General features: G+C 39.2%; 1 protein-coding gene across 2 annotated transcripts; it reads left to right on the top strand.

The window, feature by feature from the left end:
• The first annotated feature begins 20,971 nt into the window (after positions 1-20,971).
• ZC4H2 (zinc finger C4H2-type containing) lies at positions 20,972-56,982 on the top strand. Of its 2 annotated transcripts, XM_030306127.1 has the most exons (5): positions 20,972-21,104; positions 48,862-49,033; positions 50,610-50,782; positions 51,652-51,814; positions 55,535-56,982. In XM_030306127.1, exons 1-5 carry the CDS (start codon positions 21,052-21,054, stop codon positions 55,646-55,648), a joined length of 675 nt encoding a protein of 224 aa, XP_030161987.1. In that variant the 5' UTR covers positions 20,972-21,051; the 3' UTR covers positions 55,649-56,982. The 2 variants fall into 2 exon arrangements, with proteins under 2 accessions (XP_030161987.1, XP_030161989.1); XM_030306129.1 differs by lacking the exon at positions 51,652-51,814 and having other exon boundaries at positions 55,535-55,667.
• Positions 56,983-72,089: the final 15,107 nt, after the last annotated feature.

The following is a 72,089-nucleotide window of genomic DNA, read 5'->3' as shown; positions in this document are numbered from 1 at the left end:
TTGTTTTGTCTTGCTGCTTTTAAGACTTTTTTTTCTTTATCACTATATTTTGCACTAAATTTAATTACAATATGTCATGGTGTTGGCTTGCTTTTGTTGAGTTTGATGGGATTCCTCTGTGCCTCCTTGATGTTGATGTCTATTGCCTTCCCCAGATTAGGGATGTTTTCAGCTATTATTTCTTCAAATAAATTTTCTGCCTTTTTTTCTCTCTTCTTCTGTGACTCCTAATTCATTCCTCTGCTTTTTCCTTCCTGCTGTTCATTGCATTAATCTTATTTCCAATCTCGTTTATTGTATTCTTCATCTCTGATTGATTCATTTTTAACTCTTTTATTTCTGTAGTAAGGTCCTCAGTGATTTCTTCCCCTTCTTTATTCTAGCCCAGTAAGTATCTTTATAACTGTTGCTTTAAATTCTCCATCAGACATGTTATATCTGTTTCACTTAAATCTCTGGCTGTAGCCTTATCTTGTTCTTTTATTTTGGATAAATTTCTCCATCTTGGCATTTTGTCTGCCCTTGCTTTCTTGGGTTAGAAAATCCAATTATGCTCCTGAAAATAATCTTTATGAAGAAGAGACCATGTAGTTCCCAGGGCCTGGTGCTTCATGGAGTGTCTCTGGCGTGTGCTACGTGCACTCTACTGTTGTGGTTTGGCTGCTCTATCCTTTGGGCCAGTCATCTGCAGAGGTTCTCCTTGACTTCTGTGTGCACTGTTTGGTCCCTGGCCTGAATATGGCAAGTTTTTACTAGGTGTGCTCTCATCTGCTTGTGAAATGAGACCTGTCATCACCTCCACCAAAACTAAGGTCTTACAGACATCTCTGGCTTTTTATAATTTCTATCTCTATATTCTCATAGTATTCATATATCACATTCCTTATCAGTGCCTTTTAGTTCTTTATCCATTGTTCTGTTGAGTTATTTTGGCATATTTAAGGCAGTTGTCTTTTTAAAAATTTTTAAATCTTTTTTTAATATGAAATTTATTGTCAAATTGGTTTCCATACAACACCCAGTGCTCATCCCAACAGGTGACCTCCTCAATGCCCATCACGCACCCTCTCCTCCCTCCCACCCCCTTCAACCTTCAGTTTATTCTCAGCTTTTAAGAGTCTCTTATGGTTTGCCTACCTCCCTCTAACTTTTTTTTTCCTTCCCCTCCCCCATGGTCTTCTGTTAAGTTTCTCAGGATCTACATAAGAGTGAAAACATATGGTACCTGTCTTTCTCTGTATGACTTGTTTCACTTAGCATAACACTCTCCAGTTCCATCCATGTTGCTATAAAAGGCCATATTTCATTCTTTCTCATTTAAGGCAGTTGTCTTAATGTCTTTTTTTGGTTAATTCAGTGTCTGGGCATGCTCTGAGATGGTTTATGTGAATTTATTTTTTTATGAAGAGGCACTTCTTCATGTGTTTTTTTTTTTTTGTATGCCTTGTGATTGTTGTAAACAACATTTGAATATTATAATGCGATAACTCTGGAAATATGGTTATCATTCTTCCCCCAGATTTAATGTTACATTTTTTTTAAAGCTGTAATAGTCTGTCTAGTGACTGTGATTAACTTGCAGAAACTGTATTTCTTATTGTGTGTGGTTCTTGAAGTTTTTGTTTCTTTTTTTTTTAATTTTTTTAACGTTTATTTATTTTTTGAGACAGAGAGAGACAGATCATGAAAGGGGGAGGGTCAGAGAGAGGGAGACACAGAATCTGAAACAGGCTCCAGGCTCTGAGCTGTCAGCACAGAGCCCGACGCGGGGCTCGAACTCACAGACAGTGAGATCATGACCTGAGCTGAAGTCGGCCACTTAACCAACTGAGCCACCCAGGCGCCCTGAAGTTTTTGTTTCTTAGCTGGTGCCCCCCTTGTGTGAACATGTCTCTACAAATGTCAGGGCCTAAGGAAACAAACAAAACCCCACCTCTCCCTGTCTTTGCATATTGGTTGTGTGATGGGCCTTTCTTTGACACTTAGCTTGAACCTTACCTTTAAGCATCAAGCCTAAGAATCAGTCCAAAGTGAAAGCTTAAGGTCTTCATGGACTTTTGTGAGGATTCATCTTGCCCTGTGTACATACAAGGCTTCCTAAATTCCTTCATATACACAGGTACTTTTGAATGCCCTAATTTCCCAAGGAAACTTTCCTCCAGCTTTTTCTCCCAGGCCTCAGGAGGAATACTGCATATGTAAACAGTAGTCTTTTGCCCCAGTAGTGTGTGGTTTGTCTGCTTTGCCTTACAATGTTTTCAAGCAACACCCACTAGTTTAATGGCCTGAGTATACTACAAGTTAGGAAAAACAGACATGAATGCCTTGCATCAGTCCTTAAGTTATCCCACAGATAGGTTAGAATAGACCTATGTAATAATTTGTGAGGTCTATTGTGCTTCTTATGGAAGCTGGTACCAAAGTCTCACTCTACAAATGCAATTGCCTTTTTCAAGACTGTCACCAACCTGAGTAGAGGGTGGGACAATGACAAATAAAAACACCACAAACTTTTGTACAATAATTTTCCACAAGAATTTATTGATTAAAATTGTCTTGATTGCTGTAAATATTTGCTTTCCACAATTCTAACAAAGTTGGTTCTAACAATATTTTTGCCCATTTTTCATTGTTTTGTTATTAGGATGGGAATTGAGCTGCCTGCTCCACCATTTTCCTGTTGTCACCTAGAATCTGTCTTTTACAGAAAAGGGAGTCCTGAGAAACTAATTTGCTTTTTTTCTCCAGTGAATCCTCTGGAAAGCATGATTAATTTTGTAATTTCATTCTGACCTTGGCTGCTAAGAAACTCAGAGATAGATTGTGGCTACCACTAGCAATTATGCAAGACTTTCTTTCTTGTCTTTACCTCTACCTTTATCTTATTTTATGCATTTATTTCCCATTTGTTCCTGTTTTCTTTTTCACTATATTTTTTTCTAATGTGTGTATCTCTGTAAACTTCATGAAATTCTTTTGATGGAAGGAGGTGAGATATAAAGAAAAGAATATGATTAAATTCCAATATTTTCACTTACTACCTGGCCACCTTATAACTGGGAAAGAATTCTTCGTAAATATGTGTTGAAATCTTGTTGCTTTAACACTATATCATTGATTCAGTGGGGGGAAAAAGCCAAGAATATCACAAAAAGCATATCACAGCTAATAATTTATAATGGTGAAATGAGTTCCTGAAACTGCTTTTCAACTATGAAGTCTATAAACTGAAAAAGATGAAGGCTTCTGCAACAACTCAGCAATACAAAATAGTACAAAGTTTCTAGACATTGACTAATATAAAGAAAATTTTGTTTTGGATCCCTAAGAACACTCTGATTTAATTAACACAGACATAATAAATCAAAATTTTCTTTATCTTATTCATATAGAGTATTGCATAGTGTTAAATACATGAGCTCTTCAGCCAGTTTCCCTAGGTTTTACCCTAGGCATGTCACTTATTAACGAAGTGACCTTGGGGTAGTTATATTACCTCTCTCTGACTCTGTTTCTGCAGCTTTAACACGAGAATAATGGCAATGCCTAATTCATAAAGTGCTTTTAAGAATAAATTAATTTATCCATGTAATGGCTTAACATAGTACCTAAAATATAGTTAAGTACTCAGTAAATGTTATTATTCAATGATGAAACATCATGGAAAATGTGAAGTTGTGTTTCTATAACTGGCAAATGAAAAACTTGACTTAATTTTAAAATTAAAACAAAATTTAAACAATTCTTATATAAATGCTTTTTAATGGGAAATAATTATCTTAGAATCATGAAAATAAATATGAATAAGATCCTGGCTTTGCCATTTAGTAAGTGGCTTTTGGTAAATTTATTTCACTTATTTGCACCTGAGATTCCTCATCTATAAAATGGGTGTTGACCCACTCTCACCGTTGTTGTTTAACATAGTGCTGGAAGTTCTAGCATCAGCAATCAGACAACAAAAGGAAATCAAAGGCATCAAAATTGGCAAAGATGAAGTCAAGCTTTCGCTTTTTGCAGATGACATGATATTATACATGGAAAATCCGATAGACTCCACCAAAAGTCTGCTAGAACTGATACATGAATTCAGCAAAGTTGCAGGATACAAAATCAATGTCCAGAAATCAGTTGCATTCTTATACACTAACAATGAAGCAACAGAAAGACAAATAAAGAAAATGATCCCATTTACAATTGCACCAAGAAGCATAAAATACCTAGGAATAAATCTAACCAAAGATGTAAAGGATCTGTATGCTGAAAACTATAGAAAGCTTATGAAGGCAATTGAAGAAGATTTAAAGAAATGGAAAGACATTCCCTGCTCATGGATTGGAAAAATAAATATTGTCAAAATGTCAATACTACCCAAAGCTATCTACACATTCAATGCAATCCCAATCAAAATTGCACCAGCATTCTTCTCGAAACTAGAACAAGCAATCCTAAAATTCATATGGAACCACAAAAGGCCCCGAATAGCCAAAGGAATTTTGAAGAAGAAGACCAAAGCAGGAGGCATCACAATCCCAGACTTCAGCCTCTACTACAAAGCTGTCATCATCAAGACAGCATGGTATTGGCACAAAAACAGACACACAGACCAATGGAATAGAATAGAAACCCCAGAACTAGACCCACAAACATATGGCCAACTCATCTTTGACAAAGCAGGAAAGAACATCCAATGGAAAAAAGACAGCCTCTTTAACAAATGGTGCTGGGAGAACTGGACAGCAACATGCAGAAGGTTGAAACTAGACCACTTTCTCACACCATTTACAAAAATAAACTCAAAATGGATAAAGGACCTAAATGTGAGACAGGAAACCATCAGAACCTTAGAGGAGAAAGCAGGAAAAGACCTCTCTGACCTCAGCCGTAGCAATCTCTTACTTGACACATCCCCAAAGGCAAGGGAATTAAAAGCAAAAGTGAATTACTGGGACCTTATGAAGATAAAAAGCTTCTGCACAGCAAAGGAAACAACCAACAAAACTAAAAGGCAACCAACGGAATGGGAAAAGATATTTGCAAATGACATATCGGACAAAGGGCTAGTATCTAAAATCTATAAAGAGCTCACCAAACTCCACACCCGAAAAACAAATAACCCAGTGAAGAAATGGGCAGAAAACATGAATAGACACTTCTCTAAAGAAGACATCCAGATGGCCAACAGGCACATGAAAAGATGTTCAGCGTCGCTCCTTATCAGGGAAATACAAATCAAAACCACACTCAGGTATCACCTCACGCCAGTCAGAGTGGCCAAAATGAACAAATCAGGAGACTATAGATGCTGGAGAGGATGTGGAGAAACGGGAACCCTCTTGCACTGTTGGTGGGAATGCAAATTGGTGCAGCCGCTCTGGAAAGCAGTGTGGAGGTTCCTCAGAAAATTAAAAATAGACCTACCCTATGACCCAGCAATAGCACTGCTAGGAATCTACCCAAGGGATACAGGAGTACTGATGCATAGGGGCACTTGTACCCCAATGTTCATAGCAGCACTCTCAACAATAGCCAAATTATGGAAAGAGCCTAAATGTCCATCAACTGATGAATGGATAAAGAAATTGTGGTTTATATACACAATGGAATACTACGTGGCAATGAGAAAAAATGAAATATGGCCTTTTGTAGCAACGTGGATGGAACTGGAGAGTGTGATGCTAAGTGAAATAAGCCATACAGAGAAAGACAGATACCATATGGTTTCACTCTTATGTGGATCCTGAGAAACTTAACAGGAACCCATGGGGGAGGGGAAGGAAAAAAAAAAAAAAAAAAAAAAGGACGTTAGAGTGGGAGAGAGCCAAAGCATAAGAGACTGTTAAAAACTGAGAACAAACTGAGGGTTGATAGGGGGTGGGAGGGAGGGGAGGGTGGGTGATGGGTATTGAGGAGGGCACCTTTTGGGATGAGCACTGGGTGTTGTATGGAAACCAATTTGTCAATAAACTTCATATAAAAAAAAAATAAAATAAAATAAAATAAAATGGGTGTTGAAATAATAACTGCTTTGAGGATGAAATGAAAGTACCCAGCACAATACTTGACACATAAGCAATCAAGTGGCTCTTATTATTCTGGATAAAGAATGGGCATATTTAAAATAGAGTTGAGGGACACCTGGATGGCTCAGTCAATTGAATGTCTGACTCTTGATTTTGTCTCAGGTCATGATCTCAGGGTCATGGGATTGAGCACTGTATCAGGGTCCTTGGTGAACATGGAGCCTGCTTAAGATTCTCTCTCTCACTCTGTCCCTCTCGCCCGCTCACACTCTCTCAAAAAAAATATAAATAGGGGCGCCTGGGTGGCTCGGTCGGTTGAGCATCCGACTTCGGCTCAGGTCATGATCTCGCGGTCCGTGAGTTCGAGCCCCGCATCAGGCTCTGTGCTGACAGCTCAGAGCCTGGAGCCTGCTTCACATTCTGTGTCTCCCTCTCTCTCTGACCCTCCCCCATTCATGCTGTCTCTCCCTGTCTCAAAAATAAATAAACGTTAAAAAAAAAAATTTAAAAAAAAAAAAAAAAAAAAATAAAAAAAAATATATATAAATATAAATAAAAATATAAAAATAAATAAATAAATAAATAAATAAATAAATAAATAAAATAGAGAAGAGAGGAGGCTTTAGGAGAGTGGTGAAGAAAAGAACCCATAACAATAACAAGGGCTGAGATTAAGAACTAAATAAATCAATCAGGCAGTACATGAATGGAGGAGGATGACACTAAGATAAGGAGCTTAAAGGGATGGGGTGACTAAGTTGATGCCAACTCCCATGGTGACAGAGTTGCCAAATAAAATGCAAGATGATCAGCTAAATTTGAATCTCAGTTAAACCACAAAAGTTAGTATGGCTGAGATATTGCATGAGACATACTAAAGAAATATTGTTTATCTGAAATTTAAATCTGACTGGGTATCCTGTACTTTATTTGCTAAATCTAGTAATCCTATCTGGAGGGTGGGATACAATGGCCCCATTTGCAGAGGTTAGCTAAGGACTGCACAGTTACATGGTCTAGAACCAACACCCAATTCTTGAAGTGGCAGCACTAAGTTAAGCCTTGTGGTGGGTGCATTAGACAGCCATGTATCCAGACTCTTGCAAAATACTCAGGAATCAGCAGGGAGATAGAATCTGGGGTTCTAGAATAGTATATAGAACATAATCAGTGACTAGGAAGTGTGGGGGCCAGATCTGTCCCAAGTAAAGGTACTGGCAAGCAATAAAAGCAAGGTGGAGAATGATAAACCATTGTAGTATTTTGTATCTGTGGGAAGAAAAGAGGGAGTGAAACTTGGCAATATCAACCACAGTAACCATCAACACCAAAATGGGAAAGTAGCAGAAACCTAGCTCTGCAGACTTGAGCACAAGTGGGGCAGAGCAGGCAAGTTTGAGAGTTAGGGAATGAAATCACTGACATGACCAGGCCTGGTCTCTGAGACCACTGAATCCTGAGTATGCCTGGGAGGAGGAAGGCTTGGGGAGTTCAGCTATTGTGAAGGGACACCCAACCTCAAACTTGAGAATGCAAGTAAATTCTAAACCCCACAAATCAGTGTGCAGAGTTATTATATGTCTTGCCAAGTGTTCAGACATGGGCAGATCTGAGCCTGAATAGTGGCATTAGTGGATTCAGCTACATTTTTAACACACATGTGGATGGTAATCGCAGCCTATCAAAAGGATGAGGTCAGGGAGTATGAGGGATGAGGAGACACATTTGGCCTGAAAGTCACATTCATGTTAGGTCTTAATTTGAAGCCTTGACATTACAGATGAGTTTAAATACTGTCACTGATATAAGACATTATTTAATATTTTCAGAGATATAGCCCATATAGCATAAATTTCACTCGTTTTAAAATGTACAGTTACTTTTTTAAATGTACAATTTGGTGGCTTTTATTACATTCAGAATGTTGTGGCAACCATTTCCACTGCCTAATTCTGAAATATTTTCATAACCACCAAAATAAAACCAATACCCATTAAGAAGTCACTCTATATAACTCACTGCCCCCCCCACACACACACACACTGACCCAGCCCCTGGCAACAACAAAGCTACTTTCTATGGATTTCCCTATTCTGAATATTACATATAAATGGAATCATACAATATGTGGCCCTTCTATATGGTCTAATATTTTTAAGGTTCATCCATGTTTTAGCAGGTGATCAGCATTTCATTCTTTTATGGATAATATTTCATTGTAAGGATAAATTATATTTTGATTATCCATTTGTCAGTTGATGGACTTTGGGTGCTTATTTCTACCTTTTTGGGTTTTATTAATAATGCTGCTATGACTATTCATGTACAAGTTTTTGTGTGGACATAGGTTTTCGTATCTCTTGGGTATATACCTCGTTGTGGAATTAATGGGTCACATGGTAACTTAACTTATTGAGGACCTATCAACTTTAGTTTGTAATATTCCCAAGAACCTTCAAAATTGGAAATAATCTGAGATTCCTCACCACTGAGAAATCCTATCCTTAACCAGTATTGACTACTGGGATGATCTTCAAGGTCCAATGGAAAGAACTATCCCAATATAGTGCCACCCCCAAATGATGCCTTATGCAATAAGTATTAAATGTGCCCTTCCCTTCTCCCCACCCTTTCTTCTTATTTCTCTTCAGTTTATGAAGATAGGGAGGTGAAAAATGTATCTTTATACGTCTTTCAGATACACTGTATTTTCCAGGTTACAAATCTTTTTTGACAGGAAAGCATTACTATTCCCATTTGGTACATGAGGAAACTGAGGCTCCAAGCGGTAATGTGACTTGTCAAATGTCCTGAAGTCAATGAGTTGCTGATCTTGCATTAGATGCTAAGGCTTTAGACACCTGGTCTAGGCTCCTTTTCACTGAAGTCTGTGCCCTATAACACCTCTGGAAAAAGTGGAAGATCGCTGGTATGTTTGGGCTCATAAACTAAATCCAGATTGCCTCAACAATGTTGAAAGTTGATCTTTATGCCAAAGGGAAAAGAAATAAACATGGACAGAAGGTTACAAGGAATGCTGTTTTTTTTTGTCCTGTGAAGGTAGCATGATTGGGAATGACTTATCTGAAGGGAGATATCCATCACTCCTCATCTGTAGAGTGTGAATCCTTTGAAGGCCTGGTCTATGCTAGGCCCTGAGATACAGAAGAGAAGGAGAAAGTCTGGCACTAAGGTAAGATGAGTGAGGTATTTGCCTTGGGAAGAATTTTAAGGGGATCCAAAAAAAAAAAAAAACAGTAATCAAGATAAACAAAAGTTTTATTGATTTTTGTTTTCAGAAAATTGTAGATTCATATGCCGTTGCCAAAATAATACAGATAGATCCTGTGCACCCTTTACTGTGTTTCCCCAATGGTAATTCTTGCAAAAAATATAGTAAGATATCCCAAAGAGAATATTGACAATGATACAGTCAAGATACAGAACATTTTCACCACTGCAAGGCTCCCTCACATTGCTCTTTTATAGCTACACCTACTTCCCTCTTACCACCATCCTCTTTCTAAACCTTGACAGCCATTAATTTGTTCTCTACTTACACAGTTTTATAATTTCAAGAATGTTACATAATCATATAGTGACTTTTGGAGATTGGCTTTCATTCAGCATAATTATGTTTTCATTGCTGAGTGGTACTCCATGATATGAATGTGCCACAGCTTGTTCAAACATTCATGTATTGAAAACATCTGGTTTATTTCCAGTTCTTGGCTATTAAAAATAAAATGGCTATAAATATATGGATTTGGTATAAACATAAGTTTTATTTTTTGTAAGATTAATGCCTAAGAGTGCATTTACTGGGTTGTATGATAGTTACATGTTTCCTTTTTTAAAAAGAAACTTACAAACTGTTTGCCAGAGTGGCCATACCATTTTACATGCTTACCAACATGATCCAGTTTCTCTGAATCCTTGCCAGCATTTGGTGTTATCACAATTTTTTTTTATGTTAGACTTTATGATCAGTATGTAGCAATATCTTATTGTGGTCTTAATTTGTACTTCCCAAGTGGCTAATGATGTTGAATATCTTTTTGTGTACTTAATCGCCATCTGTATATCCTCTTCTATAACATGTTCCTTCATATCTTTTGCCCATTTTCTAATCAGATTGGGTGTTTTTTTTTTTTCCTGTTAAATTTTGAGGGTTCTTTATATATTCTAGATGCTAGTTCTTTGTTGACTATGCGGCTTTCAAATATTTTCTTACAGTTTATAGCTTGTTTTTTAATCTTCATTCAACAGAAGTTTTAAATCCTGATAAAGTCCAATTTATCAATTTCTCCTTTTATGGATTATGCTTTTGTTGTAAATCTAAGAATTATTTGCCTGGCCCTAGATTCCAAGGATTTTCTCCTGTTTTCCTTTCGTAAAATTTTCTAGTTTTACATTTTACATTTAAGTCCATCATCAATTTTGAGTTAATTTTTGCATAAGATGTGAGGTTTAGGTCAAGATTATTTTTTTTTCCAACAGATATCCACTTAGTCCAGCATCATTTATGGAAAAGACCATTCTTCTTCCACTGAAATGCTTTTGTACTTTTGCCAAAAATAAGTTTGGTATATTTGTTTGTGTCTATTTCTAGGCTTTCTATTCTATTCTATTCTATTCTATTCTATTCTATTCTATTGATTTCTGTGTTTATCCCTCCACCAATCAGTGTTAATTACTGTAGCTATCTAATAAGTATTGAAAGAGGTTAAAGTGATTTATTTCACTTTAGTATTCTCTTTCAAAATTACTTTTAGCTATTCCTGTTCCTTTGCTTTCCCATTCCAATTTTAGAATTATCTTGTCTCCACCCAATTTTTTTTCTGTAGTTTGGTATCAACTACATTAAACTTATGAATCAATTTGGAAAGAATCAGCATTTTGTCCCAGTGTTGATCATTAGGCTCTTGTCTTGTTCTTTATGCTTAATTTGCTGTCCAGGTCACCAATCCCTCTACAACAGAGACTTGCTTTTATCTCACAGAAATGTCTGTATCTACCTTCCTCCATTGCTTCCATATCAGAGCTAACTGAAATCTGGTGGCTGGAGCTCTTGTCTCTATGGACACACCATCCTGGAGGTAGCTGTCTTCTGGGATCTTCCAAATATGCACTCTGTTGGAGACTTCTTGCTCTGCATCTCCTGCCTTTTGGGATACTCCTGTTAATTCATGTCACATTCCAATGAGCTCTCTGGTCTGTGGCTTGTCAGTTAATGTTACAAGTCCAGCTTTTTATGTAGGGCCTGAGTCTTCCCCAAACACCCATCTAACACCTTTGTGAATATGTGGTACCAGGTGAATGGGGAGAATTCTTGGTCCTGGTTTCTGGGCCTTTTCAGCCTTACCTGACCCTCCACTCCTAACAGGGCCACACTAGGCAGGGCTTGTAGCTTGGGACTGAGGATTTATAGTCTAAAAAGGCCCTTTGGCAAAGCTGTTTTTGGCAAGTTAAAGATAAGCATGTTTATCTTAATAGCACTTTTTACTTGTTGCATTTCTTTGGTCTTCAGCCAGGTCCTGCTTACTCTGATCCTCAGTTTCCCTATATTTAAAATAAGGATAGGGGCGCCTGGGTGGCGCAGTCGGTTAAGCATCCGACTTCAGCCAGGTCACGATCTCGCGGTCCGTGAGTTCGAGCCCCGCGTCAGGCTCTGGGCTGATGGCTCAGGGCCTGGAGCCTGTTTCCCATTCTGTGTCTCCCTCTCTCTCTGCCCCTCCCCCGTTCATGCTCTGTCTCTCTCTGTCCCAAAAATAAATAAACGTTGAAAAAAAATTTAAAAAAAAATAATAAATAAAATAAGGACAAATAGGACTAAATTACTGTTTTTCAAAATCCAGTAATTTTTAAGCAACAGAGCACTATGTTGAAAAATCTCTTTCATGAAACACCCAAAATGAAAACAATACCAGCTGAGCTCTAGTTTAACCAGGAGTGAAGTGGCTCCCCTTTACTCTAAATTTTAGGGCTCTCTCAAACCCAATTTGAAAACCATTGATCTAGCTGATTTCTGAGAGGCTTTTGGAGAACTGATATTCACTAGCCTTTGTGTATTTTTCTTTAATATGAAATTTATTGTCAAATTGGATTATTTGTTTTTTTGGGTGTGGAGTATGGTGAGTTCTTTGTAGATTTTAGATACTAGCCCTTTATCTGATATGCCATTTGCAAATATCTTTTCCCATTCTGTCAGTTGCCTTTTAGTTTTGTTGATTTTTTCCTTTGAAGTTCAGAAGCTTTTTATCTTCATGAGATCCCAATAGTTCATTTTTGCTTTTAATTCCCTTGCCTTTGGAGATGTGTCAAGTAAGAAATTACTGCAGCTGAGGTCAGAGAGGTTTTTTCCTGCTTTTTCCTATAGGGTTTTGATGGCTTCCTGTCTCACATTCAGGTCCTACATCTATTTTGAGTTTATTTTGGGGTATAGTGTAAGAAAGCGGTCTAGTTTCATTTGTCTGCATGTTGCTGTCCAGTTTTCTGAGCACCATTGGTTAAAGAGAGTGTCTTTGTTCCACTGGATACTCTTTCCTCCTTTGTCGAAGATTAGTTGGCCATACATTTGTGGGTCCAATTCTGGAGTCTATTCTATTCCATTGGTCTATGTGTCTGTTTTTGTGCCAATACCATGCTGTCTTGATGATTAAAGAAGCCTTTGTGTGTTAAACAAACCAAGGGAATACGAGGATCAAGAGGGGTAGAAATGTTGAGTCATTCTTTATTCAAGATGTGCTGGTTTAGAGGGGTATAGGTTCCAGGAACATGCATGTCTTTGCCTGCCAGAAGGATATTGATTCAAGCTTTCTACTGGTGCCTGAAAAAGACCCAGCTCTGATAATACTTGTCTGGGAAAACCCTCGTGATTCTCCCATTTGGAGTTCCTTAATCCTTTCTATATGAACCCAGAGCATACTATCAAGTTCTCCCTTATAACACAAATAACAATGTATTACCATTGTTTGTTTACCAGCCCATCTCAAATTAGGCTATGAACTTCCTGAAAGTAGGAACTGCCTTATTTCTCTAGACCTCCAGCCCTTAGAATAACACCCAAAATGGAGAGGTTATTCAATAAACATTTGTTGAAGTGAAATGTTGGATCAAGAAAAAAAGTGTTTCTTGAATTCTTTTGTTCCATCCTTGAACACCTTTCCCCCCCACGAAACCCAAATCATCCAAATCATTCTCCAGAAATTTTGTCTAAATTTAAAGAAAGCAAACTATATTAATTATTTAGTCTTCCAAAGAGTTAGAATATTGATTTTTAATCTGATTTATGATAAAGTTGAGATGCATTTTTGTGTGCCAATGTGCTATATGTAGGGTTTATCTAACATTACTTGGTTAATACCAAATAATAGATCAATACCAAATAGTAGATCATATAATCAATGTGTATAGTATATTAATGGCCATTTTATAAGACCAGGAACAAAATTGCCCTACTTTTTTTAAAAGTTTATTTTTGAGAGAAAAAGAGAGGGAGAGAGGGAGAGGCGGGGAGAGGGAGAGGGAGAGGGAGAGAGAAAATCCCAAGCAGGCTCCATACTGTCAGCACAGAGCCCATTGCAGGGCTCAATTTCACAAATTGTGAGGTCATGACCTGAGCCAAAATCCAGAGTCAGATGGTTAACTGACTGAGCCACCCAGGTACCCCTATAATTTCCATATTTTAAAATAATCTCAGAAATTTAAATATTTTGTGTCTTCAATTTTATGACAGATTGGTGACCACATCATTAATGTACTTATTTGGCATTTTCATTCCTAAGCAGATAGGCAAAATCCTTCCTTTCAATACTTAGTATTTGGAGGATAATGGGAACCTGACTGGTGGGGGAGCTAGGTTGTCAATGGTGGTAAATAAAAAGGTGAAAAGTTCATTGAAAAATATCCATCTTAATATAATAGCAAATATTTCTGTATTGCTTACTGGTTTTAAGCCAGTTCCAAATATTAACTCAAGTTAATTCTCATTGCAACTCTGAAAGGTAGTTATAATGACCATCATACCAGATGAGAAGAACAAAATTCAGATAAACTAAGTGATTTGTCCATAAGTCAAACAGCTAAACATACTGGAGCACAGACATGCAGCCTAACTGCAGAGTCTGGGTGACTCACCACCGTGCATACTACTACTGGGCTAAGAAAGGAAAGGATATATGGGGCAGTCAGGTTGGGCAATTATATGGGGTCTATGCAGGGGGATTTTGAAAACTCAGGAAAAGATATTTGTCTTTTCACTTATCTCCCAAACTATTCACTTAAAGATGCCTGAGGTTTCATTTATTGAGATTCATTCCTTTCACTTAAGATTTGGTCTGCTGTTCATAATGTAACCAACCCCTGGGTGAGGTAACACTAAGAATTAGGAGTTATTTTTATTTTCCTAGTCTGTTTTTATTTGTATTTTATGCATATCACTTTGCATTATATAGCTTCAATCTTTATGTAGTTAAATCTGTCCATATTTTCCTTTGGGGTTGTTTTTCTTGTCATGGTGGCTTTACAAGTTATCATCCTTCTGAGGCTCTACTATAATTAAAGGTGGTGTTTTTTTTTTTGCCCTATATTAAGGGGGAGAAAATGACTCTAACCTTCACATCATATGCTGCCCTGTCCATTTTGAGATCTCTAAATAAGTCTCTATCATTGTTTTCTTATGCATAAATTAAGAAAAACTATTTACCATTTTTTATGCTCTGCTCCTATTTCTGTTCACTAAATTCTCTCCAAATTTGGGGAAACAAAGCAACTCTGAGAATTTGGAGAAGTGGAGAGGACAGTAAAAGGTATTAACAGGTACTGAATGCCTACTATATTTCAGTCATTGTACAGGGTGCTTTTTCATACCTTATCTTTTTTCATTTAATCCTTAAACATCTGTATGAGGAGGAGGAGGAGCCTATGGGTGCTTGCAAGGTGCCCCAAACTGGGAAAAATGTGATTCAGCCCTTCTACAAGCCCAGCTCGATACTTGGTCCTTGAGATATAAAGCAGACACTTAGTAATGAGAGCCTGAAGGTCATTTGAGCTAGACATACAGTTTGGTCTTCCTCAAAGAGGTAAGAATTGAAGGAAGTGGGAGGGGTGTTATCAGTTCTCTGATGGAGAAAGCAGAAGAAAAAAAAAGAAATTTGATGTCAATACCTTGGGGATAGCTTCTATTTTGAAGTAAGGAGGAAGAAAAGAAGCAAAGGAGGAGAAATGCACTCAAAGAAAAAAGCAGTAAAAGCAGTGCTGTGGCTTGAAAGCCAAGGCAAGGAAGGCCATTGCAGTATATCACTCTGAGAACATGGCTCTGACCATCTCTCTGGGAAGCAACAACAGATAGAGCCCAGCAACAAGCCTTCTGTTCTGCTACCATAGGAGCTAAATGAACACTGGAACAGGTTCCAGCAAAAATGAAACATACAGATGAAAGCATTTAGTAGAATAGCAAATATATTAACACACAGGTGAACACACATCTTGGAAAGTCCTGACCATTATCAGTTTATGTGTTCAGGGGGATATCTAAGGAGTCAGAAAAGTTACAAATATAGTTATCCAGTTCTTTTTGTCTACCTATTAATCCTTAAAGATACTCAATTATAACATTGTAGAATCCCAGAGTAACTGACCTAGAATACCAGACACAAAGTCTAACCCAGATGAAACATGGCCTGAAAATACCTAGCATAATCCATGTAGGCAGATGCAAATTATATGCTAATCACCCACAGTTCCCATCTCCTAAGGGAATCTTGAATAAGTCTTCAATTTCTAACCCCACACACATTATAAGAATTATTAGGCCAGATTAATTGAAGAGATGAAGAATATAAAAATTTCTGGAAGACTGTGAAAATGGGACTGCTTATCTCTGCTCCCAAGTTACTGGTTGACCACAGGCAGGTGAATTACCATTTCTGATCTTCAGATTTTCCATATGCCACATGTAGGAGCCCTTCTAACTAACACCCTATAGTTCTCTTCCGTTCTTGGCACTACCCTATCATCCAGTCTAAAACTCCAGGAGTCATTTTAGATGCCCTATCTTTTCCTCCATACTTCTTTATCCAACCAGTGAGCAAATAATACCAGTTCTGGATCCAATAATATGTTTCCAGTCAGTCTGTTTTTCTTCATATCCACTGTTACTAACCCAATCCAAGCCACCATCATCTATTTCCTGGATAACCGCAATAGCCCTTCACTAGCTTCCTGCTTCTACTCTTGACCCAGTACAATCTGTTATTCTCATAGCAGTCAGAGTGATCTTTAAAAATTAGATCATGGTGCCAGGGTGGCTAGGTCAGTTAAGAGTCCAACTGGCTCAGGTCATGATCTCATGGTTCATGGGCTCAAGCCCTGTATCAGGCTTTGTGCTGACAGCTCAGAACCTGGAACCTGCTTCAGATTATGTCTCCCTCTCTCTGTGCCCCTCCCCTGCTCGCACTTTGTCTCTCTCTCTCTCTCTCAAAAATAAATAAACATTAAAATTTTTATTTAAAAAAACTAGATCATGTTACTCCATTACTTTAAACCCTCAATGGATGCCATTGTAATTAGAATAAAACCCAAATTTCTCACTAGGGTTTACAAGATATTGTCTCTGCCCATCTCCTCAATCTACTACTGTTCCCCTCAATCAGCCAGAATCCTACCTACTTTCTTTCATAGATCAAGCATGTTTCTGCCTCAGGACCATTACACTGGCTGTTCCCTCTTCCTGGAATACTCTTTCTCCAGATCATTGCATGACTGATTCCTTTTCAGGTCTCTATTCCAATGTAGAGACTTCCCTGGCCACCCTATCTAAAATATCCTCCCTTCTACCACTACTGTAATTCTATTACCCTCTTTTAGTTTGTTTATTGGCTTTATCTTCACCTAAAATTATCATATTTATTTGTTTTTTCTTTTCCGTGATTATTGTCTGGCTCCTCTTACTATAACACAAATTTCATGGGGCCAGGAATCTTAGGAAAGTAACAGAACATAGTGGTTAGGGGCATGGCCTCCAGAGACAGACAATCTAAATTTGGATCTCAGTTCTGCCACTTATTAGTTGAGTGACTCTGGTAAAATTATCTAACTTCTCTATGCCTTCTAGCTTCCTTTTCTATAAAATGGGGATAATAACAGAAATACTTCTTTGAGTTGTTGCAAAAATTAATCTGAATTAATACATTCAAAGCACTATATCCCCAGTACCTAGAAGAGTGTCTGGCATATAGTAGGTGCCCAAGAAATATTTGAAGGCTGATTACATGAATTAATCCTTGATGCCTCCTGTTCCTTCCCTCCTTTTCTGCTTAGTTTCCTTTGGGAAGGTTTTCTTAGACTATAACCTTGCCCTCTGCCCAGGACTAAGTTTATTTTCCTGTTATGTGTACTCACAGAACCCAGACTTCTTCCAATCCTTAATTGCTGGGTATAGCTATATATTTGTGTATGATCTTTGTAATATAACTGGTCAAATAAACTGCAAGCTTGCTGAGGGCAGAGCTTATTTTATCTACTATGGGATCTCTGCTGCAGAACATAGTGCCTGACATAATAGGTACACAATGAATAGTTTTTAGCTGAGTGACCCAAGAACTTTGGCTAATTTTTCTCTTCGGAATGCTAATTAAGAAACATGGTTTGAGAAATTTAATAAGTACTTTGCAGCACGTTTTTTTTTTTTTATGAAATTTATTGACAAATTGGTTTCCATACAACACCCAGTGCTCATCCCAAAAGGTGCCCTCCTCAATACCCATCACCCACCCTCCCCTCCCTCCCACCCCCCATCAACCCTCAGTTTGTTCTCAGTTTTTAACAGTCTCTTATGCTTTGGCTCTCTCCCACTCTAACCTCTTTTTTTTTTTTTCCTTCCCCTCCCCCATGGGTTCCTGTTAAGTTTCTCAGGATCCACATAAGAGTGAAACCATATGGTATCTGTCTTTCTCTGTATGGCTTATTTCACTTAGCATTACACTCTCCAGTTCCATCCACGTTGCTACAAAGGGCCATATTTCATTTTTTTCATTGCCACATAGTACTCCATTGTGTATATATACCACAATTTCTTTATCCATTCCTCAGTGGATGGACATTTAGGCTCTTTCCATAATTTGGCTATTGTTGAGAGTGCTGCTATGAACATTGGGGTACAAGTGCCCCTATGCATCAGTACTCCTGTATCCCTTGGATAAATTCCTAGCAGTGCTATTGCTGGGTCATAGGGTAGGTCTATTTTTAATTTTCTGAGGAACCTCCACACTGCTTTCCAGAGCGGCTGCACCAATTTGCATTCCCACCAACAGTGCAAGAGGGTTCCCGTTTCTCCACATCCTCTCCAGCATCTATAGTCTCCTGATTTGTTCATTTTGGCCACTCTGACTGGCGTGAGGTGATACCTGAGTGTGGTTTTGATTTGTATTTCCCTGATAAGGAGCGACGCTGAACATCTTTTCATGTGCCTGTTGGCCATCTGGATGTCTTCTTTAGAGAAGTGTCTATTCATGTTTTCTGCCCATTTCTTCACTGGGTTATTTGTTTTTCGGGTGTGGAGTTTGGTGAGCTCTTTATAGATTTTAGATACTAGCCCTTTGTCCGATATGTCATTTGCAAATATCTTTTCCCATTCCGTTGGTTGCCTTTTAGTTTTGTTGGTTGTTTCCTTTTGCAGCACGTTTTGAAAGGCAATTGCATCTCTGCCTCCTCTCTTAGTGTTCAGTTCACTATTGAAATACAGGAAAAGATACACAAATTCAAACAGTTTGGCCTCTACTCTTTAAATCTTGATCTATTTCATGAAAGTATCATGCCCACAAGCAACTGGCTGGCTTCTTCTTTACTAATTCCTTGTGTTTTAATGGTATTCATCCCAACATTCCTTGCCCTCCTTACCTGTTTCATAGCAATGAGGACAATGCTGGTCCTGATAGGACTAAGATTTTTTCCCACCGCTTCAAAGCAATCAGTTTTTCTAATAAAATAATGCATTAGAACTCACTAATACCTATTATTGAAGAGGTCAAGAAGCCAAGATAAACTCATAGAAGCTAAGAGTTGCTGGCCTTGGGCCACTGGGCCAAGCCACTTTCCCTATATGAGTCCGTTCTTTTCCTGGTAAAAGGAGATGAACCTACTTACCACCTTCATAGTGGTTGTGAGGATGAAATGAGGGACTGTACATGCAGCTCTCAGCACAGTAGCTGATATGTGCCAGGCACTTACACAGACTTGTACCCTTTGCCCTCCTCTTACAGGACACAGCTTGGCCCAATTCTTGCCTCTGGACTCTATGGTAGGGTAGCTCAGACCCATAGTCTTTGTGACAAGTTAATTCAATAGTCTTCAAATGCTTACTAGTGGAACTATATGACAGGGATCTTAAAGACCATCAAGAAAGTATTGGGCTAGACACCATGGAGAATTTCCTGGTTGTGAAAGGTATTTCTGGGATCCAAAGAAGAGAGGGGCCTTCGTTTTTCCTTAGAGAACCTCTAAAAAATCAATGTGGACATCCACAATGTCCTGAGATATATATTCTACTAACTTTTCTCTAGCACCTAAAAATTACCAAGCCCTGTATTCAGTACCATTGGGATGATCTCATTGAATACTTATAACAAGCCTTTGAAGTGGGGCTAAATAAGTTCATTTTTCAAATAAGGAAACTGAGGCCCAGAAAAAGAAAGGGAAAGCTCATTCAGAGAGACACTGATTCACCTTTAGTTGGGAGAGAGCCAAAGTCTTCTTTTTGTAAAGTCCAGCTCTCTGGCCCAGTCTGTGCTTTGGAAGTAACTATTTCTTACAAGCTCTCATCTCCTCCAAATCATTTTCCACTTGGCCTCTAGAGTTACCTCCCTAAGACATCCCTCCAATCTTATCACTCCCATGCTTTGAAACATAAAATAATTTGGTATTATTTGGCACATAGTAAGCACTTAATACATGTAAATTGAATAAATGTGTGCCTATATGATTAAGTCTAAACTTTTTAGTGTGACATTCAAGGTCTTTCACATTCTGGCTCCAACCCAGCTTTCTACATACTTTTCCCACTTCTCTTTCCCACCTCCACAGCCCATATATGAACTTTATACTTCAGACACCGTGGTCCACTTGTCCTTTCCTTTATATATGTGTTGTGCCTTCTCCTGGAAAGTCTATCTTCCCCAATGGTCTGGCAAATTCTCCGTCACCTTTTGAGACCTATTTACATCTTTTCTGCTCAGGTTACACCTTATCCATTCCTGTATTATGATAGAACACTGCACTGTAATTAATGGGTCACCTTACAGGCTCTCCTGCTCCTCAAAGCCAAGGACCTATTTTTATTCATTTTTGCCTCCTTCATTGACTGGCACAATCTGAGCTCAGAATGGATTGAAGGCTGGAAGGAACTAGGTCACTCCCCCAGCTTTAGCAGCTACTCCCTCCTCCCCTGCCTCTTCTCCAACCCCGCCCTCCTGCATCTCCATCTGAATGCCAAAACCACTAATTCCCCTAGCTGCCACCCGAACACTCAACATCCCCAAAGAGAATTCTGCAGGGTTTCTCTCCAGCCCCAAAGCGCCCACTAATTAGCGACTGACTCCTGGTTACCTTTTGGGGATGAGTGGGCGTAAGGGCCCCTGGAGGGGTGTGAGTGAGTACGTCTTTTATCTCTCCAGTTGCCTTCCGGTGTATTTTTTTCCCATTTTTTCCGCAGGGGCTAGAGGAACATCCCCGTTCACTAGAATACCTCATAACCTTTGACATAATTATCTGTGACAAATTGATTTAAAATGTGGCTGCAGGAAGCGAAATAGGCATGTCTCGCTAGACCTTCTGGGAGTTGTAGTCTCGCTGGTCCTTGCGCTGCCTGGCTTCTCTTGGAGCTAAGAACTACAGCTCCCAGGCCTGCTCAGAATCCCTACCGCACAGGCTCAGATCCCCTGCCCGGAGGAGGTGGTTACGTTGTGTCTATTGTATCGCTGGACTTGTGTGTTTGTACATTTCTCAGGACGAGAAATTGAGAGTGAAAAGCATGGCAGATGAACAAGAAATCATGTGCAAATTGGAAAGCATTAAAGAGATCAGGTAAGTGGAACGTTGCAGCGCCTCCCAGACCCCCTCGAAGCCCCCAAAATCCCCCGCTGCGGGACTGAGCTGAGTTACCTAGGGAAAGTATCTATTGTTAAGCTACTTGTGGAGAGGGGCTGGAAAGGAACCCACGCACGGAATTCAAGGATGGAAGGGAGGCTGGAAAGTGTCGGAACTGAGACTAGCAGAGAAAATGACCAACAGAGACGTCTCTCTTGCCAGTGTCATAGAAAAGCCAGATGGAGACACAGGGGGGTTGGGGGGTTTTTGGTTCCAAGACAGCCTTTTGCATCTTGGGATGGGAGTTGGGGGACAGCATTCTTAAATCCATTATTTTTTTACTGTTTGTTGGCTCCAGGGTGTATTTGGCTCCTTGCTTTTTAAGAGTCAAGATGTTGTTTGTTTGTTTGTTTGGTTGGTTTTGTTTTGTTTTGAGTCTCCTGATCAACTTCAGGACCTGGAACTCAGGCTAGCCTTTCGAGAACAAAGTCCAGTGCATTGGGGCTGGTGGTGGCTGCCAGGGACTGAGAGTTGGGGGTGCAGCGGTATCCAGCAGGCTGGGACTGGGAGGATGGCAAGCACTCAAGCACTCCAGAGTGTGTCATTTTTGCATTCACACACTCACCATCTTCTTCCTCTCCTACCCGGTGCTCCATAAGGAGGATGGGATCAATGGAGACTGGGGAAGTGGTGGCTGTGCCAGAAAGTGGGAGCTCAACTGCAGTTCTAAGACTCCAGAGGTGTAAGGTAGGCAAGCAAAGTTGGAGTTGCCTGTGTCCTGACCCTTTCCCTCCAGGAGCAGCATTAGCAAGGCAATGATGTTGTCCTTGCTCAGAACACAGTATCATCTGGCAAGTGGACTTCTTGGGCTTTCCTGCACCTACTATGCTTTGCCAGAACCACACCCCTTCGCCCACTCCAGCTTGGCCTGGGTTGGGCAGTCTCCCTTGAGTGTTTTCACAGAACCTGGGGAAAAGCAGGAGTGGGGGAGAGTGGATAGCAAGTATGTCTCTTTAAGAAATAAGACTTTGGACCAAAAGATTTAATCCTTGGAGTGAATGCCTTAGGTGAGACTCACACATATAGGCAGTGTAGGGAAGCACTTGAGCTTTTTTTCTCCTTTGGATGGTCTGCATCTCTTCCACAGGGGTTTAAAGGGAAGGGAATTATTATTTATTGAGCACCTGGTGTGCCAAGCTCACTGACCCACTATTGCTTATTTCAGCAAGAGTCCGGAGAGCTTCCTACATCTCTTTTACAACTGGGAAAATGGAAGCTCGGAACATTTAAGTAGCTTTCCCAGAGCCAAACAGCTTGAAAATGCCAGATTTTGATAGGAACCCAGTCAATTTGTATGCAGAGGCTCTGGTTTTCCCACTGTATCCCATGGAGGGTCCACGGGAAAGGCTGGAGAGGGGCGTTATGTTGCAATATTTTTCTGAAAAATTATAAGAAGATAGGGAGTGAGATACTTTGGTGTGTCAGAAGGCCAGCTATCATAATAACAATAAGCTAATAAGCTAATAACAGGTAATAAGAAGCTTAGGCCTAAAAGTGGGAGACCTAGACTTTTACTCTTAATGGACTTTAAAGAAACCTCTGCCCAACCCCAAAAGAAGGTACAATTGAGAGCAAGGGAAGTAACTCCTACCAGTGGAGAATACATGGGGAACCTCTACCCTTACCAGTATAAACCAGGCATTCCTACCACTAGCTGGGATGGGTACATCAGAGGCCTACAGAAAGGGCTGAAGTCTCACCAGCAACCAGCAGTAGCAAGGAGCCCCTTGCAAACCTGGCAGTCAACCAGGGGCCCAGTGGAGAACCTGGACTTATACTGATCACTTCCAACAAAACAAAACAAAACAAAACAAAACACATGTCAGGCCTGCAAAAACCAAAAGATTTAAAAGAGATCTATTGTCCAAATTTAATTTTTAGATAAATCACTTGCCATACCAAGATTATCAACTTCAATGACAAGAGAAAGTAAACACATGCCAACATTGAGATGACACAGATGTTAGAATTATCTTGCAAGGATTTTTTAAATATAATTTGTTGTCAAATTGGCTTCCATACAATACCCAGTGCTCATCCCAACAAGGATTTTAAAGCAGCTATCATAAAAATGATACACTAAGCGATTGCACCACACTTAAATGATGAAATTGAATATCTCAGCATATAGATAGAAAGTCTCAGCAAGGATATATAAAACATAAAGGAGAACTAAACAGAAATTTATGAACTGAAAATTATTATGTATGTGTACACACACACACACACATATATATACACACACACACATGCACACATACCACATACATACATACATATTGGGGGCATACATGTCTAGAATTGTTATATTTTCTTGGTGGCCTCACCTCTCTTATTATGTAATATCCTACTCTGTTCCTTTGCTCTGAAATCTGCTTTATCTGATATTAACGTAGTCACTCCTGGATTCTTTTAATTCAAGTTTCCATGTTATCATTTCTTTTTACTCTCGTCCTACCTATATCATTATATTTGAAGTACATTTTTAATACACAGCACATGGTTTGATCATTTTTTAAAATCCACTTTAAATTGTATACATATATACAAATACACACACACACACACACACACACACACACACACACACACTGAGTGGATGGGCTCCACAGCAAGATGGGGAAGACAGAGGAACAAATCAGACAATTTATTTTTTTTTTATTTTTTTTTTTAAATTTTTTTTAACGTTTATTTATTTTTGAGACAGAGAGAGACAGAGCATGAAGGGGGGAGGGGCAGAGAGAGAAGGAGACACAGAATCAGAAGCAGTCTCCAGGCTCTGAGCCATCAGCCCAGAGCCTGACGCGGGGCTCGAACTCACTGACCGCAAGATCGTGACCTGAGCTGAAGTCGGATGCTTAACTGACTGCGCCACCCAGGCGCCCCAAATCAGACAATTTAAACATCAAACTATAGGAATCAAAATCCAAACAAAGGAAAATTAGATTCCAAAAAAATAAGATAAAAGAAAGACTTAAGCACAGCCTCCAGACCTGTGGGACTATAAAAAAGATCTAACATCTATGTCAACAGAATTTCAGGAATTGAGGAGAAATGAGGACTATGAAAGTACTTGAAGAAATACTGGCTAAAACTTCCCAAATTGAGCAAAGGACTTGAACCTCCAGAATCATCAAGCTAAGCAAACACCATCAGGATAAATGTGAAGAAATTCACACCAAGATACATTATAATCAACCTTCTGAAAGCAAAAGGCAAAGAAAAGATCTAGGAAGCAACCAAAGACAAACAACACCTTACCTATACATTCAGGGGGAAAAATTAGAAGACAACAGATTTCTCATCAGACATTGACCAGACCCTAGCAGGAACTGGCACAACATTTTCCAAGTGCTGAAGGAAGAGAATCATGAACCCTGAAAGAAATCCTGAATGAAACCCAAAATCTTATGTCCAGTGACAATATCCTACATGAATAAAAGGATTAATTAAGACATTCTAAAATGAATTGAAGCAGGGAATTTATCAGTAGGAAGTCTACCTTATAAGAATGACTAATGACTAAAGTAGGTTCTTTGAACACAAAATAAACAGTAAAAGGACTCTTGCAAGGAAGAACACAGTGAGCTAAAACATGAGTAAATACAAGAAAAGTTTTTTTTTCTCTTGAGTTGTCTGAATTATGTTTGATGATTGGATCAAAATTTATCTCCCGGTCTCATGTAGTTCTCCGTGTACATAGAGGAAATGTTTAAGACATTCATGTCACAAATAGGGGAGTGTAAAGGGATGTAAAAGTGGGATGATGTTTGTATATTTCACTTCAGCTGATAACAATGATGACATCAGATGACTGAGATAAATTATGCATACATACTGTAATAATGAGAGGAAACACTAAAAAAGCTATACAAAGAGATGCACTCAAAAACATTATAGATAAATCAAAGTGGAATTTTAAAAAAATGTTCAAGGGGCTCCTGGGTGAATCAGTTGGTTAAGCATCTGACTTCAGCTCAGGTCATGGTCTCACGGTTCATGGGTTCAAGCCCTGCATTGTCGACTTCAGCTCAGGTCATGGTCTTGCAGTTTGTGGGTTTAAGTCCCATGTTGTTCTGTGTGGTGACAGTTCAGAGCCTGGAGCCTGCTTCAGATTCTCTATCTCCCTCTCTCTGCCCCTACCCTGCTCGCACTCTCTCTCTCTCGCTCTCAAAAATAAACATTAAAAAAATGTGCAAGTCACCCATAGGAAAGCAGGACAAAGAAGAAAAAACAAAAACTAAAACCAGAGAGAACAAACAGATAGCACAAAATAAAATGGCAGGCTGTGGCTTAACATACCAATAATCATGTGCATATAAGTGGTCTAAACACACCAATTAAAAATGGATTTAAAAAACGATGCAAGCATATGCTATCTATAAAAAATGCACTTCAGATATAATAATATACATATGCTGACAGTAAAAGGAGGGGAAAAGATACCATGGAAACTTGAATTAAAAGAAACCAGGCATGGCTGTGTTAATGTCAGATAAAGCAGATTTCAGAGCAAAGACAAATCCCAGGAACAGAGTGGGATATTACATAATAAAAAAGGGCCAAGCCACCAAGAAGATATAATAATTCTAGGTGTGTCTGTCCCCCAAATCATTTAAATTAGCTTGCTTTTGACAACTTTACAGTAATATACAAAGGTTACATCACTTGGTTTAAGAATTTAAAGTGGGGAGAGTACTACAAATATTTGATGTTCACACATAGACAGGTAAACATGTATGGGAGATGAAGAGAAGGAGGGAACAAAGGAAAGGGTAGAAAGAACTGGAGAAAGGAGGTAGCATATCTGTTGATCACCTAATTTCAAAGCTCTTGGGTCATTTAATATTCAATCTTCCTAGTGGAAATCTGGTAGGAATTATTTTCCCCATTTTACAGTAAGGATATTGAGGCTCGGAGAGGTTAGGTAACGTATCTATGGTCATACAGCTAACAAAGGGAGAGAATATATCCTATTCACATGGCATATGCATTTCAAAAAATGCTGATAATCTGATTAACCATTATGCAGTTCTTCAACTATTCTATTCTCAAATCCCTTGAAGGTATGAGCAGAGCAGCCTATTTTGATTAAAAACTAACAATAATGTTGTTTCTAAGCTGAAGTAGCAGTGATGATGGCAAGCAACATCAACAAAAGACCTGATTAAGACAAGCTGGAAGCTAGACAGACTCCCCAGGTGGAGGCCCAGAAAGAAGTACATTCATACTCAGCGCTCATGTATACCAACAGCAGAATTTGAAATAGGAAATGCCTCAGGAATAGATTCTTCCACCACAGACCATTTCTCACTCGTGACTCTGACCATGTGTCCAGCCTTGTCTTTCCTCACAATCCTAACCACACAGCAACACTGTGCTCCAGATCACAGGCCCCAAATCTCACACTGGTCTATTTTGCTCACCCATTCATTAGGCTTTCAAGTGGTGGTGAAAGAGCACACAGATATGTAGAAAGGGGAAGAGGAGAATAGAACAAAAAAGGGAGATGGAAAAGGGAATAAAAGAAGTTATGAGGCAGAGAAAGTGAATGCAGCCACCACTAGATGAACCAGAGCATACTAGTACCTCTTTGACATGCCCATTCCATTCATGCACACACATTATACTCACCCATGCACACATATCTATACACAATGAGCTTTCCCCACTTAAAAAGGGAAAACACATTTTGAGCTTTCCCCACTTAAAAAGGGAAAACACATTTTGGAAGTATATACACGTATACCTCATTTTATTGTGCTTTGCAGATAGTGCATTTTTTTACAAATTGAAGGTGTGTATCACCTCTGCATCAAGCAAGATTTTGGGTGCCATTATTCCCACATCATTTGCTCACTTCATGTTCCCATGTCATATTTTGGTAATTCTTGTAAAATTTCAAAATTTTCACTATTATTATATGTCTTATGGTGATCTGTGGTCAGTGATCTGTGATGTATTATTGTAATTGTTTCAGGGTGCCATGAACTGCAGCCATATAAAATGGTGGACTTAATGAGTAAATGGTGTCCATTCTGACTTCTCCACCGCCCAGATGTTTTGCCATCTCTCCCCATATCCTTGAGCCTCCCTATACAATGAGATACATCAATATTGACATTAGACCAATTAATAAACCTACAATGATCTCTAAGTGTTCAATTGAAAGAAACACATTTCTCACTTTAAATCAAAAGCTAGAAATTATTAAGCTTACTGAGGAAGGAAAGTCAAAAGATGAGACAGGCCAAAAGCTAGGCTTGTTGTGCCAGTTAGCTAAGTTGTGAACGCAAAGGAAAAATTCCTGATGGAAGTTGAAAGTGTTGTTCCAATAAACATGTGAGCAATAAGAAAGGAAAACAGCTTTGTTGCTGATATTGGGAAAGTTTTAGTGGTCTGGATAGAAGATAAAACAAGCCACAACATTCCCTTAAGCCAAAGCCTAATCCAAAGCAAGACCCAAAAACTTTTAATTATTTGAAGACTGAGAGAAGTGAGTAAGCTGCAGAAGAAAAGTTTGAAACTAGCAGAAGTTGGTTCATGAGGTTTAAGGAAAGAAGCATTCTCCATAACACAGAAGTACAAGGTGAAGCAATAAGTGCTGATGTAAAAGCTGCAGCAAGTTATCCAGAAATGTCGCTAAGATCATTAATGAGGGTGGCTACACTAAACAGTAGATTTGCAATGTTGATGTAACAGCCTTATATTGGAAATAGATGCCATCTAGAACTTTCATAGCTAGAGAGGAGAAGTCAATTCCTAGTTTCAAAGCTTCAAAGGACAGGCTGACTCTCTTGTTAGGGGCTAATGTAGGTTGAAGCCAGGGCTCATTTACCATTCTGAAAATCCTAGTGCCCTTAAGAATTATCCTAAAGCCACTCTGCCTATGCTCTATAAACAGAACAACAAAGCCTGGATGAAACCACATCTGTTTACAGTATGGTTTACTGAATATTTTAAGCCTACCATTGAGGCTACTGTTGAGAAAAAAAAGTCCTTTCAAAATATTACTGCTCACTGACAATGCACCTGGTCACCCAAGAGATCTGATAGAAATGAACAACTAGATTAATGTTGTTTCTGTACTTGCTAACACAGCATCCATCTGTAGCCCATGGATCAAGGAGTAATTTCACCCTTAAGAAACACATTTTGTGGGGCACCTGAGTGGCTCAGTCAGTTAAGCATCCAATTTCAGCTCAGGTCATGATCTCACAGTTTGCGAGTTCAAGCCCCACGTTGGGCTCTGTGCTGATAGAGCCTGGAGCCTGCTTCAGATTCTGTGTCTCCCTCTCTCTCTCTGCCCCTCCCCCGTTCATGCTCTGTCTCTGTCTCTCAAAAATAATACATAAATGTCAAAAAAATTTTTTTAAGAGAAATACATTTTGTAAGGCTATAGCTGTCATAGTGATTCCTCTGATGTATCTGGGTAAAGCAAATTGAAAACCTTCTGGAAAAGGTTAACCACTCTAGATGTCATTAAGAACACTCATGGTTCATGGGAAGTGATCAAAATATCAAAAGTGACAGGAGTTTAGAAGAAATAATTGCACCCTTATGGATGACTTTAAAGGATTTAAAACTTCATTGGAGGAACTAACTGCAGATGTGGTGCAAATAGCAAGAAAACTGGAATTAGAAGTGGAACCTGAAGATGTGACTGGATTGCTGCAATCTCATGATAAAACTTTAACAGATGAGGAGTTGCTTCCTATGGATGAGCAAAGAAAGTGGTTTCTTGGGATGGAATATACTCCTGGTGAAGAGGCCATGAAGATTGTTGAAATGAAGAGGCCATGAAGATTGAAGAGGCCATGAAGATTGTTGAAATATTTAGGATATTACATAAATATTAGTTGATAAAGCAGCAATGTTTGAGAGGATTAACTGCAATTTTAAAAGAACTTCTGGGATAAAATGTCACCAAACAGCATCACATGCTACAGAGATACCGTTCATGTAAAGAGTCAATTAATATGGCAGACTTCATTGTCTTGTTTTAAGAAATTGCCACAGCAACCCCACACTTCACCAACCATCACCCTGATCAGTCAGCAGACATCAACATCAAGGCAAGACCCTCCACTAGCAAAAAGATTATCATTCATTGAAATGTCACATGATGTTTAGCTGTTTTTAGCAATAAAATATTTTTAACTTATGTACATCTTTTTTAGACATAATGTTATTGCATACTTAATAGACTATAGTACAGTGTAAACATAGCTTTTTATGTACTAGGAAACAAAAAATATTTGGCTTTTATTATTGTAATATTCATTGTATTGCAGTGGTCTGAATCAGAACCCATAATATGTCAGAATCATGCCTGTTTTGTGGTGTGAAGGAGATTCTCTTAAGTATAAGTTTCTGCTCTGGGTCCTCTTTTTTTCTTTCTTTCATCCAGCTATACTCCTATGGCTTCAAATATTACTTTCAAATCCCCAGTCTCTACCCCCTAGCATCCTTCCAAGCTTCAGCCCAATACATCCCACAGCCTCCTGGACTTGTCCACCTGGTTGTTCCACTATGATGCTTACATTGGCCAAATCTTATGACTTTGTTTCCCCCTACCCCAGTCCAGGTACTTCCCCTAAACTTCTGGTTTAGTGCCATTATTCTCTGAATAGTTACCTCAGATTGAAACCTAAATGTCAGTGTTGCTTACATTTTTTTATAACTCACCTCTGATGTCTTAGTAAGTCCTATTGTTTCTACATTTGCCACATGGCTCAAATTCCTGCCCCATTCTCCATTTCCACACTTACTGCCCCATTATGCCTTCAGCATGAGTGCCCTGCGTTTTTGTAATGTTTTATCCATTTGTACCTACAGAATTACTTTCCTGTCTTCATTCTCCTTCCCTGTCTTCAGTGCCATCCACATTGCTATAAGAAGTGCCTTCCTAAAACGCTGGTGTTACTATGTTATCCTTCAAACACATTTACTGACTTCCCATTGCCTATAGCAATTTTTTTTTTTCAAAACACGGGTCATGAGCCATATGTTTCATGAAATAAATTAGTCAGTTTCCAGTAACATTTATAAAACCTTTTTTAAAATAAAATAAAGGGGGGCCTGGTTGGCTCAGTAGGTTAAGCGTCTGTCTTCATCTCAGGTCATCATCTCGCGCTTGTGAGTTCAAGCCCCGCGTCGGGCTCTGTGCTGGCAGCTCAGAGCCTGGAGCCTGCTTTGGATTCTGTGTCTCCCTCTCTCTGCCCCCTCCCCAGCTCACACTCTGTCTCTCTCAAAACTAAATAAACTTTAAAAAATTAAAAAAATAATAAAATAAGATAGAAAATATAAGCATACATTGCATAAGAAATGGTAGGTGTTCTTCTCACAAACTTTTGTTTTCAAGTTTTTATCTATGTGTGTATTGAGTCACAATATGAAAATCATTTCTTGCTGTAGGTCATTTCTTACTGTATGTCTACTGGACCGCTATTTGCCTACAATTGTTATATTCATGCCCCCCCCTTAAGGCTGGCCCAGGCCCACCTTTCCAATCTTATCTGCTACTACTCCTTTTCATTCAACCTATCCTTTATCTACCTGAATGTTCCTTGCTCTCTCACAAATTTTCATTCCTGTAGGCCTTTGCCAGTGTCAGTCCCTCATTCTTGAATTCCCTTCCCTCATTCTAAGCCTGTAAGTCCTACTCTTTTTTTTTCAGGGAAAACCCAGAACAAACCCTGCCTCTTATTCAAAACCTTCCACATTCCCCAGTCCAAATGGATCACTAACTTTTTGGGCTCCCACAAGGAAACTTACAGAAATTTATTATTCCACTCAAGTTATTCTGCCTTTTGATAAAGTTTTGAATTGACATCTCCTTTCCTTACTTCATTCAGTCATTGCTGTGGCAGCTTCAGCAGGTTCTTCTGTCACCTGGCTTGAGAACTGACACATCCCCAGTGCTCACTCAACAGTTCATCACAGGAGATCTGGTACCTCTGTGATTTAGGAATGGGCAAGTCAAGCCAAACAATGCCAATCACAGGAGAGAGAATGGAGAGGAGTTGACATTTGATAGCTGTAATGAAGTCTTCAAACTGAACTGTTCCAAGATACCTGCTTTTCTGACAGTAGCTGTTTTCCCAGATTAGCAAATAAATATAAAATGGAAGAACACTCAGTATTTACAGAGTGTTCTAGCTAGACTAGAGTAGGCCAGAAAAGCTGGCTTCTTTTTCTTCATTAAGTGACATTTACCAACCGCCTGATCTGTGCTATACACCAGGCTGGGATATTCTGTGGGAACCATTAAGATAAATTAGACCTTCTCTCAACGATCTTAGAATCAAGATGAATAGCTCTGATCTGTCTCCTGAGTTCCAGACTCACATATCCAACTTCCCACTTAACCAACCCCACTGAATGTGCCACTGGCATCTCAAACAGGCCCCAACAGAACTTTCAATTCCACCCCCATCCCAAATATTCCCCTTTCCTAGTCTGCCCCATCAGTAAATGTCACCCCAACCCAAAATCTGGAATCATTCTTTATTCCTCCCTCTCCAACTCCCTACATCTGAAGCATTAGTTCAGTGACTATTAAACATTAGCATACTGGTTATGCATCAGGCTCTACCTGCTGGACCCTTGAAACAGATTGCTGGGTCCTGTCTCCAGAGTCTGATTAAGTAGATCTGGGGTGGAGCCTGAGCATTTGCATTTCTAACAAGTTCCCGGCAATATTGTTACTGCTGGTCCAGGGATCACACTTTAAAAATCACTGCATTAGTAAGACCTGGTGGGCTATACATATATAATATATTCTGGATCTGTCTATTTTTCACCATTTCCTTATCAACAAATCTGTGCAGTTTTTTTTTTTATCCATCTTCACTAGCCAATATCTTTACTTGATCTGCCCATCCTCAAGTCCTACAGGTCCCAGATGTCCTACCCTGCTTGTTGTATGAGTGTTGAGGCTAAGCAACCTCTGAAGTTGGATGAGCCTGTCACATCTGGTCCAAGAATGGATGTTCCATTGCCTTAGAACCTCTCGTTCTTTCTACCCTTCTTCTTCCACATTAGCCAGCAAAAAGCCATTGGAAAGAAGTCAGCCAGCTGAATGTTTTTATTTTGACTTGGGATTCTGTCTGGATAGGCTATGGCCTATGGAGGTCAGGTGTCCTTGTTTAACAGTTAAGTAGCACTGTGGCCCCAGTGACTGTGAGAAACCCTAAGGAAGTATCCGGTGGTTTTCTTGCATTTCTGTGGCCATACCAGCTGCACTTTAGCCTCTTGGGAGGATTTCACTAGTAATTTTTCTACATAAAATAACACATTTAATGACTTGAATGCTTTCCTCACTTGTTGAGCCAAACGTGACACAGATTCTACTTCATAGAGTCATCCAAGACCTCTGTGCAAGTCTACACTGAATTCTACTTCTCAGGTAGAATTTCCATGGTTCCAGGAGGTTCCAGGATATGCCCTATTTCACCCTGAAAATCGGTGACTGCAGTAGGACAAGAATTCACCCCCATTGGCTTGTTTTCTGTCACTTGAAATATATCATATGAGGAAAGTTCCTTGGTATGGTGCAAAGGTTGATTAGGCTCAGCACAATGAATTCTCTGTCTCCTGGTTTGTGAGCTTTGACAAGCCACTTTACTTCTCTCAGCCTCAGATTTTTCAAAAATGAAGCTAAACATACCTATTCATATGCTGGTGATAATGATTAAATTAGATGACATATAAAACAGCTAACAATTGCAGGAACACACTAGACACACACACACAAATAACTATAATTAAACAGAACCTTTCTGGGGGCATTTGGGTGGTTCAGTCAGTTAAGTGTCTGACTCATGATTTTGGCTCAGGTCATAATCTTACGGTCATGAGATTGAGCCCCATGTCAGGTGCCATGCTGGGTGTGGATCCTGCTTAAGATTCTCTCTCTCCTTTTCCCTATGGCCTTCCCCCACTCTTGTGCGCATGTACTTTCTCTCAAAAATAAAGAAATGAATTAAAATATAAAAAATAAAGAGAACCTTGTGAATACCCAGTTTCTTCTTCCCAGTTCCTGACACTTATGAATTCTTAATAAATGTTGACTGAATTAATCAAATCCTCCCCACCCGTGGTAATGTTTTTCTTTCTCTTAGGCTACTGAAATTACATTCAATACCCTAAACTTACTACATATTTGCATTCATTTTGTCACTCCAAATGTAATTTCTGAGCCCTGCTTATGGTGAAAGCAGTGTTATAGATGATGTGGGATTTACAGAGAGAACTATGGAATTGTGTCAGTCTCTAGAAGGCTCTTGTATGTATATAATCTGGATTTTAAATTGCTTCATATGTAAGTCTGTACACATAGAGGACCCAGAGGACCATAGCTGTGTAGTCTTGGGCTAGTTCTGTTCCTGGTCTGGACATTTGTTTCTTCATCTCTGAAATGAAGAGGATGGATTTGATTGGTAGCTTTGAAATAATGTTCTGAGGAGCCCTGGGAGTTCCAGAAAGGTATATCAAGGGTCACTCTAATACAGTCAGGCAAAGTTGGATTTGAAGAAAGAATAAGGACTCTGGGGGTCCCACTTCCACTTCAACCATAACAGTTACATTTTGTTCTATTTTCTGTATTGGATCACAATTATTTTATTTGAAGGAAGGGATCTTCTCCTCAGTCACCCACAGGATCCAGCACACTGTTGGAGTAAGTGGTGTTTACTTAATAAACTTTCTTTGTCCACTTTATTGATAGAAAATTTAAAGAGAAGGAGCTAGCATGATGCTCACTCTAGATTTGAGAAAGGGAGGACATTTTACTTAAATTTGATCTTAAGCTCAAACTACCCAGTTACTAGACAGAGCATGGAAGGTTGGTCACTAAATACTAAGCCCGAAGAGCATAGTAAAGGCAGTTGACCACAAGGGTAATGTCTCCATTTTGGTTTTCATCATTAACCCCCTCCCTAGTCTTCCTGGGTACTTCAGTTGACCAACTTCATTAAAAATCTAAGAGACTCTTAAAAACAGAACAAACTGAGGGTTGATGGGAGTGGGAGGGAGGGGAGGGTGGGTGATGGGTACTGAGCAGAGCACTTGTTGGGATGAGCACTGGATGTTGTATGGAAACCAATTTGACAATAAATTTCATATTAAAAAAAATCTATTTTCCTACACACAAGCCTTTTGACGATTCATTTATTTTCCAAGAGAAACAGGGACAGAGGAATAGAAAGACCTTAGAATTTCAGTTCTGACAGTGTTGTAAGTTTAGATTTAATTCTAGGTGTGGTAAGAATCCATTGGAGGATATATGTTCAACAGCTCTATTGAGTTGTAATTTATATACTGTAGAAAACATCCATTATAAGTGAACAATTCAGTAGCTTTTAGTAAATTTGCAATTATACAACTATCATCACAATACAATTTTAGAACATTTCCATCACCCCATAAAGAACCCTTATGCCCAATTTCAGTTGACTTCCATTCCCACCCACAGCCCCAGGCAACCAGGAATGTACTTCCTGTCTTTATAGATTTGCATTTTCAGGACATTGCATAAATCTTAGCATATTGTTTCTGAGGTTCACACACACTGTATCATATGCTACTGTTTCCTTTTTTATTGACAAATGGTTTTTCATTGTATGGATACACCACATTTTGCTTATTCACTGACATATTAATAAACATTTTGGTTGTGTCCACCTTTCAGTTTCTAGGAATAATGTTTCTCTGAACAGGATCATATAAGTCTTTACATGGAAATATGTTTTGTTTTTAAATTTTTATTCAAATTCCAGTCAGTAAAGTATATAACATTAATTTTAGGTGTACAATATTCAGCACTTAATACAATATTCAGCACTTGATATAACCAGTGCTCATCACAAGTGCACTCTTTATCCCCATCACTTATTGAACCCACCCCCCCCACCTGCCTCCCCTCTGGTAACCATCAGGTTGGCCTCTATGGTTGAGTCTATTTATATATATATATATATATATATATATATATATATATATATATTTTGTAGTTTCAAGTTTTTATTAAACTTCCAATTACTTCACATATACTCTAATATTAGTCTCAGGTGTAGGATTTAGAGATTCATCACTTACATACAACACTCATTGCTCATCACAACTGCCCTCCTTAATACCCATCACACATTTAACACATCCTCCATCCACTTCATCTCCAGCAACCCTCAGATTGTTCTTTATAGTTAAGAGTAGTAGGTTTTACAGATTTCCTCTCTTTCCCCCTATATTCATGTTTCCTGTGTTGTTAGTTTTAGCCATTCTGACAATGTGAAGTGATACTCATTGCAGTTTTGATTCATGTTTCCCTGATGATGAGTGATGTTCAGCATCTTTTCATATGTCTATTGGACATCTGAATGTCTTCATGGGAAAAATGTCTCTTCATGTCTTCTGCCCATTTGTTAACTGGGTTATTTGTTTTGTGTGTTTAGTTTGATAAGTTTGTTATAGATTTTGGATAGTAACCCTTTATCAGATATGCCATTTGAAAGTATCTTTTCCCATTCAGAAGGTTGCCTTTTAGTTTTTTGATTGTTTTCTTCACTGTGCATTTTTTTTATGTTTTATTATTTGTATTTTAATTAAAAAAAATCCTAGTTAGTTAAAATATGTGGTAAAATTGGTTTCAGGTGTAGATTTAGTGGTTCACAGCCAACATATCAGCCAGTACTCATCACAATAAGTGCCTTCCTTAATGCCCATCACCCACTTAGCCTATCTTCCACCCACTTCTCTCCATAAACCCACAGTTTGTTCTCTATATTTAAAAGTCTCTTATAATTTCCTTCCCTTTCTTTTTTCCCCTTCCCCCATATTCATCTGTTTTGTTTCTTAAATTCTGCATGTGAGGGAAATAATATGGTATTTGTCTTTCTCTGGTTGGCTTATTTTGCATAGCATAATACGCTCATTATTACATAATTACATAAATACATAATTAGCATAATGAAGCTAGAGCTTCATCCATGTCCTTGCTAATGGCAAAATTTCATTTCTTTTTATGGCTGAGTAATATTCTAGTGTGTGTGTGTGTGTGTGTGTGTATACATACACACCACTCTTCTTTATCCATTCATCACTCAATGGACATTTGGGCTCTTTCCATAGGTTGGGTATTGTTGATAATTCTGCTATAAACATTGGGTGTGCATGTGTCCCTTAAAATCTGTGTTTTTTTATCCTTTGGGTCAATATAATAATTTCTGGGTCATAGGGTCGTTCTATTTTTAACTTTTTAAGGAACCTTCGTATTGTTTTCCAGAGTGGCTTCACCACTTTGCATTCAGACCAAGAGTATAAGAGTGTTCCCCATTCTCCTTATCCTCACCAATATCTGTTGCTTCCTGTGTTGTTAATTTTATCATTCTGAAAGGTGTGAAGTGATATCTCATCATGGTTTTGATATGTATTTCCCTGATGATGAGTGATATCGAGCATCTTTTCATTTATCTGTAAGCTGTTTGTATGTCTTCTTGGGAAAAATGTCTATTTATGTCTTCTGCCCATTTCTTTTTAAAAAAATGTTTATTTGTTTACTTATTTTGAAGGGGGAGGGGCAGAGAGAGAAGTAGAGTGAAAGTATCTCAAGCCGACTCTGTACTGACTGCACAGAGCCTGGCACGAAGCTCGATCCCATGAACCTTGAGATCATGACTTCAGCCGAAATCAAAAGTCACATGCTTATCCAACTAACACTCCCAGGCACCCTGTGTTCTGCCCATTTCTTAACTGGATTACTTGTTTTTTTGGGTATGGACTTTGATAAGATTTTTTTATGCTTTTGGATATTAACTCTTTATCAGACATGTCATTTGCACATATTTTCTCCCATTCCATAAGTCATCTTTTAGTTTCATTGATTGTTTCCTTCCCTGAGCAGAAGCTTTTTATCTTGATGAAGTCCCAATAGTTCATTTGTACTTTTGTTCCCCTTGCCTTTGGAGATGTGTCTAGTAAGAAGTTGCTGCAGCCAAAATCAAAGAGGTTGCTGTCTATGTTTTCCTCTAGGATTTTGTTTTTTTTTTTTTTTTTTTTTTTTTTTTTTTTTTTTTATGAAGTTTATTGACAAATTGGTTTCCATACAACACCCAGTGCTCATCCCAAAAGGTGCCCTCCTCAATACCCATCACCCACCCTCCCCTCCCTCCCACCCCCCATCAACCCTCAGTTTGTCCTCTAGGATTTTGATTGTTTCCTGTCTCACATTTAGGTCTTTCATCCATTTTGAATTTATTTTTATGTTTGGTATAAGAAAGTGGTCCAGTTTCATTCTTCTGCATGTGGCTGTCCAGTTTTCCCAAAATTTATTGAAGAAACTGTTTTCCCCCCATTGGATGTTCTTTCCTGCTTTTTCAAAGATTAGTTGACCGTTTGGTTGTGTGTCCATTTCTGGGTTTTCTATTCTGTTCATTGATCTATGTGTCTTTTTTGTGCCAGTACCGTATTGTCTTGATGACTACAACTTTGTAATATAGCTTCAGATCCTTAATTATGATGTCTACAGCTTTGTTTTCCTTCCTTTTCAGGATCACTTTTGCTCTTTGAGGTCTTTCGTGGTTACATACAAATTTAGGGTTGTTTGTTCTAGCTCTGTGAAAAATGCTGGTGGTATTTTGGTAGGGATTGCATTAAATGTGTAGATTGCTTCGGGTAGTATAGACATTTTAACAGTGTTTCTTCCTCTAGTTCATAAACATGAATATTTTTCCAAATATTTGTGCCCTTTTCAATTTCTTTCATAAGTGTTCTAAAGATTCGGAGTAGAGATCTTTTACCTCTTTGGTTATGTTTACTCCTAGGTATTTTATGGATTTTGGTGCAATTGTAAATGGAATCAGTTGCTTGATTTCTTTTTCTACTGTTTCATTATTGATGTATAGAAATTCAATAGATTTTTGTTTGTTTATTTTGCACCCTGCAACTTTACTGAATTCGTGTATCAGTTCTAACAATTTTCTGGTGGAGTCTTTCAGCTTTTCTACATATATTATCATGTTACCTGCAAATATTGAAAGTTTGACTTCTTCCTTGCCAACATGGATGCCTTTCATGTCTTTCTGTTGTCTGATGCTGGGGCTAGGACTTCCAGTGCTAAGTTAAATCACAATGGTGAGAATGGGCATCCCTGTCTTATCCTGACTGTAGAGGAGAAGTTCACAGTTTTTACCCATTGAGGATGATATCACCTGTGGATATTTCATATATGGCCTTTATGATGTTCATTTATGTTCCCCCTATCCCTACTTTGTTGAGGGTTTTTATTTAAAAAAATGGATACTGGACTTTGTCAAATGCATTTTCTGCATCTATTGAGAAAATCGTATGGTTATTTAAAAATTTTCTTTTATTTTAGAGATAAAGGGAAAGAAAGAGCACATAAGCAGGAGACAGGGGCAGGGGAGGGAGAGAGAGAGAGAGAGAAAGACAGAGAGAGAGACAGAGAGAGACAGAGAGAGAGAGAAAGAGTCCCAAGTAGGCTCCATGCTTAGTGTGGAGCCCAACATGGTGCTTGATCCCATGATCCTGAGATCACGACCTGAGCTGAAATCAAGATTCAGACACTCAATGGACTGAGCCACCCGGGTTCCCCAAGAATCATATGGTTCTTATCCTTTATTTTATTAATGTGGTGTATCAGATTCCTTGATTTGCAAATACTGAACCACCATTGCAGCCCAGGAATAAATCCTGCTTTATTGTGGTGAATAATTCTTGATTGTGGTGTTTTGTTTGATTTCCTATTATCTTGTTGAGAATTTTTACATTCACCTTCATGAAGAATATTAGCATATAATTCTCCATTTTAGTGGAGTATTTGCTTTTGGAATCAAAGTAATGCTGCCTTCATAGAATTAGTTTGGAAGATTGCATTCCATTTTTATTTTTGGAACAGTTTGAGAAGAATAGGTAGTAACTCTTCTTCAAATGTGTTGGAGAATTCCCCTGTGACGCCATCTGGCCCTGGAATTTTGTTTGTTGGGAGTTTTTTGATTACTCATTCAATTTTCTTGCTGGTTATAGGCCTGTTCAAGTTTTATATTTCTTCCTGTTTCAGTGTTGGTACTTTATATGTTTCAAGTATTTTATCCATTTCTTCCACATTGGCACACATTTTTTGCATAGTGTTCTTTTATAATTGTTTGTATTTCTGTGGTATTGTCAACTCTCCTCTCTCATTCATGATTTTATTTATTTGGGTCCTTTCTCTTTTTTTTTTGATAGGTCTGACTGGGTATTTATCAATTTTATTATTTTTTTTTAAAGAACCAACTCCTGATTTTATTGTTGTGTTATGTTTTTTTCTTTTTTCTATATTATTAATTTCTCTCTAATCTTTATTATTTCCCTTCTGCTGGCTTCAGGTTTCATTTGTTGTTCTTCTTCTAGCTCCTTTTGGTGTAAGTTCAGGTTGTGTAATTGACATTTTTCTTTACTTATTGAGATAGGCCTGTATTGCTATATACTTTCCTCTTATGATTGCTTTTGCTGCATCCAAAAGATGTGGATCGACATGTTTTCATTATCATTTCATTATTGTTTCCATGTATTTTTTTTATTTCTTCTTTAATTTTCTGGTTGACCCATTTAATTGACATTTATTTGTTTTCTTTCCACGTGTGTGTGTGGGGGGGGTTAAGTTTTATAGTGTTGTGGTCTGAAAATATGTAATGGTATGATCTCGATCTTTTTGTACTTGTTGAGGCCTGATTTGTGACCTAGTATGTGATCTATACTGAGAAGTGCACCCATGTGCACTTCACAAGAAAGTGTATTCTGCTGCTAAGTCCATCTGGTTCAATGTGTCATTCATAGCTTCCTTGCTGATTTTCTGCTTATATGATCTGTCCATTGATGTAAGTGGGATGTCAAAATGCCCTACTATGATTGTATTATTATCATTGGGTTCCATTATGTTTGCTATTAATTATTTTATATATTTGGGTTCCTCAAAGTTGGGGACATATCTGTTTACAATCTTTTATTTTTTTTTTTTTTTTTTTAGTTACAGCCATTATTTATTCTTTTTTTTTTTTTTTTTTTTTTTTTTTTTTGAAGGTTCTTCCTTCTTTATTTTTTTTTTTTATATGAAGTTTATTGACAAATTGGTTTCCATACAACACCCAGTGCTCATCCCAAAAGGTGCCCTCCTCAATACCCATCACCCACCCGCCCCTCCCTCCCACCCCCCATCAACCCTCAGTTTGTTCTCAGTTTTTAACAGTCTCTTATGCTTTGGCTCTCTCCCACTCTAACGTCCTTTTTTTTTTTTTTTTTTCCTTCCCCTCCCCCATGGGTTCCTGTTAAGTTTCTCAGGATCCACATAAGAGTGAAACCATATGGTATCTGTCTTTCTCTGTATGGCTTATTTCACTTAGCATCACACTCTCCAGTTCCATCCACGTTGCTACAAAAGGCCATATTTCATTTTTTCTCATTGCCACGTAGTATTCCATTGTGTATATAAACCACAATTTCTTTATCCATTCATCAGTTGATGGACATTTAGGCTCTTTCCATAATTTGGCTATTGTTGAGAGTGCTGCTATGAACATTGGGGTACAAGTGCCCCTATGCATCAGTACTCCTGTATCCCTTGGGTAGATTCCTAGCAGTGCTATTGCTGGGTCATAGGGTAGGTCTATTTTTAATTTTCTGAGGAACCTCCACACTGCTTTCCAGAGCGGCTGCACCAATTTGCATTCCCACCAACAGTGCAAGAGGGTTCCCGTTTCTCCACATCCTCTCCAGCATCTATAGTCTCCTGATTTGTTCATTTTGGCCACTCTGACTGGCGTGAGGTGATACCTGAGTGTGGTTTTGATTTGTATTTCCCTGATAAGGAGCGACGCTGAACATCTTTTCATGTGCCTGTTGGCCATCTGGATGTCTTCTTTAGAGAAGTGTCTATTCATGTTTTCTGCCCATTTCTTCACTGGGTTATTTGTTTTTCGGGTGTGGAGTTTGGTGAGCTCTTTATAGATTTTAGATACTAGCCCTTTGTCCGATATGTCATTTGCAAATATCTTTTCCCATTCCGTTGGTTGCCTTTTAGTTTTGTTGGTTGTTTCCTTTGCTGTGCAGAAGCTTTTTATCTTCATAAGGTCCCAGTAATTCACTTTTGCTTTTAATTCCCTTGCCTTTGGGGATGTGTCGAGTAAGAGATTGCTACGGCTGAGGTCAGAGAGGTCTTTTCCTGCTTTCTCCTCTAAGGTTCTGATGGTTTCCTGTCTCACATTTAGGTCCTTTATCCATTTTGAGTTTATTTTTGTAAATGGTGTGAGAAAGTGGTCTAGTTTCAACCTTCTGCATGTTGCTGTCCAGTTCTCCCAGCACCATTTGTTAAAGAGGCTGTCTTTTTTCCATTGGATGTTCTTTCCTGCTTTGTCAAAGATGAGTTGGCCATATGTTTGTGGGTCTAGTTCTGGGGTTTCTATTCTATTCCATTGGTCTGTGTGTCTGTTTTTGTGCCAATACCATGCTGTCTTGATGATGACAGCTTTGTAGTAGAGGCTAAAGTCTGGGATTGTGATGCCTCCTGCTTTGGTCTTCTTCTTCAAAATTCCTTTGGCTATTCGGGGCCTTTTGTGGTTCCATATGAATTTTAGGATTGCTTGTTCTAGTTTCGAGAAGAATGCTGGTGCAATTTTGATTGGGATTGCATTGAATGTGTAGATAGCTTTGGGTAGTATTGACATTTTGACAATATTTATTTTTCCAATCCATGAGCAGGGAATGTCTTTCCATTTCTTTAAATCTTCTTCAATTGCCTTCATAAGCTTTCTATAGTTTTCAGCATACAGATCCTTTACATCTTTGGTTAGATTTATTCCTAGGTATTTTATGCTTCTTGGTGCAATTGTAAATGGGATCAGTTTCTTTATTTGTCTTTCTGTTGCTTCATTGTTAGTGTATAAGAATGCAACTGATTTCTGGACATTGATTTTGTATCCTGCTACTTTGCTGAATTCATGTATCAGTTCTAGCAGACTTTTGGTGGAGTCTATCGGATTTTCCATGTATAATATCATGTCATCTGCAAAAAGCGAAAGCTTGACTTCATCTTTGCCAATTTTGATGCCTTTGATTTCCTTTTGTTGTCTGATTGCTGATGCTAGAACTTCCAGCACTATGTTAAACAACAACGGTGAGAGTGGGCATCCCTGTCGTGTTCCTGATCTCAGGGAAAAAGCTCTCAGTTTTTCCCCGTTGAGGATGATGTTAGCTGTGGGCTTTTCATAAATGGCTTTTATGATCTTTAAGTATGTTCCTTCTATCCCGACTTTCTCAAGGGTTTTTATTAAGAAAGGGTGCTGGATTTTGTCAAAGGCCTTTTCTGCATCGATTGACAGGATCATATGGTTCTTCTCTTTTTTTTTGTTAATGTGATGTATCACGTTGATTGATTTGCGAATGTTGAACCAGCCCTGCATCCCAGGAATGAATCCCACTTGATCATGGTGAATAATTCTTTTTATATGCTGTTGAATTCGATTTGCTAGTATCTTATTGAGAATTTTTGCATCCATATTCATCAGGGATATTGGCCTGTAGTTCTCTTTTTTTACTGGGTCTCTGTCTGGTTTAGGAATCAAAGGAATACTGGCTTCATAGAATGAGTCTGGAAGTTTTCCTTCCCTTTCTATTTCTTGGAATAGCTTGAGAAGGATAGGTATTATCTCTGCTTTAAACGTCTGGTAGAACTCCCCTGGGAAGCCATCTGGTCCTGGACTCTTATTTGTTGGGAGATTTTTGATAACCGATTCAATTTCTTCGCTGGTTATGGGTCTGTTCAAGCTTTCTCTTTCCTCCTGATTGAGTTTTGGAAGAGTGTGGGTGTTTAGGAATTTGTCCATTTCTTCCAGGTTGTCCAATTTGTTGGCATATAATTTTTCATAGTATTCCCTGATAATTGTTTGTATCTCTGAGGGATTGGTTGTAATAATTCCATTTTCATTCATGATTTTATCTATTTGGGTCATCTCCCTTTTCTTTTTGAGAAGCCTGGCTAGAGGTTTGTCAATTTTGTTTATTTTTTCAAAAAACCAACTCTTGGTTTCGTTGATCTGCTCTACAGTTTTTTTAGATTCTATATTGTTTATTTCTGCTCTGATCTTTATTATTTCTCTTCTTCTGCTGGGTTTAGGCTGCCTTTGCTGTTCTGCTTCTATTTCCTTTAGGTGTGCTGTTAGATTTTGTATTTGGGATTTTTCTTGTTTCTTGAGATAGGCCTGGATTGCAATGTATTTTCCTCTCAGGACTGCCTTCGCTGCGTCCCAAAGCGTTTGGATTGTTGTATTTTCATTTTCGTTTGTTTCCATATATTTTTTGATTTCTTCTCTAATTGCCTGGTTGACCCACTCATTCGTTAGTAGGGTGTTCTTTAACCTCCATGCTTTTGCAGGTTTTCCAGACTTTTTCCTGTGGTTGATTTCAAGCTTCATAGCATTGTGGTCTGAAAGTATGCATGGTATAATTTCAATTCTTGTAAACTTATGAAGGGCTGTTTTGTGACCCAGTATATGATCTATCTTGGAGAATGTTCCATGTGCACTCGAGAAGAAAGTATATTCTGTTGCTTTGGGATGCAGAGTTCTAAATATATCTGTCAAGTCCATCTGATCCAGTGTCTCATTCAGGGCCCTTGTTTCTTTATTGACTGTGTGTCTAGATGATCTATCCATTTCTGTAAGTGGGGTGTTAAAGTCCCCTGCAATTACCACATTCTTATCAATAAGGTTGCTTCTGTTTATGAGTAATTGTTTTATATATTTGGGGGCTCCGGTATTCGGCGCATAGACATTTATAATTGTTAGCTCTTCCTGATGGATAGACCCTGTAACTATTATATAATGTCCTTCTTCATCTCTTGTTACAGCCTTTAATTTAAAGTCTAGTTTGTCTGATATAAGTATGGCTACTCCAGCTTTCTTCTGGCTTCCAGTAGCATGATAAATAGTTCTCCATCCCCTCACTCTGAATCTAAAGGTGTCCTCAGGTCTAAAATGAGTCTCTTGTAGACAGCAAATAGATGGGTCTTGTTTTTTTATCCATTCTGATACCCTATGTCTTTTGGTTGGTGCATTTAATCCGTTTACATTCAGTGTTATTATAGAAAGATACGGGTTTAGAGTCATTGTGATGTCTGTATGTTTTATGCTTGTAGTGATGTCTCTGGTACTTTGTCTCACAGGGTCCCCCTTAGGATCTCTTGTAGGGCTGGTTTAGTGGTGACAAATTCCTTCAGTTTTTGTTTGTTTGGGAAGACCTTTATCTCTCCTTCTATTCTAAATGACAGACTTGCTGGATAAAGGATTCTCGGCTGCATATTTTTGCTATCTAGCACCCTGAAAATCTCGTGCCAATTCTTTCTGGCCTGCCAAGTTTCAAAAGAGAGATCAGTCACGAGTCTTATAGGTCTCCCTTTATATGTGAGGGCACGTTTACCCCTTGCTGCTTTCAGAATTTTCTCTTTATCCTTGTATTTTGCCAGTTTCACTATGATATGTCGTGCCGAAGATCGATTCAAGTTACGTCTGAAGGGAGTTCTCTGTGCCTCTTGGATTTCAATGCCTTTTTCCTTCCCCAGTTCAGGGAAGTTCTCAGCTATTATTTCTTCAAGTACCCCTTCAGCACCTTTCCCTCTCTCTTCCTCCTCTGGGATACCAATTATGCGTATATTATTTCTTTTTAGTGTATCACTTAGTTCTCTAATTTTCCCCTCATACTCCTGGATTTTTTTATCTCTCTTTTTCTCAGCTTCCTCTTTTTCCATAACTTTATCTTCTAGTTCACCTATTCTCTCCTGTGCCTCTTCCATCCGAGCCGTGGTGGTTTGCATTTTGTTTTCCATTTCCTTTAAAGCGTTTTTCAGCTCCTCGTGACTGTTCCTTAGTCCCCTGATGTCTGTAGCAAGAGATTCTCTGCTGTCCTGTATGCTGTTTTCCAGCCCAGCGATTAATTTTATGACTATTATTCTAAATTCACTTTCTGTTATATTATTTAAATCCTTTTTGATCAGCTCATTAGCTGTTGTTATTTCCTGGATATTCTTCTGAGGGGAATTCTTCCGCTTGGTCATTTTGGATAGTCCCTGGTGTGGTGAGGGCCTGCAGGGCACTTCCCCTGTGCTGTGGTGTATAACTGGAGTTGGTGGGCGGGGCCGCAGTCCGACCTGATGTCTGCCCCCAGCCCACCGCTGGGGCCACAGTCAGACTGGTGTGTGCCTTCTCTTCCCCTCTCCTAGGGGCGGGATTCACTGTGGGGTGGCGTGGCCCGTCTGGGCTACTTGCACACTGCCAGGCTTGTGATGCTGGGGATCTGGCGTATTAGCTGGGGTGGGAAGGCAAGGTGCACGGCGGGAGGGGGGGCAGGCTTAGCTCGCTTCTCCTTAGGTGATCCACTTCAGGAGGGGCCCTGTGGCAGCCGGAGGGAGTCAAATCGCTGCCGGAGGTTTGGCTCCGCAGAAGCACAGAGTTGGGTGTTCGCGCGGAGCGAGCAATTTCCCTGGCCGGAGCCGGTTCCCTTTGGGATTTTGGCTGGGGGATGGGCGGGGGAGATGGCGCTGGCTAGCGCCTTTGTTCCCCGCCAAACTGAGCTCTGTCGTCTGGGGGCTCCGCAGCTCACCCTCCCTTTGTCCTCCAGCCTTCCCGCTTTCCGAGCAGAGCTGTTAACTTATGACCTCCCAGACGCTAAGTCGCGCTTGCTAAGTCGCGCTTGCTGTCTGAACACAGTCCGTCAGGCCCCTCCGCTTTTGCAAGCCGGACTCGGGGGCTCTGCTTGGCCGGCGAGCCGCCCCTCCGCCCCGGCTCCCTCCCGCCAGTCCGTGGAGCGCGCACCGCCTCGCCGCCCTTCCTACCCTCTTCCGTGGGCCTCTCGTCTGCACTTGGGTCCGGTGACTCTGTTCTGCTAATCCTCTGGCGGTTTTCTGGGTTATTTAGGCAGGTGTAGGTGGAATCTAAGTGATCAGCAGGACGCGCGGTGAGCCCAGCGTCCTCCTACGCCGCCATCTTCCCCGGTTCCCTGTTTACAATCTTTTAGATTTTCTTGTTAGACCCTTCATTATGATATAGTGTCCCTCTTCATCTCTTACAGTCTTTTGTTTAAAAGGTAGTTTGTCTAATATAAGTATGGGTATTCAGCTTTCTTTTGATGTCCATTAGCATGATAAATATTTCTCCATCCCCTCACTTTCAATCTGCAGACATTTTTAGGTTTAAAATGAATCTCCTGTAGGCAGCATGTAGATAGATCTTTCTCTTATATATATAAATATATATAAATATATATATTTATATATATATTACATTTATATATATATACATTTATATATATATAAAAGAATGGGTGTCAGAATGAATATATATATATATATGTGTGTATATATATATATAATTTATTGTCAAATTAGCTAACATACAGTGTATATGGTGTCCTCTTGATTTTGGGGGTAGGTTCCCATGAATCAACATTTACATACAACACCCAGTGCTCATCCCAACAAGTGTCCTCAATACCCATCACCTATTCTTGTTTATTCATGTTTATTTTTGAGAGAGAGAGAGAGAGAGAGCGAGCATTGGAAGGATGGTGGGGGGGACAGAGGATCCAAAGCATGCTCTGAGCTGATAGCAGTGAGCCCAATTTGGGGCTCGAACTTACGAACCATGTGATTATGTCCTTAGCCAAAGTTGGACACTCAATGAACTGAGGCACCCAGGCACCCCAACACCCATTCTTTTAAATGGACTATTTAGTACATTTATATTCTGAGTAAATGTTGATAGTTATGAATTTAGTGCCATCTTATTGCTTGTTGTCTTTATTTCCAGAGATTTTCTCATTTCCTTTCTAGTCTTTTTCCCAAAGAGTCCCCTTTAATATTCCTTGCAGGGTTGTTTTAATGGTCAAAGTCCTTCAGGTTTTGTTTGTCTGGGAAACTCCTTACCTCTCTTTCTATTCTGAATGATAGATAGGCTTGCTAGATAGGGTTTTCTTGGATGTAGGTTTTTTCTACTCAGCATATTGAGTATATCATTCCACTTCATTCTGCCCTGCCATTTCTGTGGAGAGATCTGGTGATGCTAACCGTATTTGTCTTCCCTTGTAAGTTAGGATTTTTTTTTCTCTTGATGCTTTTAGGATTTTTTTCTTTATTTGTATATTTGGCAAATTTAAGTACAATATCCCTGGTGTTTCCCTGCTTTTCTTGATTTTGGTGGGAGTTCTGTGAGCTTCCTGGTTTTGGTAGTCTGTTTCCTCCCTCAGATTAGAAAATTTTTCAGCTATAATTTCCTCAAATAAACCTTCTGCTCTCTTTTCCCTCTCTTCTTCTTCTGGAACTCCTATGACACAAATGCTATTATATTTCATGGAGCCACTGATTTCCCAAGTATACTTTCATGATCCAAGAGTTTTCTTTCCCTCTTTTGATCAGCTTCATTATTTTCCATTATTCTATCTTCTCTTTCACTTATTTTTCCTCTACTTCTTCCATCCTTGTGTTCATTGCATCAGTCCATTTTGCATCTCAGCTATTGTATTTTTCACTTTGGCCTGAATGATTTTAAGCTCTTTTGTCTCTGAGATAAGGGACTCCTTCGTGTCTTCTGTGCTTTTTTCAAGCCCAGCTAGTGATGGATAACAGCTAGGAAGTACCTCAGAACCAGAGAGGAGAGAGCCAGGGGGAGGACAAAAGTGTGCTGCAGTGGGGCCTCCTTCCATTTTGTGCATGTATATTTTGAAAAATGCAATCTGAGTGCATATACATTTTATTGAGTATCATATCTTCAGTACTTTTCATGTCACAAGTCTTCATAATGATTCATTTTAATGGCTTCTAAATATTACAATTTTGCCCATAGTCCATAATGAACAGTCTTGTGTATTAACCTTTTGTTTTCTTTATTTCCTTAGAATAAATTCACAAGGGTGGGATTACTTAACCAGAGAGTATACAATTGGGATTTAACAACCAATAACAGGTTTTATTTTTTTTAGGAAAAGAAATGAGCTATAGTACTTCTAGTCCTCTTCCTCTTCTGGAACTGAGTAGTTGACCCTGTAGAGCTGTGCTGTCCAATTAGCCACATGTGTGGTTTAAATTAAATATAAATTAATCAAAATTAAATAAAATTCAAAATTCAGTTCCTCAGTTGCACTACCAACATTTCAAGTACCCAGTAGCTACACATGCCTGGTGGCTAGTGTATTGGAAAGCATAGGGACAGAACATTTCCATCATTGTACAAAAGTTAATGGACAGTGCTCCTTTAAGAATGTCTCAAAAGGTCATGGGTGGCATTTCGAGTGGGAATTATTTGTGGTATGGGACTTTACTGTGCTTTGAGAGGCTGTTTATCATCTTTGGCCCATGTTCACTACATGCCAGTAGTGTTCTCTCTTGGATCAGTCTAATAACAAAAAGTCTTCCACATTTACAAATGTCCCACAATAGAATAAAACTATCCCCTTTGAGACCCACGGAGCTTCTATCTTAGAATAGAGAATCTCCTAACTTTTTGTGGCTGGCTTTAGGTTGGCTATGCCTGGAGAAAGAAAAGCTTAGAAAGGTGGCTTAGAAAAATAACCCTGGTTCAGGGCCTAACTGCACTCTATTCCCATTTTCCTCCCTTCTCCTACTGGTCTGTTTCTTGCTTTTTGGTAATTGCAGGAACAAGACACTGCAGATGGAGAAGATCAAGGCACGTTTGAAGGCTGAGTTTGAGGCCCTTGAATCAGAGGAGAGGCACCTGAAAGAATACAAGCAAGAGATGGACCTGTTGCTACAGGAGAAGATGGCCCATGTGGAGGAACTCCGACTGATCCATGCTGATATCAATGTGGTATGTAGCTGATGGCCAGAAGCCTACCTCTAGGCCCTCTGAGAAATAGACAGTAGTGAGTACCATGGCCTCTTGTGATGTGGCCTTGGCCAACCAACTTGGGAGAGTAGGCATCAGGCTGTAGTGGAATGGAAGAATCCAGGAGTTCTGAGATCTAGTCTTGGCTCTGTCACTGATTGACTGTATATCACTGGACAAATCCCTTTTTCTGCTAGGCCCTATTTTCCTTCTCTTTACTATGACAGGGAGTCAGTCACCTCTAAAGTCTTTTTCAGCACTGATGTGCTCTCATTCTGGGAGTTGAGAGTTAGCCTTAGGGTAAAGCAGAGCAGACAACTGCCTCTTGGGTCTAGCTCAAAGGGCTCCAAAGCTTCCAAGTAGGCTAAACAAATAATATCTGCCAGCCTACTAAAGTGAGGCTCCCTCATTAGAGTCTCTCTTTTGGAGATACTTGGAACATGGAGAATAAACTGCCAGCTAAGGTGATAAGTTTCCCACTTTTTGGAGTTATTCAAATATGGTCTGAATGATCACCTGTCTGAGCTGCGGTATTGATATTCCTGCACCAGGAGGAAAATTGGAGGTGCTTACTTATAATGTCCTTTCTAATCCTTAGAGCTTATGACAATAAAAAGTATTTTTTTAATAACATTTGAAGGAGTTAAGTTTTTATTCTTGGGAAACTCATTTTTATGACAATACTTATTTCCTGATATTGCCAAGCCAAGGACCTTAAAGGAAATATAGATGTGACTTAGACAGTAGTAATGGTATTTTCTGTGTCACAAGATCACAGGATTCCAGGGTCTCATGAGGAGTTGGCATTTCTGCTGCCAGCTAACCAAGGATACAAAGTCAATTCAGTTAAGAAAATATTAGCTGGGGCTGAGAATCTAACCCAGTGGATCTCAAACTTAAACATACATCAAAGTCACATGGAAGAGGCTCTTAAAACATAGATTATTGGACTCCACACCAGAATTTCTGATTTTATATGTCTGGGGTGGTGTCTGAGAATTTGGATTCCTAATGAGTTCTCAGGTGGTGCTAATGCTACTGATCTAGTGACCACATTTTGAAAACCACTGATCTAAGAGAAAAGCCACTAGCCTAGGAAGCAGAAGTCCTGAATTTTTGTCTAGGTTTTGCCCCTGAGAAGTATTTCTCTGAGGAAGTTTTTTTTTTCTTCCTGAGTCTCAATTATCTGATATCTAAAATGTTGGTGGGGCAGACTAAATGAGCTCTAAGGTCCATTCTAGCTTTAAGGTGCTATATTTGAATAATAACTACCATTAATTGACCCTTTACTCTGTGGTAGTCCCTGTACTTAAAGCTTATATGCACTCAATCACTGAATTTTCCTAAGATTATATGAGGTAGGAACTATTATTATCACCATTTTACAGATGAAAAAAACTGAGGCTTGAAGAGAGTCACATAGACTACAGGGTGAATTAAGGACATGACTATAGATTGGCCTGGCTCTGGAGCCTGTGCTATTTTATCCACTCAGCTATAGACCCTTGTGGAGAATGTTGGTGTCTTTTCTTGGTACCTACCTCACTCTATGTTTCAGATGGAAAACACCATCAAACAGTCTGAGAATGACCTAAACAAGCTGCTAGAGTCTACACGGCGGCTGCATGATGAGTATAAGCCACTGAAGGAACATGTGGATGCCCTGCGCATGACTCTAGGCCTGCAGAGGCTCCCTGACCTATGTGAAGAGGAGGAGAAGCTGTCCTTGGAGTAAGCTGCTTGCTCCCTGTCCTTGCAACATACACACACACAACACATACATACTTACACACACATGTAGCGGCACATATACAAACATAAAATCTGGTTTAAAAGTCATGGTACCCAGTCCTGGCCCCAGGACTGTCAGTGGTTGACTCATTGCATGATCTTGGGCAAGTCTCTGTGCACCAAAACAAGGACAGTTAGACTAGTATTTCTAGGTGGCTTTTAAAATTCTTTGTGCAATTTTGGTAACACGTGACTGTGTCTGTGACTCTTTATGTGTATGTGTGTGTGTGTGTGTGTGTGTGTCTGTGACTCTTACAAGGTTACTTCCCAAGTCAAGGTCCAGAAGGGATGTCTAGAAACCTTTGAAAATATAGAAGGCTGGGCTTTCATGGTCTCTAGCGGCTAGCCTTGGAACTTCTGTTTAAGACCCAGAATTAAGAACTACACTCACCTTACAGAGACAGTTCAATTCAGTAGAAGGAAGCAGACTTCCATAAGGTAGAGCAGGCTGCCTGTGGATGTTGTGAGCTTCTTACTCTGAAAAGCATGTCAGCATAGGCCTGAGGATACTTAATGGGAATATTGCAAAGGTACATGGGATAAACAATAGGAAAATGCCCTTTAAGGACTTTGCTAGCCCTGGGATTCTTGATTTTCTGGGTCTATCAGAGCCAGAGAGCAGAAGGATTACCCTTACCAGCAGACAATGAGCCAGGTACCCAAGGGGAACCTTGTGCTGGGGAGGGTGTAGGAACTTTCTATACTGAGCCACAGCCCAACCCCTTTGGTTCTGTGGCATGGAGTCTCTAAGAGGGGCAAGGTTCTCCTTGCTTTCAGAATGATCCAGCTAATGTCTTTCATCTCCAAAGTTACTTTGAGAAGCAGAAAGCAGAGTGGCAGACGGAGCCTCAGGAGCCCCCCATCCCTGAGTCCCTGGCCGCTGCAGCCGCTGCTGCCCAACAACTCCAGGTGGCTAGAAAGCAGGACACTCGGCAGACAGCCACCTTCAGGCAACAGCCTCCACCTATGAAAGTAAGTGAGCTGGGTAGGGGTTGTGGAGGAAGAAAGGTGTCTTCAAGCAACCTCATGGAAGGCTGGGATGAGGGCTTTGGAATTACCTATTTGGTGCCTTCCTAAAACAGCCTTTGCTTAGGACACAGAAGAAGGGGTGTTTTATATGTGCTGTATCAGACCAGCTGTTTTTTTTTTCTTTCAAGATTTTATTTAAATGTAAGTTAGTTAACATATAATGTAGTATTTGTTTTAGGAGTAGAATTTAGTGATTCATCACGTGCATGTAACTCCCAGTCCTCATCATAACAAGAACCCTCCTTAATTCCCATCACTCATTTAGCCCATCGCCCACCCACCTCCCTTCCAGCAACCTTCAGTTTGTTCTCTGTATTTAAGAATCTCTTATGGTTTGTATCCTTCCCTCTCTGGTTTTATCTTATTTTATTTCATTCCTTTCCCCTATGTTTATCTGTTTTGTTTCTTAAATTCCACATATGAGTGAACTCATACAGTATTTGTCTTTCTCTCACTGACCTATATCGCTTAGCATAACACACTTGTTCCATCCATGTTGTTGCAAATGGCAAGATTTCATACTTAGTGATGACTGAGTAATATTCCATTGTATATATATACTACATCTTCTTTATCCATTCATCAGTCAATGGACATTTTGGCTCTTTCCACAATTTGCCTATTGTTGATAATGCTGCTACAAACATTGCGGTGCATGCACCCCTTCGAATCAGTATTTTTGTAACCTTGGGGTAAATACCTAGTAGTGCAATTGCTGGATCATCAGGTAGTTTATCCCTGATGAATATGGATGCAAAAATTCTCAGTAAGATACTAGCAAATCAAATTCAACAGCATATAAAAAGAATTATTCACCATGATCAAGTGGGATTCATTCCTGGGCTGCGGGGCTGGTTCAACATTCACAAATCAATCAATGTGATACATCACATTAATAAAAGAAAAGATAAGAACCAAATGATCCTGTCAATCGATGTAGAAAAAGCCTTTGACAAAATTCAGCATTCTTTCTTAATAAAAACCCTCGAGAAACTCGGGATAGAAGGAACATACTTAAACATCATAAAATCCATTTATGAAAAGCACACAGCTTATATCATCCTCAATGGGAAAAAACTGAGAGTTTTCCCCCTGAGATCAGGAACACGACAGGGATGTCCACTCTCACTGCTGTTGTTTCACATGGTGTTGCAAGTTGTAACATCAGCAATCAGACAACAAAAGGAAATCAAAGGCATCAAAATTGGCAAAGATGAAGTCAAGCTTTCACTTTTTGCAGATGACATGATATTATACATGGAAAACCCAATAGGCTCCACCAGAGGTCTGCTAGAACTGATACATGAATTCAGCAAAGTCGCAGAATACAAAATTAATGTACAGAAATCAGTTGCATTCTTATACACTAATAATGAAGCAACAGAAAAATAAAGAAACTGATCCCATTCACAATTGCACCAAGAATCATAAAATACCTAGGAGTAAACCTAACCAAAGATGTAAAAGATCTGTATGCTGAAAACTATGGAAAGTTTATGAAGGAAATTGAAGAAGATACAAAGAAATGGAAAAACATGCCGTGCTTGTGGATTGGAAGAATAAATATTGTTAAAATGTCAATACTACCCAAAGCAATCTACACATTCAATGCAATCCCAATCAAAATTGCACGAGCATTCTTCTCAAAGCTAGAACAAGCAATCCTAAAATTTGTATGGAACCACTAAAGACCCTGAATAGCCTAAGTAATATTGATGAAGAAGACCAAAGTGGGAGGCATCACAATCCCAGACTTTAGCCTCTACTACAAAGCTGTAATCATTAAGACAGCATGGTATTGGCACAAAAACAGACACATAGACCAATGGAATAGAATAGAGACTCCAGAACTGGACCCACAAAAGTATGGCCAACTATTTTTAACTTTTTTAAATTCAAATTAGTTAACATACAGTGTAGTCTTGGCTTCAGGAGTAGAACCCAGTGATTCATCTCTTACATATGACACCCAGTGCTTGTCCCAACAAGTGACCTCCTTAATGCCTATCATCCATTTAACCCATCCCACCACCCACCTCACCTGCAGCAACCCTCAGTTGTGCTCTGTATTTAACAATCTCTTATTGTTTGCCTCCCTCTCTGTTTTTATCTTATTTTTCCTTCCTTTCTCCTATGTTCATCTGTTGAGTTTCTCAAATTCCACCTATGAGTTAAATCATATGATATTTGTCTTTCTCTGACTGACTCATTTCACTTAGCATACTACCCTTTACTTCCATCCACATTATTGCAAGTGACAAGATTTCATTCTTTTTCATTGTCGAGTAGTATTCCCATATATATAAACACACACACACCATATCTTTATCCATTCATCAGTCAATGGACATTTGGGCTCTTTCCATAATTTGCCTATTGTTGATAGCGCTGCTTTAAACATTGGGGTCCATGCACCCCTTTGAATCTGCATTTTTGTATCCTTTGGATAAATTCCTAGTAGTGTAATTGCTGAGTCATAGGGTAGTTCTGTTTTTCTTTTTTTTTGAGGAAGCCTATACTGTTTTCCAGAGTGGCTGCACCAGTTTCCATTCACATCAACAGTGCAAAAATGGTTGCCCTTTCTCTGCATCCTTGTCAACATCTGTGGTTTCCTGAGTTGTTAATTTTAGCCATTCTGACAGGTGTGATGCAATATCTTATTGTGGTTTTGATTTGTATTTCTCTGAAGATGATTAGTGTTGAGCATTTGTTCATGTGGCATACCAGCTGATTTTATAGCCTCACATTCCCAGAGGGGCTACAATGCAGGGAGATTGACAGGATCTGCCAAAGCATAATTTTTAAAAAGTTAGAAACAAAACTTGTGCAAATATATAGTGAGCATGTGTTGTTAATGAGGAATTCAACAGGATTACAAAGCTGGTTCAAAAAGCATTTAAGAAACACACATATATAGTAAGGGAATGAAAGGAATGCTGAAATAAGTTCAGAAAATTAAATACAGAACTGGTTGATGAACTATAACCTTTAATTATCTTTCCTTTGGAACAGAAATAATCTGCATCTCTACTGGGCAAAAACCATTTGTTGCTTATTAGCATAAATCACAGAGTTGGGCCCTGATCAATAGTAAATAATCAAATAAAGGAACATTCTCCTAGAGCAGGGGTCAGCAAACTAGAACCCACAGGCCAAGTCTGATTTGCTCCCAGTTTTTGTAAATAAAGTTTTACTGGCGCACATGTATGCTTGTTTGTTTATGTATTCTCTGTAGCTTCTTTCACGTATAAAAGTTATAGTTGAGTAGTTTTAACTACCACCATGTGACCTAAAAAGTCTAAAATATTTATTCTCTTGGCATTTGTAGAGAAAGTTTACTAATATGTATCCTAGAGAATTGAATAATCCTTGACACAGCCTGTTGGTCCATGCTTTAACATAATATTAAATGGATATATAACTCTCATTTTGTGTTATTTCCCAACTTTGGATATTTTTCCTCAGTACCCTTCTTTGACCCTCATTCCTTTATAGCCCTTACATCTGTTACATCTGGCACTGATCTCTCTACTTGAGTCTCAGTCATTGATTACTACTCCTTTCTGTTGGAAAATCACAACTGCTTTCTGGGGATCAGAAGCCTGAACTATAGGCTAAAAGAATCTGATTACTAACTTTCTTTGTCCTGTGTCCTTTCACTAGGCCTGCTTGTCATGTCATCAGCAAATTCATCGGAATGCACCTATATGTCCTCTGTGCAAAGCCAAGAGTCGGTCCCGGAACCCCAAAAAGCCAAAACGGAAGCAGGATGAATGAAGAGATGGAGAATACATAGAGCTCTGCTGCTCATAACCCTTCCCCTTGGCCAGAGTGATTAATGTCCTGATTTGAGACCACCCTCCCCTACCTCTGGCAAGTTTCCTATTTAATGTGATGGAAGCACAACCCCTCTCACTTTGCTCTTATTTCTTTTTTTTTTTTGGAGTTTCTGATTTAAGAAGGTGCTAATGACAGTGTGTCTGATGATCCCTTCTCTCCCATCCACATTTCAACCCTTGCCCTTGTTTGAAGTTGAGGGAAGGACAGAAAGCCCAGATGTGATTCTCTGCCTCTTATGTCTGAGGCCTGGGGCCTAAGGGCTGAGGGTTGGAGGAGGCCCTTACTTCAGGTAAAGGCTCCAGTGTGCCCTCTCCTTGTACTTTTGCCTTAGGCTCTGAAGGGACAATAGTCTTCTTGCAGGACTTTCCAGTAGCCTTGGTGTATATTTCTCCCCCACTGCCACCCTCATCTCATCTCATCTAATCAAAGTCCAGAAGTAACTTGGACAAGGCCTCCTTTTGGAGTTCACTCTCACCCTAGTCTCCCAGATATACTAAAGTTCTCAGGTACCAGGCTGTGTGTCTAGAGATTCTGAGACTTACGGGTTTTTCTCCCATAACCTTAGCTTTTCAAATCAATGGCAGAAGTTCCCCACGGTGAAATTAGGGAGCCACACCCACTCCACAAGTCCTTTATAACTTGCTGCCTAAATCATTGGGCTCTAATGTAGGAGCTGCCTTATGTTGAGAGGGACCCTATGCTGACATCTGTGTTGCCAAATGTTCAAAAACATTTTGAACAAAACCATTTTTGTTCAGAACTATTATTCCGGCACTTACATAGTGATATATATGATAATCAAGTGAGTGATAACCATTTTACACAGGCAAGAGGGTGGGACTTCCCTTCCATCCATCCATCCCTCTCTTGGGTCTGCCCTCTTCTGTAAGGAGGCCTCAGTTCAGGTCAGCTGCTGGCCATCCCCTTTCCTATAGATTCTCCAGGTGGCCTTCCCTTACAAAAGAAAAGGCACTAGGCTCCCCAGGCCCTGTATCTCTCCTCTCTACCAAAATCAGATGTCTAGTCAAGTTACTCTTATACTTAAAGACAGAGATGGGAGTTGGCTGAGTGAGAAAGTTTTAACTCCAATCTCAGTCCCTGGCTGGGGAAAGGGGGATATTTTCTTCCTTCTTTAACTGTAGTTTAAAGTTGCTGGTGTTCATGTGTTCATAATATAAAAAGTTCCTCTGCTCTTTGAAAGTAGAGTGTTATGTCTGTACGAATTCTTTTAAATAAACATTTGTTCATTGGAGTGAATGCTGACTGAATGCTTCTAAGTACCAAGTAATATAAAAGACATAGTGCCTTTTCCCCTTCTGGGTAGCTCTTCTTCCCTTTCATTCCCTCCACCCTATACATGAGGAAACTGAATAAACCACTGCACAATAATTTACCCTATTATTATAATTTCCATTTATTCTCTACCCACTCTGTGCCAGGTCTCTATGCAAGATACTGTATGTACATGATTGTATTTGATTTTCAAAACAATCTTTCTAATTTTAATGTTTTTTTTGAGAGAGAGAGAAAGAAGGAGGAAGTGGGGGAGGGGTAGAAGGAAAGGGAGAGAGAGAATCTTAAGCAGGCTTCACACCCAGTGCACAGAGCCTAATGCAGTGCTCTATCTCACAACCCTGAGATAATGAGCTGAGCTGAAATCAAGAATCAGATGCTTAACTCACTGAGCCATCCATGTGCCCAAAAATGTTTTAAGCTAAGTACTTTTATTACCATTTTCCAAAAAATAAACCAAAGTTCAGACAAGTTAAATAACTTGTCCCAAGTTAAACAGCTGGTAAGAGAAATTTTAAGATGTGAACCCAGATTTGGTTCTAGAGCCTGTTTTTCCCTACTTTTTCTCTATAATTATTATTATTTTTTTAAGCCTTTCTCCCTTTGGGGATGGTTTGATGATAGGAGTAGTTGAAATAACTCTAAACTAGAAAATAGGGTCTAGGAATCCAGTGACTGATACAGGAATACAAAGGCCTCCTTCCATACAGGGATACAATAGGGAACAACAGTGAAAAACCATCTAGTTTCAGAGCTCCCCATAAGGTGGACTAAGGTGTCCATTAACACTGTGTTGCAGTTAGGGGTGCCTGGGTGGTGCAGTTAAGTGTCTGACTCTTGATCTTGCCTTGGCTCAGATCATGATCTCACTGTGAGTTCAAACCCCACATCGGGCTCTGTGCTGATGGATGCGGAACCTGCTTAGGATTATGTCTCTCCTTCCCTCTGACCCTCCCCTGCTTGTGCTCTCTTTCTCTCTCAAAATAAACAAATAAACTTAAAAAATAAAGAAAAGACTTTCAGCTCAACAGCTCCCTCTGTTCAACATTGCTTCCTCTAATGCTTCTCTTCTACAAGTGTTGATCCCAAGGGTTCCATAATTAACATCTTGTACATTAAACTGTCCTAGTGTTTCCCAGTAACCCAGTAGCTGACAAAAATTTCTCTGTGCCTCAGTATCCTCACCTGGAAAATGGGGAAAATAATAGTACCCACTTCCAGGACTATTGTAAACAATGCTATGTACATAGTAAGCACTCAATACGTGTTAATTTCCTTCAGGTAATTGAATGACTAGTCAAAAGAAATACTGTTTGTCAAACCTAACATTACTTCCTTACCCAAGATTTTTTTCATCTACAGGACTGCTTTTGAGGTGTCCCAGGCTCATTGTGGGCAAAAAGATCACACTGAGCTATGTGACTTTGAGTATAACCTTTATAGGCCTCAGTAGGTCCCTGGAAGTATATGAGGAGTGGTTATTGCTCTGCATCCTTGACACACTGGAGTTCATATTTGTCAATTATAAAATTCAGTTGTAGCACCACTAGGCCAGTCATTTCCCAGGGACACTTCTGAATGGGAAGGGAACAGTCACGTGTTGAGCACCTACATCTGCTAGCCACTGGTTGGGGTGCTACTACCTCATTTAGTTTTTCTGGTTTATTTATCTATTGTGAAATGAATTGCCTAAAAACTTAGTGGCTTAAAACAACCATTACTCATGATCTTCAATTTGAACAAGACTTTCAGAGAATAGCTTATTTCTATTCCATGTGGTGTTGACTCAAACAGCTTGAGTCAGGCTGGAGGGCTTGGCTAGGGCTGGAGGATCCAAGATGTCGGCACTCTTGATCTGGCACCTCAGCTGGGGTGGCTGGAAGAGCTATGGGCTGTCTGGGCCTCCCAACTCCTTTGTTAGTATTTTATCCTCTATGGCCTCTCTTCCAAGTTGAGTAGTCAGACATTTTTAACCTGGCAGCAGCTTCCAAAAAGGTAAAAAACAGAGCTTCAAGGCCTTTTGTGGCATAAGACCAGAAATGATACAGCAACACTGCTGCTGTACTCTACTGGTCTAAGCAAGCCCAGCTGGGCTAACACAGGAAGCCCAGGTTTAAAGAGTGAGGAAAAGGGACTCCATACCCTGATGGGAAGGACTGCATGCATGTCAGAGATAGGAGGAATTATTGGCCATATTTACACACAATCTACCACATCTTCCAGCAACAACCTTTCAAGGAAGGTGTGATGTCTGTCCACTTTATAGATGATAAAACTGTGGCTCAAAATGGTAAGGTAATTGCCCAACAACTAGGAAAAAGGCAGAACCAGAGGTCAGACCTAGGTCCATCTGCCTCTGAAGCCTGTGTTCCTTCTGCCTAAGTGCAGTGCTGCAAGTCCAAGACCTGCTTAAAGGAGAATGAATAAGGGAAGAGAAGGAATAAAAATACAGTGAAAGAAGAAGATAATGGAGATTAAAGAGAGAGAAAAGATGGAGGAGAATAAAGGAAGTTAATTGTTATATTGGTAAAATCCTTTACAATGAAAGCACCTGTTTCAACATTCTCATCTTATGCTAATGTTAATAACCCTGTAATGTTAGTAGAGAATATATTATCATTCACATTTTATAAATGAGGCCCAGAGAGGGAAACTTGCTTATGCAAAGTCATATAGCAAGTTAAGAGGAACTAAAGGCACAACTAGAACTCAGGCCTTCCAATCTTGGAATAACCCAATCTGGGGACCTCTTTACATGTTTGACACAGGGGGAATGAATTTTTTTGCATGCTTTGTGCCAGAGTTTGCTTTTATGCCAAGAATAGGAGCTCACTCTACAGAAGGTCAGGCAATTTTAGCAAATCTCTCAAAGTCCAGTTCCCTATTACTACTGTGCCGTCAGCTATGAGCATATTTGGAATGATCAACATGTCTCAAGATAAATTCTGGGAAGTCTGTTAACTCAGGTCCAGGTTCCCCTAGCTTAGTTACTAACCCTCTATTGGCCTCCATTTTCTCAAATGTGGGGCAGGAGCAGTGGTAGCCCTCTCTTCATAGCATTGTTAAGACTAAATGTGCTAATACATGTAAAGTGCCTAGAATAGCATCTGAGAAGCATTCAGTAAATGGTAGCTATGAGGAAGAAAATAATGATTATGAGGGACTTCCTGAGAGGACAAAGATGGGGAGGAAAAATAGGAAGGAGGAAGGTAATGAGGAAGAAAGAGGAAGGAGGAAAGTAATGAGGAAGAATAGAAGAGTGATGAAGGGATTAAGGAAGAAGTGGGAGAGGATGGGGAAAGGGAAGGGTACAATAGGGAAGAGATTACATCATGTAGGGCATCCTAAATAGGGAAAAGGTGATAGCCGAAAGCCATGGTTCCTTTCCTGGAGCTTGATGAGACTCAGGCTCTTCTGCCACCTGTCACTGAGTCTGTTTAACAGTTGTAAAAGACACAGCGCCCTCTTGGGAAGTAGGCAGAAACCCCTATTTCTTTTTTTTTTTTTAATTTTTTTTTTCAACGTTTTTTTTTTTTTATTTATTTTTGGGACAGAGAGAGACAGAGCATGAACAGGGGAGGGGCAGAGAGAGAGGGAGACACAGAATCGGAAACAGGCTCCAGGCTCTGAGCCATCAGCCCAGAGCCCGACGCGGGGCTCGAACTCACGGACCGCGAGATCGTGACCTGGCTGAAGTCGGACGCTTTAACCGACTGTGCCACCCAGGCGCCCCTATTTTTAAATTTTTTTTTTTTAATTTTTTTTTTCAATAGAAGCCCCTATTTCTAACACATTCTTTTCTGCTTGTGGATAGGGATGTAAGAGTATCCTTAAACAAGAATCCCTAATATGTAGTATAGGCTCATGTGCACTTCAATGTTTTTTGAACTGTACATCATATAGAAATGACATTGACTCAGGAACCAGTCATTTCTGGTTTCAAATCCATTGTTTTTATTTATTAGCAGTGCATCTTTGAGCAAGTCACCAAACTTGCTGACCTCCAGTTTCCTCCTTTGTACACTGGAAATAATAATTGCTGTGTGGGGTTGCAGCGAAAACTTTCAAAATGAAGAAGGGAAGGATCACCATTACTGAATGCCCATAATTTAGTGGGTACTGTGTTGAGTGTTTTCATATACTTTATCACATACAGAAGATGGCATAGTGTAGTGGCTAAGAGCATCAATAGTAAAGTAAGAGATTCTTAGCAACTCTCAGCAATGACATTTGCTGTGTGACCTTCAGTAAGCTGATTAACTTCTTGAAAGCTTATGTTTACAATGGGGGTAATAATAGAATTTACCTGATTGAATTGTTAGGAGGATAAAATGAGCTAACATGTATAAAATGCACAAAGAAAGCATTATTTGAGTGAGAAAGCAAATAAATCAAATCTTCCTAGCAACACTTGGTGTCACCAACTTAGAGACGAGAAAATTGAGGCTGATAGAAGTCAAGTATCTTTAAATTTAGGTCTGACTCCACTAAACCACAAAAATGTTTAGAGTGTACTGATGCCTGCAATTTATTATGAAATACATCAACTCTTAGGTGGATTGATGGATTGATAGAAGGATAGATAGATGATCAAAGAAGTTCAGTAAAATGCTAATTGTAGGATCTAGGTGAGGGCATGTGGGTGTTACCTATAAAATTTGCTGTATGTATAAATTTTTCATAAGAAAATATTAAGGAGGTAAAACATCTATCTGGTAATATTACTCCTTTGCCTACAAGCCTCAGATTGTTAACTAGTATTATCACTTTATAATTTGACCTCTTGTATGATCAGCATATCTTTTGTTAAGCCCAATGGAGTTGGCAGAGCACCAGGGAGGACAGATGATAATGGAGACAGGGTGATAGATTTGTGTTCCCACATAGGGTGACATTCTTGTCCCAGTCCTCCCAGGACTGTTCTGATTTTAAAACAGAAAGTCATACATCTTGGGAAATCCCTCAGTCCTAGGCACACTGGAATGGTTGGTCACTTTACTGCACCTTTGGTCCCAGCTGTACTGTGAGCCTTCTTTTTCTTTGGTGGTGTTAAGGGCAGCTGTCATTTACTGTTTTTAATTTATGTCATAGGATGCTTAGGGGCTCTGGGCAAATACTTTGAGATCTGGCCCTGACTCATTCACTCTGCCAAGTGGGCAGATGTTGCACCCTGCTGGTGATGGGGTGCATGTATTACAGAACTTCCCCCACATTGTTGTGCACACCCAGTGCAGAAGCAATTATGCCTGCTCCTTTCTCCTGTATACATCACCACAATCCTAGCCATTCAAGTTTGAAATCCCATAACCCTGTCATCTCCAAGGGCACAGAGACATGGCCCTTGATATTTGGGTCCCACTGCCAACCCTGAATCCAGACATTCTTCCACATTCTGACCAAGTAACCACACTGCTTACAAGGAGGTGTCCGGGTTCCATCCAGAAAGCAGAAGGGATGCCTCCACAGCAAGCAGGTGCCTGTATTTGTCCAAAAGGAGTAAGGAACAGATGCTCATATATATGGCAGCACCTGGAAAAAGTGAAGAACTAACCTAGCAATCCCCAAAGATACAATGTCTGTTTTTAAGTGTTCCCAAGAGAAAAGCCTACAGAGAAGTACACTTCTTCTGTCTAATATTACTCTGGCAAGTCACCACATGCCTTACAAAACTATGGCTTACCAGGATTTTATATGGCTTGCTTGATGCCTTCTAATATACAACAGTCTGTGACACATGCATTGGGGTGAGGAAAGATCTGAAAGAGCCAAAGTATAATAATTTCTCTTTACTGAGTGAGCATTTTATATGATTTATCTTTCTTTTTCAAACTAGAATTAAATTCTAGTTAGTTAACATATAGTGTAATAATTCCATGAGTAAAATGTAGTGATTCATCATACATCTCATAAGAAGTGCCCTCCTTAATACTCATCACCCATTTATACTTCTGTCCATGAACCCTCAGTTTATACTCTATCATTAAGAGTATCTTATGGTTTGTTTCCCTCTTTTTCCTCCTTCCCATATGTTCCCTGTGTGATCCCATTCAAATTCTTTTAATAACTTCTCAGACATTAGATCCCATTCCTGGCATAGCTTATCTCTTTTTAGATTTGAATCTAGTAATTTAGAGCTGGAAAGGTGCTGAGAGTCATTTAGCCTAGCTCATCCTTGTACTAATGGAAACATTAAATCCAGAGAGGGGAAGGGACTGGCACAGGTCACAAATCACAGAGGTAGAGCTAGAACCAAGGTCTTCTCCTGAATCCCAGCCTATTCCAGGTTCCTGATGCCAACTTTGTCCTAATTCATCTAAACACCTAGATGTCTTTACACTGGATCTCCTCTTTGCTAGGGTATCTTTGGTCCTGTTCCTAACATGACCAAAGGAGGTCTCTGGCCATTGTTGCAGTAGCCAGTGAGCTGTGATGGGGGAATTTGACATAAAAGAGCTCAGTCCCACGGGACAAACAATGTTTTGGGGGAAAATCCAGTCCTGTATACCATCTAGAAAGACTGAGCTGAATTCTTTCCATTAACAAGATGGTCTTTACTGCCTAAAGCTCATCTCTTAAGAGAAGGCATTAATTCCTTCCAGTTCTAGATCAAAGCCTATTGGACCTTCATGTATGCTCCACTTCAGCTCCTGATTCCCAGATTTTTCCATATCCAAAAAGGCTCAGACTCTTAAAAATTATGGCTTCAGATCCCCCTTTCTGCCCCTCAGCCCCCTCTCATATTTCCAAGTCTCCTTCCTCTTTCCCTAAGTTCCTCCAGTCCACCTACTCCTGGATCTCAGAGGCTTCAGGTCTGGGACACTTTCCTGGTCCACCAACTCCATCCTGCCTTCCTACTCCAGCCTGGACCTTCTGGTCAATTGTTTTAGTATTTCACTTGCCAATGCCTTCAGGCTGTCTTCATTCCCATCCTTTCTAAATGCTACTTGGAGAACTCAAATCAAGGACAGTTGCTGCTATTGTTCTGGGCAGCTAAGTGTTGCAGGGAACACCCTCTAATCCTGTGTAGTCTGGACCTGCTTAGCATTCATAGACCCTAACTTTATCTGGGTCTTTAGCACTGTGCAGTTAGTTCCTGGTCACCATACCGTTGGTCCCTGGTCACCTTCCTTTCCTTATTCCTTCAGTGAAGAAGAGTGAGAGCTGTCACCTAGAGGTCATATGGGTGCTCAAAATTGCATATGTTAAGTCAGCATAGGTAGAGGAGAAGGGCAGTCTATAGTTAGGGTCATCTGAGTTTAAACCTTGTGTCTTCAAGTTATTGGTTTTGTGACCTTGGGCAGGTCCATAATCTCCCTTAAACCTTATTTTCTTCTTCTATAAGGTGTGGAAAATTTACAAGAGCACTTTATCATCCATTGTGCCATTTGATCTTCCCCAAAATGTTAAAAAAAAAGTAAGATATATCAAGGAAATGCAATCTCTAGATCTTGGATTGGATCTCAATTCAGAAACTAACTGTAAAATATGAGGAAAAAACAGGGAAATTTGAGCACTAATTGAGTATTTAATAACATTAAAGAACTGTTAACTTCTTAAGTTGTGATAATTATACTGTGGTAATGTTGTAAAGCAGAATTCTTATATTTTAAATATACATACTGCAGTATTTTAGCATGAAATAAGACGATGTTTGCAATTTTGCAATTTTTTTTAAAGTAACCCAGTGAAAAGTTGAGAGAATAAAGGGGGCTATAAAGTGGCCATGTTAAAATTGGAAGATGTGGCAGGGGGACACCTGTGTGGCTCAGTCAGTTAAGCATCCAACTTCAGCTCAGGTCAGGATCTAGCAGTTTGTGAGTTGGAGCCCTGGGTCGAGCTCTGTGCTGACAGCTCAGAGCCTGGAACCTGATTCAGATTCTGTGTCTCCATCTCTCTCTGCCTCTCCCCTCCTCACACTCTGTCTCTCTCTGTCTCTCAATAATAAATGTTAAAAAATTTTAAAAAATTGGAAGATGGGGGGTTGAAAGTAAGATGGCAGAGGAGTATGGTGGCTCTAAGCAAGGTGCCTCCTCCCTTGAACACAGGTAGATAAATATCAAATCATTCTGAACACCAAGAGATCAACTGGTAGTCTTAGAGAACCAAGCTGCATGTCTATAAACCAGAAAAACAACGCATGGAAGGTAGGAACTGTATTTAAGAGTTTGTGGAAGAAAAGAGCCATGGGTGCTCCCCAAGGGAGGAAGTAGTAACTGTGGTGGGAGTAGAAGAGAGAAGGAGGAGAAAGAAAAAGCTCGGGGGGAAAAAAGAGTGAAAATACATGCAAGTAATTACACAAGAAAACGACTCCCCAAAACATTTGATGGGTAAAAAGGAGAAGATTGCAGTTTTCTATAAAGAGTGGAGTGCAGATTCCGGTTTCTGAGGTCTGGACATTGCCAGGTTTGTGCCTGGGGCACTTAGGAGTGCTCTGGTGGGAAAGCAGAGCTGAACGCCAGCAGCAGCAGCCTGAAGATTCCCAGGGTTATATACTGAGAAATGGTTCCCCTGCTTTGAGTGCATTTGGTAAAGGTGATACAACCTCTCTGTAGGCAAAGGACTCTGCAGGTACCATCAAGCTGTCCTGCTCACCAGTATAGGAACAAAGACTCCAGCTGAGGTTAGGAATCCCTGGCTCTGGTTGTATGTTGCAATTTACCATGAACTCTTAGCAAGGACACTGTCACATTGCTGTCTTCTGTAACCAGCCTGCAAATTCCACAATGCAGGAAAACACTTTCCCAGAAGACCAGTGCAGGTCCCAGCTGGTGGGGTCTCTGAAATGTGGGGCTTTGAAACATAGCCATGGCTGAGATAAAACATAGGAGTGCTACACTGTTTGGCAGGCAAATATCTTGGACACAGACAAGGTGAAGGCAGGATGGAAACCAGGGACCCAGGCGAGGTCAATGTTTATGCATATGTGAGGGCTTACTGAAGAGGGGTGGTGTGCATTTCCTGCTGCTTAGATGAATGAATGGGGGAGGCCATTTTCTCCCTGTACTCAGCAGCTTGATCAACTTCAATGAGCTAAATAGCACCACCGATGGAGAATAGACCTGCAGCACCAAACCCTTCCCGCCTAGGCCCTGTAGGCACATCTCCACTAGGGCAAATGCACCTGAGAATCAGAGCAGCAGACCCCCATCCCCAAAGACTAGCAGAAACCCCTCTCCCACACCAACTCTACTGATCATAGGGTGCTACTGCAAAGCTTTGGCTCTGGGGAAAAAAAGATCTAGTGTAATTTGGGTTTTTGCTTGTTTCTTTTTTTTATTTTTGTGTCTTTGTTTCTTTCTTTTTTAGATACAAAAAGAGCAATTAATTAATTTAATTTTTAAAAATTATTCAAAATATTTAACTTCAAATTTTTAATTTTTTCTTCTTTGCTTTTTATTTTTTTTCCTAGCAAGCTTCTTGTGACAGACGAATCCTTTGTAATTTTACTTTATTTTTATTTTGTTATCAATTTTTATTTATCTTTTTGTGTTTTCTTTGTGTCCAAAATGACAAGATGGAAGATTTCACCCCCAAAGGGAATGGGAAGAAATTATGGCCACAGATTTACTCAAGGGAGATATAAGTAAGATGTCTGAACTAGACTTAAAACAACAATTATAAAGATATTAGCAAGGCTTGAAAAAAGCAATAGAAGACACTAGAAAATCTCTTACTGCAGAGATAAAAGAACTAAAATATAGTCAGATCAAAATTAAAAATGCTATAACTGATATGCAATCCCAAATGGAGGCCATAAAAATGAGGATGGATGCAGCAGAGGAACGAATCTGTGCTACAGAAGACAAAATGGAAAATAATGAAGCTGAAAAGAAGAGGAAAAGAAAGGTCATGGAACAGGAAGGCAGACTTGGGGAACTCAGCAACTTATTAAAATGTAACATTTGTATTATAGGAGTCTCAGAAGATGAAGAGAGAAAAAGAAGGGCAGAAGGTTTATTTGAATAAATTAGCCGAAAAATTCCCTAATCTGGAGGAGGACACGGGCATTAAAATCCAAGCACAGGGAGCTCCCATTAAATTCAACAAAAGCCAATCATTGTCAAGGCATATAATAGACAAATTCACAAAATAAACACACAAAGAAAAAATCTTGAAAGTGGCAAGGGAAAAAAAACTTAATCTACAAGGGAAGTCAGATCAGGTTTGCAGCAGATCTGTCCACAGAAACATGGAAGGCCAGAAAACAGTGGCAGGAAATATTCAATGTGCCGTATGGGAAAAATATGCATCCAAGAAGTCTTTATCCAGCAAGACTGTCATTCAGAACAGAAGGAGAGATACAAGCTTTCCCAAACAAAAACTAAAAGGGTTCATGACCACTAAAGCAGCCCTGCAAGAAATTTTAAAGGGGACTCTTTGAGTGGAGAAAAAACAAACAAACAAAAAATCAAGCAAACAACAGACCAAATGCAACAAAGACCAGAAAGGACCAGAGAACATCACCGGAAACACCAACACTATAGGCAACACAATGGCACTAAATTAATTTCTTTCAATACTCACTCTGAATGTAAATGGACTAAGTGCTCCAATCAAAAGAGATAGGGTAACAAAATGGATTAAAAAAATCCATCTATATGCTGCCTACAGGAGACTCATTTTAGACCTGAGGACACCTTCAGATTGAAAGTGAGGGGATGGAGAACCATCTGTCGTGCTAATGGAGATCAAAAGAAAGCTGGTGTAGTCATACTTATATCAGACAAACTAGACTTTAAAACAAAGGCTGTAACAATAGATGAAGAAGGGCATTATATCATAATCAAGGGGTCTATCCATCAAGAAGATCTAACAATTGTAAATATTTATGCCCCCAACTTGAACAACCCAAATATTTCAATCAATTAATAACAAACATAAAGTACCTCACTGATAATAACACAATAATAGTATGGGATGTTTAAACCCCACTTACATTAATGGACAAATTATCTAAGCAGAAAATCAACAAGGAAACAATGGCTTTGAGTGACACACTGGACTGGATAGACTCAACAGATATATTTCATCCTAAAACAGAATACACATTCTTCTCGAGTGCACATGGAACATTCTCCAGTATAGGTCACATACTGGGTCACAAATCAGCCCTTAAGAAATACAAACAAATCAAGATCATACAATGCCTTTTTTCAGATAACTATGCTATGAAACTTACATTCAACCAAAATAAAAAAATTTGGAAAGCCCTCAAATACATGGAGGTTAAAAAACTTCGTACTAAAGATTGAATGTGTTAACCAGGATATTATAGAAGAAATTGAAACAAAACATGGAAGCCAATGAAAATGAAAACACAATAATCCAAAACCTTTGGAATGCATCAAAGGCAGTCCTAAGAGGAAAGTATATTACCATTCAGGCTTATCTCAAGAAGCAAGAAAAGACCCAAATACACAAACTAACCGTATACTTAACAGAGCTAGAAAAGGAACCAAAAATAAAGTCTGATGTCAGTGAGAGGGAAATAATAAAGATTAGAGCATAAATAAATGATATAGAAATAACAACAACAAAGAAAACAGTAGAACAGATCAATGAAACTAAGAGCAGGTTATTTGAAAGATTTACCAAAATTGATAACCCCCTAACCAGACTTATCAAAAAGAAAGAGCAATGACACAAATAGATAAAATCACAAATGAAAGAGGAGAGATCACAAATAACAGCACCGAAATACAAAGAATTATAAAAGAATACTGTGAAAAACTGGGCAATCTGGAAGAAATGAACAAATTCCTAGAAACGCACAAACTACCAAAATTCAAGTAGGAAGAAATAGAAAATTTGAACAGACCCATACCATGCAAAGGAATTGAAACAATAATAAAAAAATCTCCCAACAAATAGTGGTACCTGGGTCAGTTAAGCATCTGTCTCTTTAAAAACAATTAATGCTTATTTATTTTTGAGAGAGAGAGAGAGGTGAGTGGGGGAGGGGCAGAGAGAGGGAGACAGAATCTGAAGCAGGCTCCAGGCTCTGAGCTGTCAGCACAGAGCCCAACGCGGGGCTTGAACTCACAAACTTCATGGGTTTGAGCCATCAAACTCTGTTCTGACAGTGCCAAGCCTGCTTGAGATTCTCTCTCTCCCTCTCCATGTACTCCTCCCTGACTCATGCTTCTCTCTTTCTCTCTCTCTTTCTCTCTCTCTCTCTCTCTTTCAAAATAAATAAGTAACTTTAATTTTAAAAAAATCTCCCAACAAACAAGAGTCCTGGGACAGATGGCTTCCCAGGGGAGTTCTACCTGACATTTAAAGAAGACTTAATACCTATTCTCCTCAAACTGTTACAAAAAAAAAAGAAGAAGAAAGAAAGAAATAGAATGAAAGCTTCCAAACTCATTCTCTTGAGCCATCATTACTTTTATTGCAAAACCAAAGACCTCACTATAAAGGAGAATTACAGGCAAATATTCCTGATGAACTTGGATGAAAAAATTCTCAACATGATATTAGCATATCAAATTCAACAGTACCTTAAAAAAATATTCACCATGATCAAGTGAGATTTATTCCTGGGCTGCAAGTCTATTTTAATATCTGCAAATCAATCAAAGTGATACACCACATTAATAAAAGAAAGAACCAGAAGAAAAATATGATCCTGTAAATAAATGCATAAAAAGAATTTCACAACATACAACATCCATTCTTGATAAAAACCCTCAAGGAAGTAGGGGTAGAAGAAACATACGTTAACATCATAAAGGCCATATATGAAAGACCTAAAGCTAGTATCATTCTCAATAGGGAAAAACTGAGACCTTTTCCCCTTAGATCAGGAATGAGACATGGATGTCCAGTCTCATCATTACTATTTAACATACTATGGAAGTCTTAGCCTCAGCAATCAGACAACATAAAGAAATAAAGGGCATACAAATCAGCAAAGAAGAAGTCAAACATTCTCTATTCTCAGACGACATGATACTCTGTGTAGAAAACCCAAAAGATTACACAAAAAAATGTGTGAATTCAGTTTAGTTGCAGGATATAAAATCAACATACAGAAATTTGTTACATTTCTATACACCAATAATGAAGAAGCAGAAAAAGAAATTAAGCAATTGAGCCCATTTGCAATTGCACCAAAAACCATAAGATACCCAGGAATAAACCTAAGTAAAGAGGTAAACGACCTGTACTCTGAAAACTATAGAACACTTATGAAAGTAATTGAGCAAAACACAAAGAGGTGGAAATCATTTCATGCTCACTGATTGGAAGAACAAACATTGTTAAAATGACTATATTTCCCAAAGCAATCTACCCATTTACTGAAAATCCTTATCAAAATACCACCATTTGTTTGCAGAGCTAAAAGAGACAATCCTAAAATTTGGAACCAGAAAAGACCCCGAATAACCAAAGCAATCCTGAAAAATAAATAAAACTGGAGCCATCACAATTCTGGATTTCAAGCTGTATTACAAAGCTGTAGTCATCAAGACAGTATGGTACTGGCACTAAACAGACACACAGATCAAGGGAACAGAGCATAAAACCCAGAAATGGATCCATGACTATATGGTCAATTAATCTTTGACAAACAAGAAATAATATCCAATGGAAAAGAAGACAGTCTCTTTAATAAATGGTGTTGGGAAAACTGGACAGCGACATGCAGAAGAATGAAACTACACCACGTTCTTATACACAAACACAAATTCAGAATGGGTGAAAGACCTAAATGACAGACAGGAAACAATCAAAATCCTAGAAAAGATCACAGGTATCAACCTCTTTGTCCTCAGCCAAAGCAAGTTCTTACTAGATATGTCACTGAAAGCAAGGGAAACAAAAACAAATATGAACTATTGGGACTTCATCAAGATAAAATAGCTTTTGCCCAGTAAAGACAACAATCACCAAAATTAAAAGGCAGCCTATGGAATGGGTGAAGATATTTGCAAATGACATATCTGGTAAAAGGTTAGAATTCAAAATCTGTAAAGAACTTATCAAATTCAACAGCCAAAAAACAAACAACCCAGTTCATAAATGGGTAGAAGACATGAATATACACTTCCAAAGGAGACATCCAGATGGTTAACAGACACATGAAAAGATGGTCAGCATTACTCATCAACAGGGAAATACAAATCCAAACCATGATAAGATACCTGTCAGAATGGCTAAAATTAAAAACACAAGAAACAATAAGTGTTGGCAAGTATGTGGAAAAAGGGGAACCTTCTTGCCTATTGGTGAGAATGAAAACTGGTGCAGCCACTCTAATAGTATGGAGGTTCCTCAAAAAACTAAAAATAGAACTACCCAATTATCCATCGATATCCCTATTAGGTATTTACCCAAGGGATACAAAAAATACAGATTGGATGGGTTACTTGCACCCCAATGTTTGTACCAACACTATCAACAATAGTCAAACTATGGAGAGATTCCAAATTCTCATTGAGTGATGAATGGATAAAGAAGATGTGGTGTATATATATATATATATATCATGGAATATTAATCAGCCATCAAAAAAATGAAATCTTGCCATTTGCAACAACATGAATGAAGCTAGAATTTATCATGTTAAATAAAATAAGTCAATGAGAGAAAGACAAATACTGTATGATTTAACTCATATGTGGAATTCAAGAAACAATACAAATGGAGATATGGGAAGGGTAGGAAAAATAGAAGAGAGGGAAATAAACCACAAGAAACTTCTAGAGAATAAACTGAGGGTTGACAGAGGGATGTGGGTAGGAGATAGGCTAGATGGATGATGGGTATTAAAAAGGGAATATTTTTAGTGTTTCAAATAGTTAATTAATTAATTAATTAAATTTAAATACAAGTTAGTTAGCATATAATGTAATAATGGTTTCAGGAATAGAATTTAGTGATTCTTCACTTACATATAACACCTAGTGCTCATCCCAACAAGTGCCCTCCTTAATGCTCATTATCCATTTAGCCCATCCCCCTACCCAACCCCCCTCCAGCAATACACAGTTTGTACTCTGTATTTAAGAGTTTCTTATGGTTTGCCTCCTTGTTTGTTTTCATCTTGTTTTAAGTAGGGAATTTGTGATCAGCACTGTAT

The sequence above is a fragment of the Lynx canadensis genome, chromosome X, assembly GCF_007474595.2.
Source record: "Lynx canadensis isolate LIC74 chromosome X, mLynCan4.pri.v2, whole genome shotgun sequence".
In the NCBI taxonomy this organism is placed as follows: domain Eukaryota; kingdom Metazoa; phylum Chordata; class Mammalia; order Carnivora; family Felidae; genus Lynx; species Lynx canadensis.
Note: the sequence above shows the minus strand (reverse complement) of the source record. Positions and strands in the feature narration are given on the sequence as shown.

What these genes read in the sequence shown, in the direction of transcription:
- ZC4H2 (XM_030306127.1), top strand. Translation starts at nt 21,052, where the DNA reads ATGGCAGATGAACAAGAAATCATGTGCAAATTGGAAAGCATTAAAGAG. An exon ending in TCCATGCTGATATCAATGTG is followed by an intron (nt 49,034 to 50,609) that starts GTATGTAGCTGA and finishes TCTATGTTTCAG; the next exon opens with ATGGAAAACACCATCAAACA. An exon ending in AACAGCCTCCACCTATGAAA is followed by an intron (nt 51,815 to 55,534) that starts GTAAGTGAGCTG and finishes TCCTTTCACTAG; the next exon opens with GCCTGCTTGTCATGTCATCA.